The sequence below is a fragment of the Arachis ipaensis genome, chromosome B10 (assembly GCF_059453495.1).
Source record: "Arachis ipaensis isolate K30076 ecotype BB chromosome B10, ASM5945349v1, whole genome shotgun sequence".
In the NCBI taxonomy this organism is placed as follows: Eukaryota; Viridiplantae; Streptophyta; class Magnoliopsida; order Fabales; family Fabaceae; genus Arachis; species Arachis ipaensis.
In genome coordinates this window covers 95,064,360-95,136,448 of record NC_142435.1, presented here as the reverse complement: position 1 = coordinate 95,136,448, position 72,089 = coordinate 95,064,360, and the positions used below count along the sequence as shown (strand labels likewise).

General features: G+C 39.0%; 4 non-coding genes across 4 annotated transcripts; 2 read left to right on the top strand and 2 right to left on the bottom strand.

The window, feature by feature from the left end:
- Positions 1 to 1,217: 1,217 nt before the first annotated feature.
- On the bottom strand, positions 1,218 to 1,325 carry LOC148580935 (small nucleolar RNA R71). Its single transcript, XR_015898996.1, has one exon. It is a non-coding gene; the product is annotated as a small nucleolar RNA R71 (small nucleolar RNA).
- A 23,035-nt stretch (positions 1,326 to 24,360) lies between these two features.
- LOC148580934 (small nucleolar RNA R71) lies at positions 24,361 to 24,468 on the bottom strand. The gene has a single exon (XR_015899008.1). It is a non-coding gene; the product is annotated as a small nucleolar RNA R71 (small nucleolar RNA).
- Positions 24,469 to 44,293: 19,825 nt separating this feature from the next.
- Positions 44,294 to 44,397, top strand: LOC148580933 (small nucleolar RNA R71). The gene has a single exon (XR_015899167.1). It is a non-coding gene; the product is annotated as a small nucleolar RNA R71 (small nucleolar RNA).
- Positions 44,398 to 69,629: 25,232 nt separating this feature from the next.
- On the top strand, positions 69,630 to 69,737 carry LOC148580932 (small nucleolar RNA R71). The gene has a single exon (XR_015895607.1). It is a non-coding gene; the product is annotated as a small nucleolar RNA R71 (small nucleolar RNA).
- The last annotated feature ends 2,352 nt before the right edge of the window (positions 69,738 to 72,089 follow it).

Sequence of the window (72,089 nt, the reverse complement as noted above, 5' to 3'; positions counted from 1 at the left end):
AAAATTTGAAGTTTGTTACTTGCTTGTTAAGAAAGATTCAAACTTTAAGTTCTAGAATCATATCTTGTGATTTCTTATGAATCAAGTCATTAATTGAGATTTTAAAAATCAAATCTTTTTCAAAACTAACTTCAATCATATCTTTTCAAAAATATCTTCTTATCTTATCTTTTTCAAAAATATCTTTTCAAAATATCTTTTCTAACTTCCTAACTTCTTATCTTTTCAAAATTTGTTTCAACTAACTAACTAACTTTTTGTTTGTTTCTTAACTTTTTCAAAACTACCTAACTAACTCTCTCTCTCTCATTTTCGAAAATATCTTCCCTCTTTTTCAAAAATTTCTTTTTAATTAACTAATTATTTTTATTTTTTATTTTTAATTTCAAAAATTTTCGAAAAAAAAAATACTAACAATTTTCAAAAACCATTTTCAAAAATCACTAACTCTTTTTCAAAATAATTTTCGAAAATTATCCATCTCCCATCTCATTCTATTTATTCATTCATATCCTAACATCTCATCTCACATCTCTTCCATTAGTACAGTTGTGTTTCTTCCTTTACATCACATTCTTTGTCTCCCACTCTTCTTCCACTAATAAAGGGATCCCTATACTGTGGTATAAAGGATCTCTATTATTATTATTATTATTATTTTTCTGTGCCTTCTTCTTTGTCATATGAGCAGGAGCAAGGACAAGAACATTATTGTGGAAGCAGATTCAGAACCTGAAAGGACTCTGAAGAGAAAATTAAAGGAAGCTAAAATACAACAATTCAGAGATAACCTTTCAGAAATTTTCGAACAGGAAGAGGAGATGGCAGCCGAAAATAATAATAATGTAAGGAAGATGCTTGGTGACTTTACTGCACCTAATTCCAATTTACATGGAAGAAGCATCTCCATTCCTGCCATTGGAGCAAACAACTTTGAGCTGAAATCTCAATTAGTTTCTCTAATGCAGCATAACTGCAAGTTTCATGGACTTCCATCTGAAGATCCTTTTCAGTTCTTAACTGAATTCTTGCAGATATGTGATACTGTTAAGACTAATGGAGTAGATCCTGAAGTCTACAGGCTCATGCTTTTCCCTTTTGCTGTAAGAGACAGAGCTAGATTATGGTTGGATTCTCAACCCAAAGACAGCCTGAACTCTTGGGATAAGCTGGTCACGGCTTTCTTAGCCAAGTACTTTCCTCCTCAAAAGCTGAGCAAGCTTAGAGCTGATGTTCAAACCTTCAGACAGAAAGAAGGTGAATCTCTCTATGAAGCTTGGGAAAGATACAAACAGTTGACCAAAAAGTGTCCTTCTGACATGCTTTCAGAATGGACCATCCTGGATATATTCTATGATGGTTTATCTGAGCTATCAAAGATGTCATTGAATACCTCTGCAGGTGGATCCATTCACCTAAAGAAAACGCCTGCAGAAGCTCAAGAACTCATTGACATGGTTGCTAATAACCAGTTCATGTACACTTCTGAAGGAATCCTGTGAGTTGGGGAGATGATAGCCAATAACATCAACAGGGTGAGAATGTGAATGTTGGGGAGATGATAGCCAATAACATCAACAGGGTGCTGAAAAGCACCAAAGATAGCACAAGGCTAGCATTCTCCAGTATTATCCAGAGACTGTGTGATGAAGCATGGGTTGAGAAGATTATTGATGAAGTGCTGGTAGAACAAGACAAGCCCAAAACTGCCAAGAAGATGGCCAAAGTGGTGGCTGTCAACCCACTTGAGAGGAGAAGAGAGCATAGAGGACATGCTCATGTGCCACAAGGGCAACCACAACAAGAAGAAGAGCAACCACATTACCTAGCACTTCAACCACCACCATACCAACAATATCAACAATTTCCTGAAGGTTTCAACTAGGAGCAAGTGCAAGGAGATATACACCAAATGAAGGGAGATATACATCATCTGAGAGAGGATGTCAACCAACTCAAGGATAATCAACAACAACAATGCAACCAAGTGAATCAGAACATACAACAACTCCAAGGGAGTATGGAGCACATGAAGGAGTAGCAAAACCAGATCAATTGGGGAGAGATGCAAGGCAACCTCGGAATAATTATGGAGCAACAACAATGCCAAATGGAGAGCCTTGCTGAGTTTAGGTATCTTTATGAAGCCAGAACTATAGCAAGAGGGGAGTATGACTGCTACGCACAGACAAAATTATGCAGTAGCCAACATGAACCCCAATTATCCAACCTACAAGCAGAAGATAGAGGAGCTCAGTGCTAGGCAGGAAGAAATTGCATATCAGCACAAAGAAAATGTAAAATCATACATGAGGAGGCTAGGATTCTGGAGCCCAAAGACACAAAGGCACAAGAGGGATCCTCCAAAAAGGATAATGATGACTCCTTCCCTTCCAAAAAGAAAGACAAAGGAAAGGGGCCAATGAACTAAAGCTGCTCAAGGTTGTTGAGTTCCATGGTTGACACTCTCAAATTTCTAGATTTCTGTTTAGTTTCTTTATGTTTAAATTTCTGTTTGATAATAAATAGCAATGCTATGATAGTTTATGCTTAATGCTTAGTTTTATTTTATGCCTGAAGTCTTTTATGAGCCCCTTGAATTACAAGAAAGAAAATGCAATGTTAGTTCAAGTTCATCTACATCAATAAAAGATTAGTTTATTTCCATAAGAGTTGCTGTGAGTTGTTACAAAAATAAGAGCAAAAGAGACTAAGACCAAGTGGAATTGTTCAAAAACTAAGAGATAAGGAACTAAGTGTAGAACCTTGAATGAACTGGAAAGAAAATGAGTCATGAAAAGCAACTAGGCTTAGAAGGTATGACAAGTAGAAGCTAAGGGGTGTCCTTTGAATATCTATAGAACCAAGAAGTAGTAAGCAATAAGGACCCAAGGCTCTGAGCATCAACTACTAGGATGAAAAGAAACACTAAATAGCTCAAAAGAGTTAGAGAACCTAGTAGGTGCTTGTGGTGAAGATGTGTCAAGAAGAGACCTGGGCAAGTAAATTCTTAAGGGTGTTTCAACACCTAGTACCCTAAAGCAACTGGTTTGGGAGTGCTAATTAAAAGCCTAACTAAAGGGTTGTCTTGAGACAAAATATTTAGAGTTGTGGTCAATGAAAAAGAAAAGTGAAAAAGGAAAGAACAACCAAAAGAAAAAGAAATAACTCTTGCTACTTCAAGGTGACAATCAATGAAAAGGGCCCCTAAAGCTTATACTTGGAAAACCCTCAAGGATCTAGAATTTCTTTATGACATTGAAACAAAAACATTCATGTGTTAAATACTTAGTCCTATCCTTAGTAATGTTTTACATCCATTCAAGGTCAAGTCTCAATCCATTTAAGAACTACTCACATTGATTTGCTTGGGACAAGCAAAGCTTAAGTTTGGTGTTGTGATGACTTGCATCATCTACCCTTTTTTCTTGTATAAAAAGGACCATAAAAGAGCATAATCTCATTTGATCATTGCAATTCATGCATTATTTGATGAACATTTTGGTACACTGCTTTGAAATGGGTTTGTGCTATATTTCAGGTGGAAAAGACATCAAAAAGGCAAGAAAAACAACAAAACAAAGCTGGGCGTGTGAAACTGGCGTGCCACTTAGAGCAAACGCCACAAAAATGTATGGGTGTGGCACGCTAGGAGCTGAGCATAGCACGCCAGTACTAAATTCCAGAAAGGATCCCCAAGCTTTCTATATGGGCGTGGCACGCCAGGAGCGGGGCGTGGCACGCCAGCACAGTTTTCCAGAAGAGGAGCCCAAAGCCTTCACATGGGCGTGGAATGCTAGAAGCTGGGCGTGGCACGCCAGTGTAATTTTCCAGAGTGCAATGTTGAAGGCCACTAAAGCGGCGTGGCACGCCTAGCCCATCACATACTATGGACGTGCCACTTGAACCATGGGGCGTGGCACGCCAGTTCATCCATCCAGAGGGGATCATCACTTGGACGTGCCACTTGGTATCGAAGGCGTGGCATGCTAGCTTCAAATTGTCACTTTGGCGTGCCACTTGAAGAGCCAGGTGTGGATCGCCAAGCTAAAAAGAATCACACTAAAGGGGCGTGCCACTTGAGAACCAAGGCGTGTCATGCCAGTACAAGATTCCAGAGAGCAATATTGAAGACCCAAAAGGCTGGGCGTGCCACTTGGTATCGAAGGCATGAAACGCCATCTTTAAATCATCACTTTGGCGTGCCACTTGAAGAGCCAAGTGTGGCACGCCAAGCAGGAAAGAACCACATTGAAGTGGGCGTGCCACTTGAGCATCAAGGCATGGCACGCTAGTACAAGTTTCCAGAGAAGAGGTTGAAAGCCAAAAGGACTGGGCATGTCACTTGATGTCGAAGGTGTGGCATGCCAGCTCTCCATTGTCAATTGGGCGTGCCACTTGAAGACCCAGGCGTGGCACGCCAGCACTCAAAAGGGCCAAAACAAAGGCTGGACGTGCCACTTGGTGTCGAAGGCGTGGCACGCCAGCTACTGAGTCAAAGAAGAATACTGGGCATGGCACGCTAGACCTTGGGCATGCCACGCTAGTTCAACTTTCTAGAGAAGGGAGATGGAAGGAAAAAGCGTGGGTGCGCCACTTGGGTTTGAAGGCGTGGCACGCCAGGACAACACCATCACTTAAGAAGACCCTGGGCGTGCCACTTGGGCTCGAAGACGTGGCACGCCAGGGACATCAACACATGGGGCGTGCCACTTGAAGAGCTTGGCGTGGCACGCCAAGCCAAATTGGAGGCTAGGCGTGGCACGCCACCTGAACGCCAGCCAAACGCCAGCCTGGAAGATCACGTTTATTAAGTTTCTTTTCTCTCCGAATTGTATTTTTCTTTTCTCTTTTGTATTTTCTTTATTCTAGTGATAGGAGTAGTATAAATAGCCCCTGAAAGTACTAAGAAAGGGGTTAAGCATTTGAGCTATTAGTTGTAGTTAGATTTACTTTTCACTTTATCATCTCTTCCATCTCTTGTACTTTTCTTTGAGCTATGAGTAGCTAAATTCCCTCTCATTGAGAGAGGGAGCTCTGTTGTACTTGATGGATTAATGATAGTTAGTTTCTTCTTCTCTTCATATTCTCTTTGATTTTCTAGAAGGAATTTCATTTTAATGTTAGTGTTCAATCATCTTGGAAAAGAGGTTGAATGCAAAATGGGTTTCATGGGAACCTTGGAAAAGGAAACATGAAACCATGCTAGAAATTCCTTCTCACACTTGAGTAGGATCTGGGTTTTGGTGTTTGGATATGGTGAATATAATCCTCCCTCTACTTGGACCTATGATGATGTATAGTATAATCAGGGACCAAGCATATCTCTCTTCATGAGCAATTAGACCAAGGAATTGGCTATTGATCAAGATCTGAGAGATTGAGTCACTAAGGGATTGGGGCTCAATCAATCATGATTGCCAAGAGGTCAATGAGTTGCATGATTGAAGATGGGATGAACTGGATCTAATCCAAAGAGAACAACATCTCCTGATCTCAATGAATTCTCCCTATTCTGATCTTATCTTCCACTTTCTTTATAGCTTTCTTTATATTCTGCAAATCCCTATTCCTATTTACTTTTGAGTCATTTATGTTTCTGCACTTTACATTATTGTCATTTCCGTTTCTGTACTTTACTGCTTATATTTACTTTTGAGACATTTATGTTTCTGCCCATTTACAATTCTACAATCACCATTTATTTTGCTTAGCTTAACTAATTCACCAATCAATTAAAGTTGCTCAAATCTACCAATCTCTGTGGATATGATCCCACTCCACTGTGGGTTATTACTTGACGATAATTTTTGGTGCGCTTGCCAAAAGAACGGGTTCATCATTTTTTACATGGGGTGTGAATTCCGGCCCATCAACCACCCCTTGCACCTTGCTAGTAGCACGGAGAACCGTGCTAATTCTTAAGTGTGGGGAGGTCGTTCGACCGATCTCTGTAGGTAATAATCTCCTCTTTTCAACATCTATGGACTTTAATTCTCTTTTGTTTTGTTAATTAGGACACCTTGCATGTTTAGTTAGTTTTTCTTGTTAGGACTACTTGGTTAGGGTGATGACCTTTTTTTTTCCAAGAAACTGTATTTTCAGGGTACCCTACCAATTTTGAAAAAAAGTTCTTAAGTTAAATTTGCGTGAAGAATGTATTTTGGAACATAGTGTTTGAGCTGAGAGCACAAGCGTGTGAGTTTTGAACCTTATTGTGTGGTTATATCTTCTAACCACTTATTCCCATTCTTGTGTGCATTATTCTCTCTCTATGATTACAATCCTTGCTTTGTCTAATTTTATATATCCATTATTTTGTGTATGGATGTATTTACATGATTGAGGCCATCATTTCAATAGTCACTTTTTCCCAAACAGCCTTAACCCTTTTACCTACCATTGCTAACCAGTTTTGAGCCCATGATAAACTCTTTTTATTCTTAAATGGAGCACATCAACACCCCTAAGTGAAAAATAATGAACGTCCTTGGATTTGGATCCTTGATTATCTTAGGTGAGTAAGGGTGTGTATCATTCACTGGGAGGGTGTACTTGGGAACTTGGGTAGATGTAAAGGTATGTATTTGTGGTTGTAATTGAAAATTTTGGGAATTGGAAACATACTCATGTATTGAATGATTGAACCATATGCATTGGCATTTTTGTATATGAAACCCAAAAAAAAAAGGGGACAAGCAAAGAAAAGAAATATATATATATATGAGAATGAAGGAAAAGGAATGTAAAGAAAAAGAAATAGAAAAACAAAAGAAACAAAAATATGGAAAAAGAAAGCAATAAAAAGGGGACAAAAATACCCCAAAGTAAAGCAACAATAACAATGCATATGGAACGTGAACTAAAGAGAATGCATCAGTATATGAAAAAGTGGAAATCATGGGTAGCTATGTATTATATTAGAATTATATAGGTTGTTTTATGTGTTTGGTGAGATCTTAGGTTAATCAAGGATTCAAATTTGAAGCTCACTTGACCATATACATCCCTACCTTTACCCTAGCCCCATTACAACCTATGAACAAGACCTCATGATACTTGTATGCATGTATTGAGTAATTTTTTATTGTTAGATGAAAGATAAATCTTGGAAAGCATGATTAGGGGAGGATTGAGTGACGAACCCTATACACTTGAGCGAATAGAGTGGATACACTTCCGATGAGGGTTCGATGCTCAACTCCTCGTTCCCGGCTTTCACAAGCGTTTGTCTCGCAAGTTATATACACTTCATTTTGATGTTCAAATTGGTAGGATTCATGGACTACATGTCACCTTAGCCCTATATTCTCATATGCGCTCTTGGAGGATAGATTTATCCTTGACCAAGTAGATAGATACCTTTACATTAATTGCATGCATTCACTTAGGTAATTTGCACTTCATGAACCCTTTCCTCCCATGATCTTTGGTCTTTTATCTTTAGCATGAGGACATGCTCGGTTTAAGTGTGGGGAGGTTTGATAAACCCCAATTTTGTGGTTTATATTGGGTAGAATTTGGGAAGTTTGTCAATATTTTCCACACTTATTCACAAAAATTGTATGGTTTTGTATTCTCTTCCTAATATTGCTCCATGATGGAAAACATGCTTCTTTTGCTTTAAAAATGCCATATTTTAATCCTCTTTTATTACCATTCGATGCCATGATATGTTTGTTGAGTGATTTCAGAGTTTGTAGGGCAAGAATGGCCTAGAAGAGAGGAAGGAAGCATGCACAAGTGGAAGGAACATGAAGAATTGGGCTTTGGGGAAATCAACTTCGACGCGCACGTGCACCCCACGCGCACGCGTGGGTGCAAGGAGTTGGGTATGGCGTGCGAAGAGCGACGCATCCGCGTGGATTGGCGAAATCCCTATCGAGTGCACGCATGCTTGACGTGTACGCGTGGATCGCGAAATTCAGGTGACGCGTACGCGTGCATGTGACGAGCAGCACGTGACCTCATTAAAGAAATCGTGGCTGGCTATTTCTGAGGCTCAGCAGGCCCAAATTCAAGTTGATTTTGCATGGAAAAGACCTAGGAACTCTTGAGGGAAAGAGGGGGATCATTCATTACACACTTAGACACAATTTTGGCTAGTTTTTAGTTCTTGTTCTTCTAGAGAGAGAAACCCTTATTCCTCTCTAGATCTAGTTTGATTTAATCTTTCCTTGTTGAATTTTGAATTAGATTTTGTTGGTTTCTAGTTTTGATTACTTAATTTGAATTCTCTAGTATAATTTTGTTGAGATCTTGTGTTAGATTTATGTTTTCTTATTATTTCCCATTTTCTATTCATCTTACGAACTTTGTAGATCTTGAGTTTCTAATGATACATTGATGTTTTCCATGATTAATAGTATGGTTTGAGTGATTTTCTATTGATATTTATTAGTGGGTACTTTCAATTTCCAATTTAATTGCAATTTGAATATGTCTTTTATTAATGCTTACCATGTATTTGATGAAATGTTTCCCTTGATTATGGAGTAATTTTCTTTACTCTTAGCCTAGGCTAGGGGAATTGGGCAAACTTGAGTCATTGGGTCCAATGGATTTGGTGATTTGAGAACCCTTAGTGGTCAACTTGATAACCATTGACACTAGCCTACTACTAAGTCAATTAGTAGCTAGGTTGGGGCTTATGGATTGATGTTCATCAAGCCATTTGATATACATCAAGTATAGAAGAAAACTTAATGAGCTTGGTTCCTCACAATTTCCAAGATATGATTTTTAGACAAGGAAGGTGACCCCAATTCCTATGCCTAGCCAAAAGTTGCTTTTTTAATTCATATTTGAAACCTAAAAATTTCAATTGCTTAATTCTAGTTATAGTTACTTGTTTAGTTTTAGAGTAGAATTATATTAGATGTTCTCTTATTAGTTTGAAATTGCTCATACCTTACTTTAGTTACTTGATTTAGTTTCTTGCACTTTAAGATTTCTTGCTTGTTAAGTCTATTAGTTTAATTTCTTGATCATGACTTCCAACCCCAGAATTCTAACCAATGTTGATGCACACGTTTGCCCATTCCTTATGAGATGACCCGAGGTTTGAATACTTCGGTTACTTTTATTGGGATTGAACTTTGTGACAACCAAATCTTTAAAATTTGATTTGAGGATTATTTGTCGGTTGAGAGCTACACTTGCAACGTGAATATTTTGTGAAATTCTTTACCTACGATAGCCAACCTATCAAGTTCCTAAACTTAACCCTAGGACGTTAGTTACTCATGCTGATAGAAAAATACAATGGAAACGTAAAAGTGGGCAAGAGTCTTCTAACAAGGGTGAACTCTTGTATATATCTAATCTGCCAACTAAGGATTACAAAAATAAGATAAACTAAGTTGATATTGCAAAAATCTACTTTTAGGCCTACTTGGTAAGTGTTTGGGCTGAGCTTGAGTGTCCCCCATGAGCTAGTACTCCTTAGGGGCGTTGAATGCCACCCTTGGGCTCCCTTTTGGGTGTTGGACGCCAGCTACTCCCCTGTGGCCGCTGGACGCCAGGAATGGGGCTGGTGGCTGATATTGAACGCCAGTTTTGGGCCTTCATTTCTAAAGAAAGGTATAAACTATTATATATTTCTGGAAAACCCTGGATGTTAGCTTTCCATAGTCGTTGAGAGCGCGCCATTTAGACTTCTGTAGCTCATGAAAAGCTCTTTCGAGTGCACGGAGGTCAGATCCTGATAGCATCTACAGTCCACTCTCTGTCTCTGAATCAGACTTTTGCTTAAGCTCCTCAATTTCAACCAGAAAATACCTAAAATCACCATAAAACACAAAAACTCAAAGTAGAATCCAAAAATGTGAATTTTGCACTTAACCTATGAAATATAATAAAACTTAAACAAAACATAACAAAAACTATATGAAAATAATGTCAAAAAGCGTATAAAATATCCACTCATCAGTCTCCCCTTATTCTTTGACCGCTCCTTCCAGCTCAATTATCTCAACTTTTTGCTCTTGTTGCAATCCTTTCTTCAACTTATTCTCTTCTCCTTGAAGCTCCAAATTTCCCTTCTCATTATGCTCCTTAGTTAATTCTCCACATTTAACAAACAAGGTATCTTGGATAATTGAGCACAATGATGCCAATTGGCTCACCACTTCGGTTAGGCTAGCTATGAATTCCCCTTTCTTTTGGAGATGAGAGTAAAGATCTTGTTGTTCTTGCATGAAGGGGTGGAGAAATTCATCAAATAAAGGAGATGGTGGAAGAAAGGGTTCATTGTTTGGGAGAAAGGGTTCATAATTGGAAGGTGGTTGATAAGTGAGGTTCCTGTCGTGTTGGTCTAGAATTTCTCTTATAGGAATAAGAACTTTGTTGTAAGCATAGCTCCAAACCAATAAACAATTCTCACATAAAAAATTTGAGTTGTCACAAGTACAAACCCCAATGAAAATTTACCGATGTATTTAGACTCCGGGTCGTCTCACGAGGATAGCAATGAAGTGGTCAATTATTGGCTATGAGAAAGCAAGGGGGGTTTGATTAATAAGAGGGCAAGAAATTAAGTGAGCAAGATGCGTAAATCAGATAGGTAATTAAAGGAAGCAAGATAAAGGACTCTTGGCTAAGACTTATGTAATCGAGATCACTATCCTTGTCAACAATTTAAACATTGATAATCATGCGGAACCGAGCTCATTACGTCTACTCACTAAAGCCTTAAGTACGTAATGTCTACTCCTAGGCTTTGAGTACGTCAAATGGCTTGATCAACATCAATCCATAAGTCCCAACCTAGCTACTAATTAATTCAGTAGTAAGCTAGAGTCAGTGGTTATCAAATTGATCCCCAAGGGTTCTAGAATTACCAATTCAATGAAGCCCAAAGACTCAAGATCACTCAATCCCCTTAGCCTAGGCCAAGGGTTAAGAGAACTACTCAAAAACTATAGGAAGCATTATATCAAACACCTAATGTGCAATAAAAGTAAACATCACAAAATGCTAAACTTAAAGAAACCCATAACTTTCATAAGTGAGAAATCAATAATAGCAAGCAAGATCAACATAGAAGAAACATCAACATCAAATTGCATTAAATGTAAACCAAATTCAACATGAGTTTATCATCACAAAAGAAAGCAAAATGAGAATTTAACATTACATCTAAGAAAGACAAGATGTAGAGGTGAGAAATTGTGAAAGAAACAAGATGAAATCAAGTAATTAATTCAAGATCCAAGACATTTTAACCTAATCCTAACCTAATTCTAGAGAGAAGATGGAGCTTCTCTCTCTAGAAAACTAACTAAAGGCTCATGTTGGCTAACTAATTACTCCCCCTTTTCTTGGACTTCAATTCTGCATGAAATACACTCAGAAACAAATTGGATTTGGGCCTGGGCAGCTCAAAAATCGCCCCCAACATTTTGCCTTTAAGTGGGTCACGTGAGAGTATCGGCGCGTACGCGTCGATTGGCTGTTTCTTCACCTGCGCGGACGCATCTTGTACGCGTGTGCGTCTCTATGGAAAACCACTTTTGCGCGTGCGCGCCTGGTACGCGTGCACTCCCATTGATGCATTCTCAATCTTTGTTTCTTCATGCATTCTCCACTTTGTATGCTTTTCTCCTCATTTCTTCCATCCAATACTTGCCTTATGAACCTGAAATCACTTAATAAATATATCAAGGCATCGAATGGAATTAAAGTGAATTAAAATCACCAATTTAAGGGCCTAAAAAGCATGTTTTTTACACTTAAGCATAATTCAAGGGAGAATTACAAAACCATGCTATTTCATTGAATAAATGTGGGAAAAGGTGATAAAATCCCCTAAAATAAGCACAAGATAAACCATAAAATCGGGGTTTATCAAATCTCTCCACACTTAAACTAAGCATGTCCTCATGCTAAAATCAAGAAAGAAGCAAAGGGTATCAACATTTATTCAATGCAAACTAACTAAATGCAATCTACCTATATGCACCTATTTACATGAATGCAACAGCTTAGTCAAAATAAATCAATCTCCAAGAATACATATGCAAACACAAGGGCTAAGGCAATAGCAATCAAGGCAAACCACAATTGGATTGAATCATTGAAAGATTTTACAAACTTGCAAGAAAAGATGATCATGGGTGGAAACATGTAATTGAGCGATCGAACCCTTGCCGGATGTATATCCGCTCTAAGCACTCAAGTGTATGGGGTTGATTCACTCAATTCTCCCCTAATCAAGCTTTCCAAGATTTGTTTTTCATCTAACAATCAACAATTACTTTATGCATCCATACAAATATCATGAGGACTTTCCCATATGTTGTAATGGGGCTAGGGTCAAGGTAGGATGCATATGGTCAAGTGAGCTTGAAATTTGGATCCTTGATTAACTTAAACTTCCCACCTAACCTATGACAACCTATATAATTCTAACAACCTAGCTATCCATTCTTCACTTTTACACACACTTATGTATTCTCTTTTGATCACCACACACATGCATTGAACATTATTAAGCTTTGAACTTTGGAGCATTTTGTCCCCTTTTTATTGTAGTTCTCTCTCTTTTGTTTTTTGAAAAGAAACATAAACTATATACAAGAACATCAATGCATATGGGTTACACATGATTAATACATGAGTATGTACCCAATTCCCAAAATTTTCAACATAAATACAAAAACACACTTTTATCTCTACCCAATGTACCCAACTTTCCCAAAATCAAATGATGAACACTCTCACTAGCCTAAGCTAATCAAAGATCTAAACAAGAGACATTTATTATTTTTCTCTTAGGCTTGTAATGTGCTAAAATTAAGAATAAATGGGTTAAGCATAGGCTCAAAATTGGCAAACAATGGAAGATAAAAGGTAGGCTATTTGGGGTAAGTGAGCTATTTGAACAATGGCCTCAATCATGTAAATGCATGTATACAGAAAATAATGGACATAAAGAATAAAGCAAATCAAAGATTACAACCATAGGAAGGGGATAATGCACACAAGAATGAAAATAAGTGGTTATATGATGTAACCACACAATTAGGCTCAAAACTCTCATGCTTGTGTTCTTAGCTCAAAACATGATCCACAAAGTGTGTTAATCAAGCAAGTTCTAAAAAAATTTCTCAAAGTAGAATCCAAAAATGTGAATTTTACACTAAAACCTATGAGAACTCTATAAAACTTAAACAAAACATGCTAAACTATATGAAAATGATGCTAAAAAGCGTATAAAATATCCACTCATCACAACACCAAACTTAAACGGTTGCTTGTCTCCAAGCAACTAAAGACAAAGTATGATAAAAAAAAAGAGTAAGATACCATAAATCTCAAAGTTTCCAATGAAGCTCAGTTTCAATTAGATGAGCAGGACTTAGTAGCTTTTTGCTTCTGAATAGTTTTGGCATCTCACTATCCATTGAAACTCAGAAATGTTAGTCTCCTTAGGAACTTAGATTCCAGATGATATTATTGACTCTCCTAGTTCAGTTCTTTTTTATTCTTGCACACAGCTTTCAAAGTCTTGGTCGTGACCCTAAGCACTTTGTTTTCCAGTATTACCACCGGATACATAAATACCACAGACACTTTAACTCGGTGAACCCTTTTGGATTGTGATTCAGCTTTGCTAGAATCCCCAGATAGAGGTGTCCAGAGTTCTTAAGCACACTCTTAGGATCTTTGGATCCTTTTACGCTTGTCTTTTGGTTTAAAGAGCTATTGGCTTTTTCTGCTTTTTATTTATTATTTTTTTTGCCATTATTTTTTTTCATGCTTGTATTATTTTTTTTGCAGCATGCTTTTTCTTTTTGTTGCTTTTTCTTACTTCAAGAATCAATTTATTTAGATTTTTTAGATCACCAATAATACTTTTCCTTTTTTCATCATTCTTTCAAGAGCCAACATTCTAAAATTCCATCTTCAAATATGCACTGTTTATTTATACATTCAGAAAATAAAAGCAATGCCACCACATCAAGATAATTGAACTATTCTTATTATAAACTCAATATTCATGTACCTCTCAATTCTTTCCAAAAAAAATTTTCTTTTAAGCAAGGTGAGAGACATATGGAACATTTTATAACTTTAAGACATAAATGAAAATGATCATGCAATAAGAACAAGAGAACAGACAATACAACATAACAGAAAATGGAAAAATAACACAAGGATAGGTGATTAAGAGAACAAATCCACCTTTAATAGTGGCAGCTAGTGCTCTCCTTTGAGGATCCAATGTAGTGTTTGATCTCATAGCCTTTTAGTCTTCTCTAATTTCATTGAGTATGGTGGAATTCTCTTGATGATCCATCCTCAACTGATTCATGTTAGAGCTCAATTCTCCCATGGAAGTATGCCATTGATCCCAATAACTTTGAGGAGGAAAATACATCCCTTGAGGCATCTCAGGGATCTCATGCTGAGGTGGCTACACAGGCTCTTGTGCATGCTCTCTTGTTTGCTCCATCCTCTTCTTAGTGATGGGCTTGTCCTCCTCAATGGAGATATCTTCTTCTATGAAAATTCCAACTGAATTGCATAGATGACAGATGAGGTGAGGGAATGCCAACCTTGCTTTGGTGGAAGGCTTCTCAGCTATCTTGTATAATTCTTGAGGAATCACCTCATGTACTTCCACCTCACTTCCAATCATGACGCAATAGATCATGATGGATCTTTCAATAGTCACTTTTGACCGGTTGCTAGTGGGGATGATAGAGCGTTGGATGAATTCCAACAATCCTCTAGCTATGGGCTTGAGGTCAAGCCTTCTTAGTTGAATGGGCTTGCCTTGGGAATCCCTTTATCACTGTGCTCCTTCCACACAGATGTCTAAGAGCACTTAATCCAGTCTCTGATGATCAAAGTTGACTCTTCTAGTGTAAGGATGTGGATCTCTTTGCATCAAAGGCAAGTTGAACGCTAACCTCACACTCTCCGGGCTAAAATCTAAGATTCTCCCTCGGACCATGGTGCTCCAATTCTTGGGATTTGGGTTCATACTAATGTCATGGTTTTTGTGATCCATGCATTAGCATAGAACTCTTGCACCATTAAGATCCCAACCTCTTGGATGGGATTGGTTAGGACTTTCCAACCTCTTCTCCAGATTTCCGAATACTCATTCTTCTTGAGCCTGAAAGGGACCTCAGGGATCACTTTCTTCTCTGCCACTACTTCATAGAAGTGGTCTTAGTGGGCTTTGGTGATGAATCTCTCCATCTTCCAAGATTTAGAGGTGGTGGCTACTACCTTTTCTTTCCCCTTTCTAGAGGATTCTCCGACCTTGGGTGCCATAAGTGGTAATGAAAAGCAAAAAGCAACGCTTTTCCCACACCAAACTTAAAAGCTTTTCTCGTCCTCGAGCAAATATAAAGAAAAGAGAAGAATAGAGTAGAAGAACAAGAAAATAGAAGGAGATAGAGGGAGAAAGAGGGCTCGGCCGAATGGGGCTTATGAATGTATGAAGTGTGTGTGTATAAAGGGTTAGAAGGAGGGGTATTTAAAGGAGGAGGGTAGGGTAGGGTTAGGTTCGGTCATGGGTGGGTAATTGGGAGGGAAATTTGATTTTGCAGTGGGTGGGGGTTGGTGGGATTTATGATAGTTTTGGGGAAGTGATATGGATGTGATTGGGCTAGGGTTTATAGGGAAGAGTGTATAGGAAAGTGTGAAAGAAAGAAGGAAGAAGTGGGGTAGGTAAAGATGCTCTGGGACCCACTGGTCCTGAGAGGCTAGAGAATTCAGATTCCCTACCCTTTGCACTGGCGTTTGAACGCCCAGGGTCTGCTCAACGCCAGCTATGCTGCCCATTGGGGGCGTTGAACGCCCAGCCAGTGCTCCCTGGCTGGCATTCAATGCCAGCAACACTCTATCCAGAGTGTTCTGTTTTCACAACTTAACATTTCTATCTCTGTTCTGATTGCTGCACATGATCATGAAACTAAAAAATAACTTAAAGAAAAACAAATGAAAGAAAAATAGAAATAATTAATTAAGGCTGGGTTGCCTCCCAACAAGTGCTTCTTTAACGTCATTAGCTTTACGGTTAGCTTCTTACGGAGGTGAGTATGGGCTCAGAATTTCGTCCCTTACAGTGAACTTTCTTCCTGTCTTCTCATGAATGAGCTCCATATGCTCTAGAGACAGGATATGACTTATTGTAAATGGTATGACTAGCTTCTTGGTGAAGACAACTCTCATGCCAGGTGAGAGGCCTTCAGTGGGGACTTTCTTGTCCCTCCAACCTTTAGGTACTTTTTTTCTAGTACCGTTTGTAACATCCCGCATTTTTTTAAAATCTGAATATGAATAAATTATGATTTTATCTTATTAAGTTTAAACTTTATAATTTTAGAAAATTATTTTATTAGAACTAATTAAATAGATTCAGAGATAGTTTTATTTTGAATCAATTAATATTCTTAAGTAATTTTATTATAATGAAATATTTTGTAGAATTTTAGTAATTGAAAATTAAGAAAGAATTGTACAATTTAATTTAAGTAATTTTTATATGAATAAGTTATGACTTATTATTAATTTGAACTCTTTATTTTATAAACTGAACAATTAAGAATAATTAAATTAGTTTTATTAATATTTAGAGTTAAGTTAATTAATATTTTTGTGTAAATTCTTATAATTGGTTATTTTATATAATTAAATTTAAGAAATTTCTATTATGAATAAATGTGGTTTATTCTATTAATTTGAGCCCTAAAGATTAATTTATTAGGAATGATTAAATTAATTTTGATAAATACTTTAATTTGAAGTCAATTAGTATTTATGCACAATTTTGATTATAATTAGTTATTTTATATAAATTGAAATTAAAGTTATGATAGAAAAATAATGAAAGGTCATATAATTTAATATAGGTAATTGATATTTTGAGTTTAACTGTATTTTATAAGTTGTGATTAGTAAATTTATTTTATAATTTAAATTAAAAATAATTATTTGACTCATTGGTATGTTGGTAAATAAAATTATATGTGCCCTAAAAGTAATTTTTACAGTATTATATTTTTAAGATTCTATCTTGAATATATTTTATTTTAACCCTTGTCCCATGTTTTTTATTTTATACGTACTGTTATTATCCAATACATATACTCCCCGACCAATTAAAAGTACACACGCACCCCACCACTCACCCTTTCCCCAGTGATCCACGTTCTTTCATTCCTTACCATTCATTCGAACTCAACAATTCACTACACATTTCAATAGAATAACACATAGAGGGAGAAAAGGGGGAGACGAGAGACTGAGAAACAGGGGAAGAGGGAGCATGAGAGTACGAGATGCAGAGGGAAGAGGGGAAGGGGGAGCAGTGCCGGTGGGTATCACTGCCACCGTCGCTGCTGTTGCTGTCGAATAGAAGAGGGAGGGAGGCCGTCGCACTTCTAGCCGCCGCTGAAGCTTCTCTCACCACTGTCAAAGCCGGTTAGGGCAGAAGAGAAGAGGAAGAATGACGGAGAAGAGAAATTAACGGGGAGGGTAATGTTGTTGCTGTCAATTTGGAGCTACTACAGGAACGGTGGTTCCTGCCTCTAACCTTTGCTCTTTTGATTTCTGGAGCTGCCGTGGGTGGAGCTTGTCATCGAAGAAAGCAAGCTGCCGCTAGCAACTCTTAATCAAGCCAGTATCCTCCTCCTTGTTCTGATTCTAATTTTCCCATTTTTGAAACCGTAACACTCTCACCCTTACTCTGAATATACTTTGTTTCTCTTCCATGTGGTTGTTTTAATCATGGTTGCCTATATCTTTGTTGCTCAGCCCCTTTTTGGCACCTATTTCCTGTTACAATTAGGTCGAGTATTGAAGCTGGTGCTGCCATGGGACGGTTGAAGCTGTTACTGATTCTAATTTTGCTATCTGGGTACTGGTCTTATCTTCTCCTTAGGGTTGATCCATTTACACGTTTTGTTTTGTCACTGCTATGGTTGTCATGTTCTGGTTTTAACTCTATCTTAGTTCTTGCTTTGTCTTGAATCCCTAGAGCTGAAATTGCTTTTGATTCCTATCCAATTTGAATCCTCTATTTTACTGCAACCATGGTCAGTGCTGCGAAGGCTAATGTTGTTGCTGTTCCGGTTGCGTGAGAGTTACCGCTGCTGCCCTGAAACTAAAAGAGAAGAGAGTTGTTACGTTAAAGTATGCGATTGCGACATCGAGGTAGGGGGTTTAAAATGATTTTAATTTAGGAATGCCAACAAGGTTTACTGAATAACTGCAAATAGTATTAATAGTTGTGAGTAATTAGTTGATTATATGAATGTTGGATTGTGATTGCGATTGTGCTTGGTGCTGTGATTGAATTGATTGTAATTATGTGTGGTAGATGATTGAATTATTGATTATTGGTTGTTGAAATGGTTGTTTGGTATATTGCTATGGCTGTGAAAGTGACTTGAGATTAGTAAAGGATTGTGGTTTTGATTGATTATGTATAAATGGTTGAGATTAAGATAATCATTTGATATATTTGATATTGGATTGATAATTGTTGAAGAATTAGGGCGTACAAGACTAAACTATTATTAAGAATCTGGTTTTCAAAATAGAATGGTTACTTTGAGGACGGCCTAATAATTTGCTAGCGATCGAAATGGTATGAGATTAAAATCTGAGTAAACTTTAACAAGTGTAGTTGTTAGGATTTAAATTTGAAAGTTTCGTATTAACTGAAGATTTAGTTATAATTTTTCAAAGTTAAGCCGTAAAATATGATTTTCTGCATTACCTTTAAGTGAAAACAGTAACTTTGAAAGACTGTAACTAATTCTGTGATGATTGGAATTGCGTTGAACCAAGTTCCGGTTAAAATTGGGAATATTTGGGACTGAATTGGAGAGTTTGAGATCTTTTCATTAAATATAAGATTTATGGTGAATTTTTGAGTAATGGTTGTGGGATCTGATTTTTTACTACAAAATTTTTGGAACAGCAGTAACTTGTTGGCTCTGCTATGAATGTTCCGAATTGAATTTTGAAGTGAAACCAATTTTAAATGAAACTTTAGTCCTATTATTTTAATATCGTAAAATTTCAGAACGGTTGAACTTGCGGTTTAAAGGATACAAATTTTTGAAATACAATGCATGATGCAATAAAGGCCAGATTCTGATTTCTTAAATCAGTAAATTTGGAAGTTTATAACTTTTGAACCTGGTTGGATATCGAGGTGCAACCAATTGGAAGTTAAAATTAAGTATGTTTAGCATATGTGACTTAAATTTCAGGGCTATCCATTTTTTAATGAGTAAGTTATGGGGCTTGGAAGAAGATAAGTTCATTAAGTTTTAAAACAGAATTCTACAGAAACTTAATCAACTTCTAGGTTATATAACTTCTTCATTAAAAATGACATTGATCTGAAACCAATTGGAAAAAAACTTGAATGAGTGAAGTTGAACTATCTTAATTTTTAAAGTCATTGGATTTAACTTGGATTTTATATTGAATTTTGAATATCACATGCTGCTGCTGTTTTTCTGGTTTTATGCACTGCAGAGCAGTCACAGTTTTTCCTCTATTTCTAAGGATAGAGAAACCAGAAAATTATGATCTTTAGTTTGTTAGAAAGCTTATTTCAAGATGAATGCCTGGACATAAAGTTTGCACAATTCCGAGTTTATTTGCTATACTAAAAACAGAAAAGAACATAGAGTGCTGAGAATGTCTGAGTGAGAGTTATGAGTTCATAAAATTAAAGATAAACCTTAGCGTCATAGGGCTGATTCAATGTTGAAATTTGTTTGATTCTGAATTGATTTGATATTGAAGAGGTTGAAAAGAGTTTGGTAAATTGTTTGGTTGGGACCCATAAGGGTGGCTAAGTCCTATTTTTAAAGGAGATTATGTCCAAATTTTTATAAAAGTAAAAGGACTTAATCAAAATGAATACTTGAGACTTGTTTAACGATAATAACTTTACTGATTCTTTTGAGAAAATATATTTGGTTTATAAAGTTGTTATCAAGGACGTGGGTTTTTTCCCGCTTGCATATTTACAATTACAAAAGAGTAAAGAGATAAAAAGAAAAGAGTAATCAGAGCAGAGTAGAAAAATACAGAGAACAGAGCAGCCAAAGTAAAATAAAGAGATAAAGAGAAAAAGAGTAATATAGATACAAATGAAAGAGTAATCAGAGAAAAGTAAAGAGATACAGAGAACAGAGCAACTAGAGTAGAGTAAAGAGATGCAGAGAAAAGAGAAACCAGAGAGCAAAGTAAAGAGATATTTGTATATATATATATATATATATATATATATATATATATATATATATATATATATATATATATATATATATTAGTTGCTTGATGCAACCCAGAGTTATATTTATATATATTAGTTGCTTAATGCAACCCAGAGCTTCTGTAGGGAAACTAAGTTACCTACAGCCATTTTTCGCTTCCCCAGAGCAGAGCAGAGTATATATATATTTTCCTGCAGTAAGCAGAGGCTATCTCAAATGAGCGGCTATTATTATATGCGCATTTATTTAGGAACGGAAAATTGTATCCGGGAAAATCGGGACTACTCGTGACCGGATAAATGTCGGGATTGCGGGCAGCCAACAGACACATGAGCTCATGGCCTGTACTAGGACTAGACATTCATCATATGCATCTATGTGACATTGTTTGGGTATGTATATTGTAATTGGTTTGTGACGAGCGGATAATTTATACGCTTTTTGGCATTATTTTTACATAGTTTTCAGTATAATTTAGTTAGTTTTTAATATATTTTTATTAGTTTTTAAATAAAATTCACATTTCTGGACTTTACTATGAGTTTGTGTGTTTTTCTATAATTTCAGGTAATTTCTGGCTGAAATTGAGGGACTTGAGCAAAAATCTTATTTAGGCTGAAAAAGGACTGCAGATGCTGTTGGATTTTGACCTCTCTGCACTCAAAGTGTATTTTCTGGAGCTACAGAACTTCAAATGGCGCACTCTCAATTGCGTTTGAAAGTAGACATCCAGGGCTTTCCAGCAACATATAATAGTCAATACTTTTCCCGAGTTTAGATGATGCAAACTGGCATTCAACGCCAGTTCCATGCTGCATTCTGGAGTTAAACGCCAGAAACAGGTTGCAAAGTGGAGTTAAACGCCAGAAACAGGTTACAAACTGGCGTTCAACTCCAAGAGAAGCCTCTACACGTGAAAAGCTCAATGCTCAGCCCAAGCACACACCAAGTGGGCCCCAAAAGTAGATTTCTGCATCATTTACTCATTTCTGTAAACCCTAGTAACTAGTTTAGTATAAATAGGACTTTTTACTATTGTATTTACATCTTTAGTTTCATCTTTAGATCACGTTTGGGGGCTGGCCATTCGGCCATGCCTGAACCTTCATCACCTATGTATTTTCAACGGTAGAGTTTCTACACACCATAGATTAAGGTGTGGAGCTCTGTTGTTCCTCATGGATTAATGCAAAGTACTACTGTTTTTCTATTCAATACAAACTTATTCCGCTTCTAAGATATTCATTCGCACTTCAATGTGAATGTGATGATCATGACAATCATCATCATTCCTAACTTATGAACGTGTGCCTGACAACCACTTCCGTTCTACCTTAGATTGAATGGGTATCTCTTGGATATCTAATACAGGGGACCGAGTCCGAGATATTAGAATCTTCGTGGTATAAGTTAGAACCCATGGATGACCATTCCTGAGATCCAGAAAGTCTAAACCTTGTCTGTGGTATTCTGAGTAGGATCTGGGAAGGGATGGCTGTGACGAGCTTCAAACTCGCGAGTGTTGGGCGTAGTGACAGACGCAAAAGGATCAATGGATCCTATTCCAGTATGATCGAGAATCGACAGATGAATAGCCGTGCTGTGACAGAGCATCTTGGACCATTTTCACTGAGAGGACGGGAAGTAGCCATTGAAAACGGTGATGCCCAACATAAAGCTTGCCATGAAAAGGAGTAGGAATGATTGGATGAAGACAGCAGGAAAGCAGAGGTTCAGAGGAACGAAAGGCATCTCTATACGCTTATCTGAAATTCTCACCAATGAATTACATAAGTATCTCTATCCTAGTTTATATTTCAATTATCTTTTAATTATAAAATCTCCATAACTATCTGAATCCGCCTGACTGAGATTTACAAGGTGACCATAGCTTGCTTCAAGCCGACAATCTCCGTGGGATCGACCCTTACTCACGTAAGGTTTATTACTTGGACGACCCAGTGCACTTGCTGGTTAGTTGTGCAGAATTGTGACAAAGTGTGATTCATGTTTGAGAGCACCAAGCCATTGGTGCCATTGTTGAAGATCACGATTTCATGCACCAAGTTTTTGGCGCCGTTGTCGGGGATTGTTCGAGTTTGGATAACTGACAGTTCATCTTGTTGCTCAGATTAGGTAATTTTATTTTAATTTTAAGCTTTTTATTTCTTATTTTCGAAAAAAAAAAATTTTTTTCTTCTTTTTCATTTTTCCCAAAATAATTTTCAAAAAATCCAAAAAAAATTAATAAAATCATAAAATCAAAAATAATTTGATGTTTCTTGTTTGAGTCTTGAGTCAAATTTTAAGTTTGGTGTCAATTGCATCTTTTTAATTTTCTAAAAATTATTTTCGAAAATTTCATGCATTGCATTCTTCATGATCTTCAAGTTGTTCTTGGCCAGTCTTCTTGTTTGATCTTCATATTTTCTTGTTTTGTGTATTTTCTAGTTTTTCATATGCATTTTCAATTTGTTAGTGTCTAAAGCTTGAAAATTTCTAAGTTTGGTGTCTTGCATATTTTTCTTTTCTTGAAAATTTTCAAAAATAAGTCTTGATGTTCATCTTGATCTTCGAAGTGTTCTTGGAGTTCATCTTGACATTCATAGTGTTCTTGCATGCATCATGTGTTTTGATTCATAATCTTCATGTTTTGAGTCTTTTTGTTGTTTTTCTCTTTCATCATTAAAAATTCAAAAATCAAAAAAATATCTTTCCCTTTTTCTTCTCATCAAATTCGAAAATTTGAGTTGACTTTTTCAAAAAAAATTTTAAATCTTGTTATTTCTTATGAGTCAAATCAAATTTTCTATTTAAAAATTCTATCTTTTTCAAATCTTTTTCAAAAATCAAATCTTTTTCAATTTCCTTTTAATATTTTCGAATTCCTTTTTAAAATTTTTCGAAATCTTTTTCATTTTTCTTTTAATGTTTTCGAAAATATTCAAATTAATTTTCAAAATCTTTTTCTTATTTTATTTTATAATTTTCAAAATTATTACTAGCATTTAATGTTTTGATTCAAAAATTTTTCAAGTTGTTACTTGCCTATAAAGAAAGGTTCAATCTTTAAATTTTAAAATCATATCTTTTAGTTTCTTATTAGTCAAGTAATCATCTTTAACTTCAAAAATCAAATCTTTTTTCAATCAATCCTATATTTTTGTTTCAATCATATCTTTTTCAAAACTACCTAACTAATTCTCTGTAATTTTCGAAAATCACCTTCCTCTTTTTCAAAATTCCTTTTTAATTAACTAATTATTTTAATTTTTAATTTTAATTTTATTTCTTTTCTAATTTTCGAATTTTATTTTAATTTCAAATTAAAAACAAAAATATTTTTATTTTAATTTATTTAATTTTCGAAAATTCTTCTCTCTCGCCTCCTTCTAATTATTTATTTATTTACTAACACTCCTCTCCATCTAAGAATTCGAACCTACTCCTCACCCTTGTGTTTGGATTCTCCATCTTCTATTCATATCTTCTTCTACTCACATAAAGGAATCTCTATATTGTGACATAGAGGATTCCATATTTTTTTTTCTGTTTTCTTCTTTTTCATATGAGCAGGAACAAGGATAAGAACATTCTTGTTGAAGCTGATCCTGAACCTGAAAGGACTCTGAAGAGGAAGCTAAGGGAAGCTAAAGCACAACTCTCTGGAGAAAATCTGACTGAAAATTTCGAAAAAAAAGGAGACATGGCCGAAAATAATAACACTGCAAGGAAGATGCTTGGTGACTTTACTGCACCAAATTCCAATTTACATGGAAGAAGCATCTCAATCCCTGCCATTGGAGCAAACAATTTTGAGCTTAAACCTCAATTAGTTTCTCTGATGCAACAGAATTGCAAGTTTCATGGACTTCCATCAGAAGATCCTTTACAGTTCTTAACTGAATTCTTGCAGATCTGTGATACTGTTAAGACCAATGGGGTTGATCCCGAGGTCTACAGTCTTATGCTTTTCCCATTTGCTGTAAGAGACAGAGCTAGAATATGGTTTGACTCTCAACCTAAAGATAGGCTGAACTCTTGGGATAAGCTGGTCACGGCTTTCTTAGCCAAGTTCTTTCCTACTCAAAAGCTTAGTAAGCTTAGAGTGGATGTTCAAACCTTCAAACAGAAAGAAGGTGAATCCCTCTATGAAGCTTGGGAGAGATACAAGGAACTGACTAAAAAGTGTCCTTCTGACATGCTTTCAGAATGGACCATCCTGGATATATTCTATGATGGTCTTTCTGAGCTATCAAAGATGTCACTGGACCATTCTGCAGGTGGATCCATTCACCTAAAGAAAACGCCTGCAGAAGCTCAAGAACTCATTGACATGGTTGCAAATAACCAGTTCATGTACACTTCTGAAAGGAATCCTATGAATAATGGGACGCCTATGAGGAAAGGGAGTTCTTGAAATTGATACTCTGAATGCCATATTGGCTCAGAATAATATATTAACTCAGCAAGTCAATATGATCTCTCAGAGTCTGAATGGATTGAAGGAATCATCTAACAGTACTAAAGAGGCATCTTCTGAAGAAGAAGCTTATGATCCTGAGAACCCTGCAATAGCAGAGGTGAATTACATGGGTGAACCCTATGGAAACACCTATAATCCCTCATGGAGGAATCATCCAAATTTCTCATGGAAGGACCAACAAAAGCCTCAACAAGGCTTTAACAATGGTGGAAGAAACAGGTTTAGCAATAGCAAGCCTTTTCCATCATCCACTCAGCAAAAGACAGAGAGTTCTGAGCAGGATCCATCTAGCTTAGCAAACATAGTCTCTGATCTATCTAAGGCCACTCTAAGTTTCATGAATGAAACAAGGTCCTCCATTAGGAATTTGGAGGCACAAGTGGGCCAGCTGAGTAAAAGAATCACTGAAACTCCTCCTAGTACTCTCCCAAGCAATACGAAGAGAATCCAAAAAGAGAGTGCAAGGTCATTGATTTAATCATCATGGCCGAACCTACAAGGGAGGGAGAGGACGTGAATCCCAGTAAGGAAGTCCTCCTAGGACGCCCAGTGATCAACAAGGAGTTTTCCTCTGAGGAACCAAAGGAATCTGAGGCTCATTTAGAGACCATAGAGATTCCTTTGAACCTCCTTATGCCATTTATGAGCTCTGATGAGTATTCTTCTTCTGAAGAAAATGAAGATGTCACTGAAGAGCAAGTTGCCAAGTACCTTGGTGCAATCATGAAGCTGAATGCCAAATTATTTGGTAATGAGACTTGGGAAGATGAACCTCCCTTGCTCATTAATGAACTGAGTGATCTGGATCAACTGACATTGTCTTAGAAGAAACAGGATCCTGGAAAGTTCTTAATACCTTGTACCATAGGCACCATGACCTTTGAGAAGGCTCTATGTGACCTTGGATCAGGGATAAACCTCATGCCACTCTCTGTAATAGAGAAACTGGGAATCTTTGAGGTGCAAGCTGCCATAATCTCACTGGAGATGGCAGACAACTCAAGAAAACAGGCTTATGGACAAGTAGAGAATGTATTAGTAAAGGTTGAAGGCCTTTACATCCCTGCTGATTTCATAATCCTAGATACTAGGAAGGATGAGGATGAATCCATCATCCTTGGAAGACCCTTCCTTGCCACAGCAAGAGCTGTGATTGATGTGGACAGAGGAGAATTGATCCTTCAACTGAATGAGGACAACCTTGTGTTTAAAACTCAAGGATCTCCTTCTGTAACCATGGAGAGGAAGCATGAAAAGCTTCTCTCACTACAGAGTCAACCAAAGCCCCCAAAGTCAAACTCTAAGTTTGGTGTTGGGAGGCCACAACCAAACTCTATGTTTGGTGTTGAACCCCCACATTCAAACTCTAAGTTTGGTGTTGGGAGGTTCCAACAATGCTCTGAACATCTGTGAGGCTCCATGAGAGCTCACTGTCAAGCTATTGACATTAAAGAAGTGCTTGTTGGGAGGCAACCCAATGTTATCTAATTATATTTATTTATTTTCCATTGTCATTTTGTGTTTTCTTTAGGTTGATGATCATGTGAAGTCACAAAAACTACTGAAAAATAAAAAAATAGAATGAAAAATAGAATGAAAAATAGCACACCCTGGAGGAGAACAGTTTGGCGTTTAAATGCCAGAAACAAGCATCTGTCTGGCGTTTAACGCCAGAAACAGGCACCAAGCTGGCGTTTAACGCCAGAAACATGCATCTACCTGGCGTTAAATGCCAGAACAGAGCATGGAAGTGGCGTTTAACGCCAGAAACAGGAAGCAGTCTGGCGTTAAACGCCAGGATTGCATGTATAGGGCATTTTACACGTCTAAAGGGTGCAGGGATGAAAAATCCTTGACACCTCAGGATCTGTGGACCCCACAGGATTTCCACATGATCTGTGGACCCCACAAGATCCCCACCACTTCTTCTCACCACTCACATCCATCTTCTCTTCCCCATAAATCCCACCTACCTTCAAATTCAAAATATTTTCCATCCCAAACCCAACCCTAATGGCCGAAACCTAACCCTCCCCCCTCCTATATAAACCCCTCATTCCTTCTTCATTTTCACACAACACAACCCTAACTTCTCACCTTGGCCGAAAACACCTCACCCTCCATCTCCTCCATTTTCTTCTTCTTCTTCTACTACCTTCTTTCTTCTTTTGCTCAGGGACGAGCAAACACTTAAAGTTAGGTGTGGTAAAAGCATAGCTTTTTGTTTTTCCATAACCATTTATGGCACCTAAGACCAGAGAAACCTCTAGAAAGAGGAAAGGGAAGGCAATTGCTTCCACCTCTGAGTCATGGGAGATGGAGAGATTCATCTCAAAGGTCCATCAAGACCACTTCTATGAAGTTGTGGCCAAGAAGAAAGTGATCCCTGAGGTTCCTTTCAAGCTCAAGAAGAATGAGTATCCGGAGATCCGACTTGAAATCCAAAGAAGAGGTTGGGAAGTTCTCACCAACCCCATTCAACAAGTCGGGATCCTAATGGTTCAAGAGTTCTATGCAAATGCATGGATCACTAGGAACCATGATCAAAGTGTGAACCCGAATCCAAAGCATTGGCTTACCATGGTTCGGGGAAAATACTTAGATTTCAGTCTGGAAAATGTAAGGCTGGCGTTCAACTTGCCAATGATGGAAGAGAACGCACGCCCCTACACAAGAAGGGTCAACTTTGATCAAAGGTTGGACCAAGTCCTCATAGACATGTGTGAGGAAGGAGCTCAATGGAAAATTGACTCAAGAGGCAAGCTGGTTCAATTAAGAAGGCATGACCTCAAACCAGTGGCTAGGGGATGGCTAGAGTTCATTCAACGCTCAATCATTCCTACTAGTAACCGGTTTGAAGTTACTATAGACCGAGCCATCATGATCCATAGTATCATGATTGGAGAAGAGGTGGAAGTTCATGAGATTATACCTCAAGAACTCTACAAGGTGGCTGACAAGTCCTCCACTTAGGCAAGGTTAGCCTTTCCTCACCTCATTTTCCACCTCTATAATTCGGCTAGAATTGACATAGAGGGAGACATCCTCATTGAAGAGGACAAGCCCATCACTAAGAAAAGGATGGAGCAAATAAGAGATCATGGACCTCAACATGAGCATGAGGAAATTCCTCACCATGAAATCCCTGAGATGCCTCAGGGGATGCACTTTCCTCCACAGAATTATTGGGAGCAAATCAACACTTTCCTAGGAGAATTAAGTTCCAACATGGGACAACTAAAGGTGGAGCATCAAGAGCACTCCATCATCCTCCATGAAATTAGAGAAGATCAAAGAGCTATGAGGGAGGAGCAAGAAAGACAAGGAAGAGACATAGAGGAGCTAAAGAGCACCATTGGTTCTTCAAGGAGAGGAAGACGCCACCCTCACTAAGGTGGACTCATTCCTTAATCTCCTTGTCTATTTATTTTCTATTTTTCGGTTTTTGAGCCTTATGTGTTATTTATGTTTGTGCCTTTACTACATGATCATTAGTGTCTAAGTGTCTATGCCTTAAAGTTATGAATATGAATCCATCACCTCTCGTGAATGAAAAATGTTTTAATTACAAAAGAACAAGAAGTACATGGTTTCGAATTCATCCTTGAAACTAGTTTAATTGTTTTGATGTAGTGATAATACTTTTTGTTTTTTGAATAAATGCTGGAATAGTGCATGTCTTTTGAAGTTGATGTTTCTGAATGTTAAATATGTTGGCTCTTGAAGAATAAGGAAAAAGGAGACATGTTATTTGATAATCTGAAAAATCATAAAAATGATTCTTGAAGCAAAAAAAAAGCAATGAATACAAAAGCTTGCAGAAAAAAAATGCGAAAAAAAAGAGAAAAAGAAAAAGAAAAAGCAAGCAGTAAAAGCCAAAAGCTCTTTAAACCAAAAGGCAAGAGCAAAAAGGCAATAGCCCTTAAAACCAAAAGGCAAGGGTAATAAAAGGGATCCAAGGCTTTGAGCATCAGTGGATAGGTGATGCCAGGGCATTTTGGCCAGTTTCATTGACCTTTTCTTTACTGTTTTTAAGGTAGTTTCATGCATTTTCTTAGGAAATAAGCTAGTTTTGGGTGGATATTCACTTACATCTTGATTCAAGCATACATTGTGCATTTTACATGATTTCATCAGGATTTTGCATGAATTATATGATAAATTGGATGATGCATGATCCATGATTAAGAGCAAGACTTTGATGCACTTTGTTTGATTGATTTCAGGCCAAAAGAAGAAGAGAAGAGCCACGTTAGTGGCTACGTTAGTTACACTAACGTGGGCACTAACGTGGAAGGAAGGAAAGCCACAACGTTAGTGAGAAAAGTTAGTGGCATTAACTTTGAAGAAAGGAAATGGATCCAACGTTAGAGACACTTAACATTATCACTAACGTTGGCCAATGCTCATAAGTGGCCACGTTAGAGTCCACGTTAACTTAGTTAATGTGGCCTCTAACGTTAAAAGGGGGAAAGGAAGCAAACGTTAGTGACATTCAATATTGTCACTAACGTTGGCCTAAGTGCACAATGCCACGTTAACTCCCACGTTAACTTGGTTAACGTGGGAGCTAACGTGAAGACGCAAGGGTGGTCGACAACGTTAGTGACACCCAGCATTGTCACTAACGTTGAAAGCAACCACACAACCCCAAGGAGTCACGTTAACTTAGTTAACGTGGAAGTTAACGTGAAGAAGAGAAGTTGTCGACAACGTTAGTGACACCAAACATTGTCACTAACGTTGCCAACACAAGCCACAAAGAGCCACGTTAACTCCCACGTTAACTTAGTTAACGTGGTAGTTAACGTGGGCAAAAGTCCCACATGGCAGCTTGACCATGCCTTCTTCAAACAAGAATAACTTGAGCCACAAAACTCCAAATGAGGTGATTCTAGTGGCATTGGAAAGTAGGATTCCAGAGCTTTCCAAGCATATATGGCACTACATGGTTGACACTAAATTTGAGGGAGAAACCCTGCCCCGAAAGTGCAATGATGAACATGGTATCAGCCTGTATTGTGGCCAACTGACCTCTTCACCTTCCAAGAAGTATAACTCGAGTTGTAGAGCTCCAAATGATGCGCTTCCAAAGGCATTGGAAAGTAGACATCCAGGGCTTTCCAAAAATGTATAATAGTATGGGGTGGACACTAAGTTTGAGCTTCAGAAACATGAAAATCGCTGGCGTTATTGGCAATCAACATTTCCAATAACGTTGGCATATATGCCAGCGACCATGTCCACTTCAAAGGAGCATAACTTGAGTTACAGAGGTCCAATTGAGGTGATTCCAGTTGCGTTAGAAAGCTGACATTCAGAGCTTTCCAATGATATATAATACTTTATAGTGGGCATGAAATTGGAGCACAAACAAGAGGCATCCTTTATGCCCCAAAAACACCAACTGGGCAGCAAGTGCAACGTTAGCCACAATAACTTTAACACTAACGCCACACTTGTAGCGTTAGTTTGGCTAACTTTGGCACTAACTTTAGCACCTAGACCTCAACTTGACTCACTTCTCTCTCAAGCCCACTTCAAAGCTCAAGCAAGCAAGCCCACAATTGTCAACCAATCAAGGCCACAAGAAGCATCTAGAATAGGAATTTTCATTTAATTGTAATTTTCTTTCATTTTGTAATTTAGGAGAGCCTATATAAAGGTCTTAGTTTTTACATTGAAATCATCTTAGGCTAGACGAGGGGGAATCCTGGAATGGGGGATTGAAGAGGGGTCTTCGGACTCCCTCCCCTCACACACTTTTCCTTTTCTTTATTTGTACTTTTCATTTATGAATTTGAAGTTTTATTTTCAGTTTTTATCTTCATCTTTACTCTTCTACACTTTCTTTCTTTTCTATTTTTAGAGCAATGATCAACTAACTCTTTACATTGGGTTAGAGAGCTCTATTGTGAATCAATGGATTAAGTGTAGTTCTTATTATTCTTCTTCGATCTTTCCTCTTGATTTTACTTGAAAGCTTTCGATCTTCATCCAATTGAGTAGTTATCTTGGAAGAGAAGCTATTCAAACTTGGATCTCTTTTGAACCTTGGAAGAGGAATGAAGAGATCAAGCTAGAAATGCTTTCTCATGCTGGACCAAATTGGGTTTGGATGGGTATGCGACTATAACCCTCTCAATACTTGATTTGGGAAATGCATGTGGTATAATCAGTGACTATACTTCATCTCTTCTCATGAGCAATTGACCAAGGAATTGGCTATTGATCAAGATTTGAGAGATTGAATTACAAGAAATTGTAATTCGATCACTTAAGATTGCCAAGGAGATCAATGAGTGCATTGATTGAGGAAGAGATGAGAATGAACTTGATCTGGAGGATTGCAATATCTCTTGATCCCAATGTTCATTTTATTTTTAGTTCTTATATTTACTTTTCCTGTCATTTTACTTCTCTGCACTCTATTGCTTTCTTTACTTTTCTGTCAATTTACAATTTCTTGTTGCTTATCACTCCAATCTGATTCGTCTAACTAGGATAATCAATTAACCATTGATTGCTTAATCCTTTAATCTCTGTGGGATTCGACCTCACTCTATTGTGAGTTTTACTTGACGACAATTCGGTATACTTTCCGAAGGGAGATTTGTTGAGAGACAAGTTTTCCCCGCATCAATAGGAGGGCCTAGAGGAATAAAATCCTGGCCTACGCGGCTAAACCAAGCTGTCCCTAACCATGTGCTTGTGGCGTGAAGGTGTCAAGTGAAAACTTGAGACTAAGCGGTTAAAGTCAAGGTCCAAAGCAAAAAAAAAAGAAGAAGAGTGTGCTTAAGAATCCTGGACACCTCTAATTGGGGACTTTAGCAAAGCTGAGTCACAATCTGAAAAGGTTCACCCAGTTATGTGTATGTGGCATTTATGTATCCGGTGGTAATACTGGAAAACAAAGTGCTTAGGGCCACGGCCAAGACTCATAAAGTAGCTGTGTTTAAGAATTAACATGCTGAACTAGGAGAATCAATAACACTATCTGAATTCTGAGTTCCTATAGATGCCAATCATTCTGAACTTCAATGGATAAAGTGAGATGCCAAAACTATTCAAGAGGCAAAAAGCTACAAGTCCCGCTCATCTGATTGGAGCTAAGCTTCATTGATATTTTGGAATTTATAGTATATTCTCTTCTTTTTATCCTATTTGATTTTCAGTTGCTTGGGGACAAGCAACAATTTATGTTTGGTGTTGTGATGAGCGGATAATTTATACGCTTTTTGGCATTATTTTTACATAGTTTTCAGTATAATTTATTTAGTTTTTAATATATTTATATTAGTTTTTAAATAAAATTCACATTTCTGGACTTTACTATGAGTTTGTGTGTTTTTCTGTGATTTCAGGTAATTTCTGGCAGAAATTGAGGGACTTGAGCAAAAATCTGATTTAGGCTGAAAAAGGACTGCAGATGTTGTTGGATTCTGACCTCTCTGCACTCAAAGTGGATTTTCTGGAGTTATAGAACTCCAAATGGCGCGCTCTCAGTTGCGTTGGAAAGTAGACATCTAGGGCTTTCCAGAAATATATAATAGTTTATACTTTTCCCGAGTTTAGACGACGCAAACTGGCATTCAACGCCAGTTCCATGCTGCATTCTAGAGTTAAACTCCAGAAACAGGTTGCAAAGTGGAGTTAAACGCCAGAAACAGGTTACAAACTGGCGTTCAACTCCAAGAGAAGCCTCTACACGTGTAAAGCTTAATGCTCAGCCCAAGCACACACCAAGTGGGCCCCAGAAGTAGATTTCTGCATCATTTACTCATTTCTGTAAACCCTAGTAACTAGTTTAGTATAAATAGGACTTTTTACTACTGTATTTACATCTTTAGTTTCATCTTTAGATCACGTTTGGGGGCTGGCCATTCGGCCATGCCTGAACCTTCATCACTTATGTATTTTCAACGGTAGAGTTTCTACACACCATAGATTAAGGTGTGGAGCTCTGCTGTTCCTCATGGATTAATGCAAAGTACTACTGTTTTTCTATTCAATACAAACTTATTTCGCTTCTAAGATATTCATTCGCACTTCAATGTGAATGTGATGATCGTGACAATCATCATCATTCCCAACTTATGAACGCGTGCCTTACAACCACTTCTGTTCTACCTTAGATTGAATGGGTATCTCTTAGATATCTAATACAGGGGACCGAGTCTGAGATATTAGAATCTTCGTGGTATAAGTTAGAACCCATGGATGGCCATTCCTGAGATCCGGAAAGTCTAAACCTTGTCTGTGGTATTCCGAGTAGGATCTGGGAAGGGATGGCTGTGACGAGCTTCAAACTCGCGAGTGCTGGGCATAGTGACAGACGCAAAAGGATCAATGGATCCTATTCCAGTATGATCGAGAACCGACAGATGAATAGCCGTGCTGTGACAGAGCATCTTGGACCATTTTCACTGAGAGGATGGGAAGTAGCCATTGACAACGGTGATGCCCAACATACAGCTTACCATGGAAAGAAGTAGGAATGATTGGATGAAGACAGCAGGAAAGCAGAGGTTCAGAGGAACGAAAGGCATCTCTATACGCTTATCTGAAATTCTCATCAATGAATTACATAAGTATCTCTATCATAGTTTATATTTCAATTATGTTTTAATTACCAAATCTCCATAACTATCTGAATCTGCCTGACTGAGATTTACAAGGTGATCATAGCTTGCTTCAAGCCGACAATCTCCGTGGGATCGACCTTTACTCACGTAAGGTTTATTACTTGGACGACCCAGTGCACTTGCTGGTTAGTTGTGCGGAATTGTGACAAATTGTGATTCATGTTTGAGAGCACCAAGCCATTGGCGCCATTGTTGAAGATCACAATTTCGTGCACCAGTTTGCCTATGTGAATAATTCTGTTTAACTGCTAATTGCTATACTTAATGTAATTGCTCTTGATTGTGTTTGAATCTCTTTACTTGTGTTTGTATCTGATTGGTTGGGTTGTAGTGAATTGGGTGTTGATTGAATTGCTTGGGCCTAAGGCCGTGATTGGTTTGTGTTTGAGGTTTAGTAAAGTATGAAAGATTAAGCTGGTTCAACATAGACTTAATGAACCTATGCTTGGAACAAATTAGTCATTCATGCAGTTTAGGAAAACTTTTAAGACGTATATAAAGAAAAATATGGGTTTAGGATTTTGGATAATTAATTGATGCTTCTAAAGAAGGTTTTAGATTTTTGAATGTTGAGCCATTGGTTTTCAAAAGAAGTTTATATAAGGCGAGCGATGAGTACTACGAATGAAAGTAGTTTTCTTTTCAATGTCTCTAAATGAAATTAACAATTTGCGCTTTATTCTTTACTTTCACGGCATTCTCTACCTCTACTGAGAACATGTGGTTTGGTTCTCACCCCGAAATTTTCCACCCTTTCAGTGACACAGGTTTGAAGATGTAATTTGAAGCTGCGAGCGATTAGTAGGTTTTCTTTATGGTTTTAATTGCTTTCATAGAGTCCCCTCGCCATTATCCCTTGATATTTTATTTTAACAGAGGGATAGGTATTGTATTTGGGTTTATATGACTTCTTATGTATAAGAATTACTATTAATAATACGTATGTGATTGTTATTATTATTTGCAATGTTTATCCTTGATACATGTCTTTAATGAATAAAAACAAAATTTTCTGGCTTTTTCCTAAAACTGAACCGCAAAATCGATACAAAGGCTCAGTAATTAAGTAGTTAAAATTAGAAAAGGTCACGTAACGTTCTTTCTAGTAGAAATACCCTGACTTAAGCAAGGTATTTTGCTGGAAGGGATGTTACACCTTTGTTCTTAGAGCTTGTTGATGGCAGCCCAACACCAAACTTAGAATTGATGTTTGGGGGCACTGCAAAGCTCTTGACAGAAAGAAAGGGTTGGAACACTAAGTGTTGCACCACTGTCTCTTTCTTATCAGAGGGAGAATTGGGATTGGACATCTTGAACAAGATGTAGTCCTCTCCTAGTTGGAAAACCATTTCTCCTTTGCCACATTAATCATGGCATTTGCAGTAGCTATGAAAGGTCTTCCGAGAATGATAGTCATCTTCATCCTCTCCAATATCCAAGACTATGAAGTTTGCAGGGATGTAGTGGTCTTCAACCTTTACCAAGACATCCTCTACTAAGCCATATGGCTTCTTTATTGACTTGTCTGCCATCTCTAGTGAGATATTTAGAGCTTGTACCTCAAAGATTCCCAACTTCTCCATTACAGAGAGTGGCATGAGGTTTATACTTGACTCTAGGTCACACAGAGCCTTCTCAAAGGTCATGGTGCCTATGGTGCAAGGAATCGGAAAGCGTCTAGGATCTGGAAGCTTCTGAGGTAGCTTCTGCTGAACCAAAGCATTGAGTTCTTTGGAAAGCAGTAGAGGTTCTTCCTCTAAAGGCTTTGTACCAAATAACTTGGCATTCAGTTTTATGAGAGCTCCTAGGTACCGAGCAACTTGCTCTTCCCTAGTGTCTTCATCCTCATCAGAGGATGAGTGTTCATCAGAACTCATGCATTGCAGAAGTGCATGCAAAGGAACCTCTATGATCTCTATATGAACCTTGGTTTCCTTTAGTTCTTGGATAGGGTTTTCTTGAGTGGGTATTGAGCACTCAGAGTGTGTGCCGTTACTGGCATTCAACGCCAGCTCTGATGGCTCTGTGGGTGTTGAATGCCCATGCTGTATACCCTTACTGGCGTTAAACGCCAGTTCCCTTACCATTTTGGGCGTTAAACGCCCAACAGGGATATCCTGGCTGGCGTTCAACGCCAACTTCCCTGCTTGTAGGGGCGTTGAACGCCCAGTGAGGGCTTCCTCACTAGCGTTCTGCACCAGTTTTGCTGCCTGCTTGGGCATTGAATGCCCAGTGAGGGATTCCTTACTGGCGTTCAATGCCAGGCTCTTAGCTATTTTGGGCGTTGAATACTCAGTGAGATCTTCCTCACTGGCGTTCAAAGCCTTCCCAATCTCTCCAGATTCGTCTTCTGCCTCAGTGGTGATGGCCTTGCACTCCTCTCTTGGATTCACCTCAATGTTACTAGGAAGAGTGTCAGGAGGAGTCTCAGGGATCCTCTTGCTTAGCTGACCAACTTGAATCTCCAAATTTCTGATGGACGATCTTGTTTCGATTATGAAACTATAAGTGGTCTTAGAGAGGTTGGAGACTATAGTAACTAAGTCAGAAAGGCTCTACTTAGGAGTCTCTATGTTCCCTTGAGAAGATGGGAATGATGGCCTGTTGTTGAACCTTTTCTGGGTTCTTCTACCTTGATTATTATTGAAGCCTTGCTGAGGCTTCTGTTGTTCCTTCCATGAAAGGTTATGATGATTCCTCTATAAAGGGTTGTAGATATTTCCATAGGGTTCTCCCATGTAATTCACCTCCTCCATGGTGCGTTGATCAGGATCATAAGCTTCTACTTCAGAAGAAGCTTCCTGAGTACTGCCAGCTGCAGCTTGCATTCCAGTCAAATGCTGAGAGATCATATTGACTTGCTGGGTCAGGATCTTGTTCTGAGCCAATATGGCATTCAAAGTATCAACTTCAAGAACTCTTTTCTTCTGAGGAATCCCATTGTTTATAGGATTTCTCTCAGAAGTGTACATGAATTGGTTATTTGCAACCATCTCAATAAGTTCTCTTGCTTCTGCAGGCGTTTTCTTCAAGTTGAGTGATCCACCTGCAGAGATGTCCAATGATATCTTGGGCATCTCAGACAGACCATTGATAAACCCATATTTCATGAGTTCATTTGTGCTTAATTAGAGTGATTTATTCAACTCTTCACCTACTTATTCACATTAATTGCATAGTTTTACTTTCCCTTCCTTATTATGTCATATAATGAAAAACATGTTTTCTAAGCTTTAAAAATTAATTATTTTAATTACCTTTATTTCCATTCGATGCCGTGATTAGTGTGTTGAGTAGTTTCAGATTTTCTAAGGCAGAATGACTTAAAGGATGAAAAAGAAAACATACTAGAATGGAAGGAAGAAGCAAAAAACTGGTATCCACGCGATCGCATGGATGACGCGATCGCGTGCCAAGCACGAATCAGCAGCGACGCGGCCGCATGACTGACGCGACTGCGCGCCTCAAGCAGAATACACATGACGCGGTCGCATGACTGACGCGACCGCGTGGCAAGGAAAAGCTCCGAATGACGTGACCGCGTAACCCACGCGGACGCGTGACAGAGGCCACGCACCAGAAATTACAGAATACGCCCCCAGCGAATTCTGAAGCCCTTTTTGGCCCAGATCCAAGTACAGACAGCATAGACCAGAGGTTATAAAGTGTGGGAATGCTTCCATTCAAGCGAGAGCTCGCATATTTTCACCTTTCAATGATTTAGATTTAGTTGAGAGGGAGATCTTCTTTCTCTCTCTTTTAGGATTTAGGATTTCTTCTTGTTTTAAGAGTAACTCTGGATCCAGGTTTAATGTTCTTTTAGTTTTACTTTTATTTATTTATTCCAACATTTGAATTGATTATTATAATTTACGAATTATTCCATGTTACAGATTACTAATTGAATTAATGACAATTTGAGGTATTTTCAGTTTATGATTATTCTCTTTGATTTAAGTTGCCATTGCTTCCCATCTAAGGACACTTTTATTGTTTTAGCAATTTACTTTTTCCCCTTTTGGTTTTGGTTAAGAATTCAGTAACTCAACAATTATTAAACTCAACATAATTGATAATTGTTACTTTGCTAATTGAGTTGAACTTAATTAATCCCAACCTTTTCTTAGGAAATAATTAGGATTCAAAGGTCAATTTAATTAGTCCCTTAACTTTCCTTTGCTCTGGTAAAGGTTGACCAAGTGGAATTAAGATACAACTTTCATTATTGTTGAGAAGGATAACTAAGTTGGACTTCTAATTTCCCTTATCTTGCCAAAAGTTGTTTTACAGTTATTATTTATTTTTACTTGCCATTTAATTCACTCGTCATTTAAATTACTTGCTTCTCACCTTCTAAACCCCGATTACAACCTTTATAGACAATAGTAAGAACATACTTCCTCGCAGTTCCTTGAGAAGACGACCCGAGGTTTGAATACTCGGTTAACAATTTTTAAGGGGTTTGTTACTTGTGACACCCAACACGTTTGTACGAAGGGATTTTTGCCGGTTTAGAAACTATATCTACGACGCAACCGTTTCTATGAATTTCTTTACTGGTTGAAAACCCGACGTCAAAATGGCACCGTTGCCGGGGAACTGCTAACGTGTGCCTTATTATTAGTTATTGTAAATATTTTTCTTTTGCTTGTTTGATTATTGTTGTTTTTCCTTTTTCTCTTTATTTGCTACTATGAACTCTCACCCCTCTCGCTTTGAGTTTGGTTCTAATATTGTTAAAGGAAATAGAAGTTATAGCAGGAATGTGCATCAAGGTCAGACCAATCAAGGATGGATGGAGCCAAGAGGATCTAATCAACCCTTTAGGCGGCAACACCCCCCGAGATATCCTAGACAAAGACCATTCTACCGTGCATACCCAGCTGTAAGACATGGTGGACAACCTTGTAACTACCAACAAGCCCCACCCCGTGCATATGAACCATCCTTTCAACATAACCTCTAACAACCACACTCACAAGCTTCTCTTCACCATTCGCCATCATATGATCCTTCCTTACCCCAATACCAATCCAATCGTTCCTAATCATCACCACTTTCCTCTGTATCATGTCCAAGTCTGGCAAACCGCAAAGCAAAGGATCGCCTGAAAGAAACAATGATTAAATTTCAAACAACCATTCAACAACTGGAGCAAGCACTAATTCAATGGGCCACTAGGCGCTCAAGTATACAAGGATCAACCACAGCCCCATGTGGACAGCCCAATGAAGAGCGTAGCATGAAAGAAACGCTAGAGACTCCAGTGGACAAGACAGAAAATGAATTCGTACTAGAACAAGTGGAAGAAGCTGTCATTATTCAAAAAGAAGAGTTGGTTGAAGATCTAGGCGATGCTGAACTTCCTTGGGAATACAGAATTGAGGAAAACTCCATCCAAGACACTACAGTTGATGCTAAGGAGGATACCGTACAATCTCCAAGGCAAGTCGTCTACGAAGAATCAGACGGAATAATCCAAGAAGCAAATTTCCTTGATGATGATAGTCACAAGTCTAGTGCTCCTAGTGATGAACTTGCATCTGCAAGTGAATTCTCTGAGATCGAAGAATCTTCCCCAAGTGAATATGAAGATGATGCGGAGGTAGATTTCTCTCAACCTCCAATCTATGACTCAAGTGATGAGGAAGACGCAAAAGACTTTGACCAGAATACAGATACAATCGAAGATCTTTGCAAGGAAGTGGAAGAATTCACAGAAGAGCACAAGGAAACGGAACTCGCAGAACCACCAAAAACACCTATCCCAAGGCCATTGTCACCCAATACAAGCTTCAAGTGGGTACAATCCTTAACCTATAATTTTACTTATTCACTTGAATATGGTTTGCTTGAAATAGATGGCCAGCTTAGAGCTCTCTGCGGCTTTAAAAGTAAAAGGGAAATGGCTCGTATTCAGAGCTGGTGCACCAGGTTCAATAAGGTTCCACGCTTCACCTCGAAGTACACAGATTGGTATCGTGCTCAATTGCATGGATCACGGAGGACGTTTGGTCGCCACGGTGAGATTCTACTCTTTAACCCGCCCGAATGGAAACTTACAATTCAAAACGAAGGCGGATCTAAAAACACAGCTTGGGATCATGGATTATGTTCTGACATTCGTCATCCCGGGAGGCTGGATATCTGTTTAAAGCTACGCAGAAGCTTTACATGCCTAGTTTAGGACCCCGGAGGCTATTAGCATTCCAAGCACTGGTAGAGATTTTTGGACGAATTTAAACACAAGCCACCATAACAGGATACTCTTCCAATGTCCAACTTAAGGACTTTAACTAAAAGTGCTAGGTGGGAGACAACCCACCATGGTATGGTCGCTTCTTTTTCAATTTATTTCTTGTTAATTGCTTTCAATTTTTCCTTTTTCATTTTAATTTATTAAACCTGGAATCATGCATAAGCATCCATGATAGTCATTGCATTCTGCACTTTTCATGCATAAAAAAAAAGTGGTTGCACGACGCGACTGCATGCCCCATGCGATCGCGTCATATCGTGAAAAACACCACCCATGCGACCGCGTGACCCACGCGGCCGCGTGATACATATATCGGTGTAAGGATCCAACGAACAGAAAGTTGGGCTGGAATCATGCGGCCCTAGTGCGTTTCGCACAAATTGGCCCACGCGATCGCATGCCCCATGCGATCGCGTCACATGGATTGCACATCATCCCAAAAGGAGACAGAGAGTTGCGCTAAAACGGCGCTGGAGTCGTGCGTTTAGCACGACTTCCAGCGACGCGATCGCACGACCCATGCGATCGCGTCACCCTTCTTTCCCCCTCGTATGCGATCGCGCACCCCGCGCGATCGCGTCACTCCCATTCTCGTCCCAACCACGCGACCGCGTGCCCCACGCGGCTGCGTGGATTCGAAAATATAACTCCCCCAGCCCGCGAACCCTATCAGTCGCGCAGCCCTCACCCCCAACCCTCTTCCCCTTCTCTGCCTCCTCTCCCTCCAACCACCACCCACCACCTTCCAGCCACCACCGCACCATCACCCAGACGCCGCCGCCGACCCGCCATCGCTGCCGTACCACCCCCTCCCCTTCTCTCTCCTTCCTTCTTCCTCTCTCCTCCCCTTTCCACCGCTGCTCGCCGCCACCACCGCCCACCACCGCCGGCCATCCACCGCGCCCCACCCCTTCAGCCAGCAACCCCAACCACAACCTCCCACCCCTATCCTCTCCCTCCAACCACCACCCACCACCTAAACCCTTTCTCCGACACCAACCCCCTCCGCCGCCACCACTGCGTCGCCGTGCACCACCACCGCGCCGGACGCCGCCGCAGCTACCTTCTTCCCTGTTCCACCCCTTCCGCTTACCAGGTTCCGCAACACGCAACCATTTTTTTTATCTGTTCGTAACTTTTTTGTATTTTTTTATTCCGTTTATGTTCATAATTAGGATAGTTAGACTTGCATGTTGTAGTGGATTTTTAGGTTGTTAGGTAGCTTAGGCTGTGGTTAGTGGATCTAGGTCTGTTTACTTGCACTGTTCTTACTTCTGTTTTATCTTATGTGCAATTCTGTTGCTGCTATAATCATGATTCATATGCTGCTTTCTCGTATGTTGCTGCTGTTTACATTGAGTTTTTTATGTTTATTTTATATTTATGTACATGCAGCTTGATTTTTTTTAATTCATATGAACTGATTAAATTGCTGTTTATTTTCCGGGACAATCCAATTTTAGCCGGAATGCTGCCCAATTTTTTTTAAATTTGTTTTCATTCATGTTTTGGTTTGACATTTCCGAAATCTGTTTTACTCTGCTTTACCCAAACCATTACATGAATGCTATGGCAGACCTTCTCACCCTTTTTGATTTCTTGGTTCATAAACTGCTTGTTCAATTATGAGTACTTTTATTCTTACCTATGAATCCTTGTTATATGGTTTTTTCTCTATGCCACTTACTTTAACCCGCACTTTACTAACTCACTGTTTTTAATTTACTAATTTCTTTTTCAAATCCTAACCATACTACTCCCTTTTGGTCTCTTTTCTAATTATTTTCACTTTCCTCTAACTTTCTAACCATGGCATATTGCTTATTTTCTTTCCATTTAACATTCATTCAATCACAATTCAATTACTCATTTTCCTTATTCTATTTCTCCCTTACCGCTTTGAGTTTCCTTTGTTTAATTGCCTATTTGCTTTCCTATTTTTTTATCCATTCCTGATTTTCTATTTTTCAGGATGTCTGCCTCACAAAGGAAAGGCAAAGGCAAGGCTACTGGCAAGCGCAAGAGAGGAGATTCCTCCTAGTCCATCATTTCCCTAATGCACGATACCTCATGGCGGGAGAAGAACTTCACACCGCAGGAGAAAGCCAACCAGCTACTTCCTGCGGATGATCCTATAAAATTTGCAAACCGGTACTATGAACTGAAGTAACCGGCTTTTGCAAACTCCAGAAACCTATACCTGGAACATACCTTGAAGATTCCAGAGGCCCTCCAGCGGTACACTACTGAGCAAATCAAGCAAAGGGGCTGGTTCTTTCTGGAGAGACCACTGACAGAGGTCAATGCATCTTGGGTCCGGGAATTCTATTGCAACTACTACCTTACTACCCTTGATGCAGTGAACCTGAGGGGAAATCAAATTCTAGTCACTGAGGAGGCCATAGAGACCATTCTCCAGCTCCCAGCCAAGTCCGATCAGCCAGATGGTTTTGCACAGGCTGAGGAGGACATGGGCCAGATGCAGTTTGACTGAGATGCCGTAAAGGCACGGATAGCTCTCGACCCTGCTGTTCCTTGGGATATGGGTCAGAACACCACTATGCCTAGAGGTATCAAGAGAGTGTACTTGAACGATGAGGCTCGGCTATGGCATCAGATCTTGAGTAATTTTGTGATGCCGAGTACTCACGAGACGGAGATCCCGGCTACCATGATCACCCTCCTTTGGTGTGTGCTGGAGGGTAAGGACATATACTTACCTCGTTTTATCCGGCATTATACTTACTTCGTTTTATCCTTCTTCTTTGTTTCTTTTGTGGTTGCCTTCCCCTTGGTGACCTCTTTTTCTAAAGGAGTTGTGATACTGTCTTCACCTGCCTCTAGAGGTTTAGGTTCCTCCAACTTTTCCTTGAGCTGTGGCAATTGCTGTTTTCCTTGTTTATCAATTAAGGGGATCTCAGAATGAACTGGCTGTGCTTCAGTGCTTGTCTCCTCTTTCAGTGTCTCATTATCATTTGTGCTTAGTTCCTTGTCCTCTTGATCTGTTTCTTGTAAGAGTTTGAAAACATTGAAGCTGAGTCGTTCATCATGGATTCTCAATATTAGCTCCCCTTTCTCTACATCGATAAGTGCTCTGGCCGTAGCTAGGAATGGTCTTCCCAATATGATTGGGTGAGTGTGACTCTCTTCCATGTCCAGGATGACAAAGTCTGTTGGGAGAAAGTATTTCCCAACCTTTAGCAACACATTTTCCACCACTCCTATTGCTTGCTTTTGAGTTTTGTCAGCCAGTCTGATGATTACATCTGTGGGCATTATCTCATTTATCTGCAGCCTCTTCACCAGGGATAAGGGCAGTAAGTTGATGCTGGCCCCCAAATCACATAGTGCTCTATCGAACATAGTTTCACCTATGGCACAAGGGATGTGAAAACTCCCTGGGTCTCTTCTTTTTGTAGGCAACTCAGGTTGAATAAGGGCACTACATTCCTTGTTCATCACTATAGTCTGGCCTCCTTTGAGTGAGCTTTTCCTGGGAAGAAGTTCCTTCATATACTTGATGAATGCAGGAATTTGTTGAATTGCCTTGATGAATGGTATGTTTACATGCAGAGATGCAAACAAGTCTAGGAACCTTGAGTATATTCTCTTTTCCACAGCACCATTGAGCAGCTGAGGGAAGGGTGCATAGAGCTTCAGCAGCTCTTGTTGTGAGATTTTTGGTTCTTGGTGATCTCTATCCTCCTCCTTTGTTGAGTTGTCATCAGGTTGTTCGAAAGGTTTGCCATGCTTGTCTTCAGTCTCTTGATCACTTGTAGTGACCATTTTGCAATCTTCCCATCTTACTTTCTTTGCTTCTCTTTTGGGGTTTTTCTCTATGTCACTTGGGAAGCTATCAGTAGGTTTGGGAATCTTCTCAGCTAAACATCCCACCTGGAATTCCAGCTTCCTAATGGTCTCTCCCTGGTTCTTAATATTGGCTCGCACCTCCTCTTTGAACACCTTATTTTCTTGAATCTCTTGGCATATTCCTTCAAGTAAAGTTTCAATCTTAGAGAGCTTGTCATCAATTGATGGGTGATTCGGAGCAGATGTGCTGTTTTGGTTTTGATAGGCGTGTGGAGAAGTGTTGTTGTGGGGGTGTTGAGATGTCCTCTGTGTGAATTGTTGGTGAGCTGCATTATTGTTGGAGTTATAACGTCTCTGGTCTTGGTTTTGATCTTGCTGACTTCCCCACCCAAAGTTTCGGTGGTTTCTCCATCCAGGGTTGTAGGTCTTGGAGTATGGATCATAGTTTTGTCTTCGTGAATTCCCAATGTAGTTGGCTTGCTCCTGACTACCCTCTGCTTCTTTATTCACTCCTTCTTGGGTTGTTGATGAAGTGGAGATTGCTGCTACTTGGTTCCTCTCCATCTTCTTGGTGAGGTCAGCCAGCTGCTGGGTAATGAGCTTGTTTTGGGCCAACAGAGCATCTACATTGTTTAGCTCTATTACTCCTCTTGTGTTCCCTCTTTCGGAAGCATAGAAGTAGTCGTTCTCTGCTACTGTTTCAATGACATCTATAGCCTCCTCAATGGTTTTCTTCTTGTTCAAGGATCCTCCGGATGAATGGTCTACGGCCTTCTTTGACTCATAAGAGAGCCCTTCATAGAAAATGTGCAGCTGCACCCATTCGTTGAACATGCCAGGTGGACACCTCCTTGTGAGGTCCTTAAATCTCTCCCATGCTTCATACAAAGTTTCACCATCTTGTTGCCTGAAAGATTGGACCTCAGCTCTCAGCCTATCGATTCTTTGAGGAGGGTAAAATCTTGCTAAGAATTTGTTCACCACATCTTCCCAAGTTGTCAAGCTTTCCCTTGGGAAAGATTCCAGCCACTTGGCTGCCTTGTCCTTGAGTGAGAATGGAAATAAGAGCAGTCTATAGGTGTCAGGATGAACACCATTAGACTTCACTGTGTCACATATTCTCAGGAAGGTGGTCAAATGTTGATTGGGGTCTTCTTGAACACCTCCTCCAAACGAACAGTTGTTCTGAACAAGGGTGATGAGCTGTGGTTTAAGTTCAAAGTTATTGGCATGGATTGTTGGCTTTTGGATGCTACTTCCACAATTGCCTGGGTTTGGATTGATGTAAGAGCCCAAAACTCTTCTATCCTCCCCAGCATGATTTGCTCTACCTCCTCCCCCATAGTTGTGATCCTCTTCTTCATGATGGTTTTCCATGTTGTCTTCCATGTTTGGTTCAAAGAATTCCTCCTCTTCCTCAGCACCAACCACTTTCTTTCCTCTTGCCTCCCTCCTTAATCTAAGGAAGGTCCTCTCAGGTTCAGAATCGAAGGAAGTTGAAGCCCCGCTTCTTCTCCCTGTCATTCAACCATCAAGTGCAAGCAAGAAAAGATATGTGCAGAAAGTATTTTTGTCAGAATTACTGTTAGTTGTGGGTGATGCAATATATCAAACAGTTAGTGGGTTAGCAAATAGAATTGAAAATAACAAAGAAAAACAAAAGAGTAGAGGGGGAAGGAAAGAAGTTTAACTAAAACAAAAAGTAAATCACTCAAACAGAAAACAAAATTCACAAAAGAAAAATGCTCAATCTAGTGATCTTCCAATTTAATCATTGTTGATGCACAATCAATCCCCGGCAACGGCGCCATAAACTTGATGCGGGTGGAAACTGTCTCTCAACAAATTTCCTTCGGCAAGTGTACCAAATTTGTCGTCAAGTAAAAACTCACAATAGAGTGAGGTCGAATCCCACAGGGATTGATTGATCAAGCAACTTTAATTAGAAGAATGTTCTAGTTGAGCGAATCCATAATTTGGGTTGAGAGTTGCAGAAAATAAAATAGCGGGAATGTAAATAATAGAAAAGTAAATGCTAGAATTAAAGGACTGGAAGTAAATGACTGAAAGTAAATTGCAGAATTGTAAATGAGAATGGGGGATTTGCTCATAAAAGTAAATGGCAGAAATTAAAGAGAATGGGTAAGATTAGAGATGGGGAGTTCATTGGGCTTAGGAGATGTTGCAATTCTCCGGATCAAGTTCATTTTCATCTCTTCCTCAATCAATGCACTTATTGATCTCCTTGGCAATCTTAATTGATTGAATTACAAATTCAATCTCTCAAATCTTGATCAATAGCCAATTCCTTGGTCAATTGTTCATGAGAAGAGATGAAGTATGGTCACTGATTATACCACATGCATTTCCCAAATCAAGTATTGAGAGGGTTATAGTCACATACCCATCCAAACCCAATTTGGTCCAGCATGAGAAAGCATTTCTAGCTTGATCTCTTCATTCCTCTTTCAAGGTTCAGAAGAGATCCAAGTTTGAATAGCTTATTTTCCAAGATAACTACCCAATTGGATGAAGATCGAAAGCTTTCAAGTAAAATCAAGAGAAAAGATAGAAGAAGAATAATGAAAATTAGTATTGATCCATCAAACTACAACAGAGCTCCGTAACCCAATGAAAGGGGTTTAGTTGTTCATAGCTCTAGAAAATGAAAACAAAGATGGAGAATACATCATAAAACTAGAAAATGCAGAGAAGGTAAAATACAGAGAGTAGTTCTCTTTTTCCCCCGACTTCCAGAACTCCTAAACAATTCAAAGAGACTCCTATATATACTACTTTTCTTAGCTTCTAGTTAGCCCTTCAAGTCTTGGGCCTTTGGATCTTGAGTTTGAAGCAGTTCTCTTCTTCATTTGGGCTTGGCTTTACTTGCAGAGAGAAAATGTGAAGTGGGCAGAGACTTTAGCTCAGGACGTTAGGGGTGTTAACATTTAGTGAAAATATGAGTTCGAGAACGTTAGTGACAATCAACTTTCTCACTAACGTTCCTAAGTAAAAGCCACATTAACTTCAACGTTAGTGGCACAAACATTGCCACAAACGTTGCCTCTAAGTCCTTCGCACACGTTATTGAGACTTAACATTCCCAATAACTTTGAAAAGCCCCCTTTGTTCCCATGTTAGAGCGCACGTTAACTTAGTTAACGTGGCTCTTTAACGTGGGCTTGCCATCCTTCGAGAACGTTAGTGACACTCAATATTGTCACTAACGTTCCAAGGTGCCCCTATGACTCACGTTAGAGTCCACGTTAACTAGGTTAACGTGGCTTCTAACGTGGCCATGCTTAGCCATCTCCAACGTTAGTGACCAAGTTGAGTGTCACTAACGTTGGCCATTCTTTCACTCATCAACGTTAGCTTCCACGTTAACTAAGTTAACGTGGAGGTTAACGTGGCTCCTTAGGGGGTTGTGTGGTTGCTTCCAACGTTAGTGACAATGTTGGGTGTCACTAACGTTGTCGACCACTCTTACTTCTTACGTTAGCTCCCACATTAACCAAGTTAACGTGGGAGTTAACGTGGTATATTTCTCCTTAGGCCAACGTTAGTGACAATGTTGAATGTCACTAACGTTGGCGTTTCTCCCCCCCTTCTAACGTTAGAGGCCACGTTAACTAATTTAACGTGGACTCTAACGTGGCCACTTATGAGCATTTGCCAACGTTAGTGACAATGTTAAGTATCACTAACTTTGGCTCAACTTCCCCTCTCCACGTTAGAGTTCTCGTTAACTTAGTTAACGTGACTCTTAACGTGGTCAATGATGGCTTCGAGAGCGTTATTGGCAATCACTTTTCTCATTAACTTTGCAAGTTACCTCCCATTCCTTGCTTCCTTTGGTCCTGAAATCAAGCAATAGAGTGCGTCAAAGTTCTAGTCCAAGTCATGGGTAATGCAACATACAATTTGTCACTAAACTCATGCAAAATCCTCATGAAATAATGTAAAATGCACAATGTATGCTTGAATCAAGGTGTAAGTGAATATCTACCCAAAACTAGCTTATTTCCTAAGGGAATGCATGAAACTATCCTAAAAACAATAAAGAAAAGGTCAGTGAAACTGGCCAAGATGCCCTGGCATCAATTCCCCCTAATATCAAACCTAAGTTTGGTGTTAGGTGTACACTATCCACTAAGGAGGAATGTCCTAAGAAGAAGGTGCCCAGGGGATGGAGGAACAAGAAGATCCATATTGAAGACTTCTCACCAAGAATAAAAGTGATATTTGCTGAAAGCCCAATCTTACCTCATACAATGAACAGGATCCTATCTCTTGAGCATATTGAGTTAACCCATGAGAGCATAGGAAAAAGATTCACAGTGAGAGGTAAGGAGCTGAGGCCCTATGACCATCCCTCTCTTTAGCTTGACGATAAAGAAGCGCTTGTTGGGAGGCAACATAACCCTAAATATCCTTTGTTTTTTCTTTCAGTTTGATTTTCATCTATTTATGATTTTTATTCATAATTTCCCTTAGTTTAATTTTGTTTGTGGTCATGCAAAGTGTTTAAAACAGGAACAAGAGGAATCTAGAGGAAGAACAGAGCACCTTAGAGAGCATTACACTCGAATGTTTTGGCGCTGAATGCCAGAATGGGTATTTAGTGCCCCAAACGGCACATTCTTCGAGGGGTGCTGATGCGAAACACCAAGGAGGGCATTTAGCGTCTGGATTGGCAGCTAGAGGTTGGCATTAAACGTTAGGGTGGGCGTTTAACGCCCAGAATAGCATGAAGAAGCTGGCGTTAAATGCCATAAGGGGCATAATTCCCAGGAATCACCATACCTCGTAGTGCACTAAACGTCACCTGTGTGTTTAGCACCATGTCTCATCCTAAAAAAATTAGTATTGGTATTAAATGCCAGGGAGGGCGTTAAACGCCCCAGATGGAGCAAGTTATGCAATGTTGTGGCACTGAATGTCGAGGCTAGTGTTTAGAGCCAGCAACAGAGATTTCAAAAATGAAGAAAGGTTTTAACCGTTACCACTGGTTAATTACCCTCTCCCATCCCTTATGACCATTCAACCCCACTCTCTCTTGCCACCTTACCGACTTTTTCCATCCATATTCATTCACCCCTATACCAACCACCCTTTACATCACCCAATCATCTCCCATCAATCCTACTAACTATCTCTTTCTCTCCATTCTCCAACGGGCATACCCCATTTTCCACTCCTCTATTTAATTTTATTTCAGCAACCCTTCCCCAAATCTTCATTTTAACTGTAAACCCCCTCCCTCATTCCCATCTATATAAACCCCACTTCTCCATACTTTTACCTCACCACATACAAAACATTTTCACTTACTTCCTTCCTCCTTCAACTTTAAGCATAACACATTCAACTTCTTCCCTTTCTTCTAGTCCCTCATCACAATTGAAACGCCCTTCAACTTTTACAATCTTTCTTTTGTTTAAGTTTTCACCTAACTACTCCCATGTCATATCTTATTTTCCTTTTCTTCTTCATATATACCTCCATTCTTACCCGTTTCTATCCCTATCACTCCCACATCCATTTCTCACTTGCTTTCCCACCCTCAACCTTTCCCTCATAACTGCACCCCACGTCCCTCTCTTTTTTTAACCCACTCCCCTTCTTCCAACCTCTCTGTCTTAACTTTATTTATTTGCTCGAGGACGAGCAAAAGCTTTAAGTTTGGTATTGGGGCAGTCCGATTCTCTCTTTTCTCATATTCCACATGGCACCCAAAACTGGAGAATCCTCTTCAAGGAAGAGAAAGGAAAAGGCTCCTATGATTGGCCTATTTGATTTTACCCAGTTCTTCTCCAAGACTTACGAGGATCACTTTAATGAGATTGTGACCAAGATAAAAGTGATCTCGGAGGTCCGCTTTAATCTGCAGCCGGACGAGTATTCGGAGATCCGGGAACAAATTCTGAGGAGGGGTTGGCAAGTTCTATGTAACCCTGTGACTTATGTGGGTGTGCTGATGGGTAGGAAATTTTACGCCAATGCTTGGGTTACTTACAAGCATGTCAAGGGCGTGAACCCGGACCTGAAGAACTGGCGCACTATGGTCCGAGGGAAGATCATAGACTTCGGTCCAGAGAGGGTGAGGGATGTACTGCAGTTGCCACTATCCAGAGACGGCCCTCACTCTTATACTCAGAGGGTCAACACTGATCAAAGACTGGATCACGTTCTTACTAACATTTGCCTCCCCGGAGCACAGTAGAGGAGAGATACTAGAGGTTAGTCATACCAGTTGGGAAGGCATGATCTGAAGCTGGTTGCCCGAGGGTGGTTGGATTTCATTTAGCGTTCCATCATCCCTACGAGTAACCGGTCTGAGGTTACCGTTGATCAAACAGTGATGATTCACTGTATCATGCTCAGTAATGAGGTAGATGTACATCGTGTGATTCCTCAAGAGCTATACAGCAGAGCCACGAAGTCCACCATCTCTTCTAGATTGGCCTTCCTTCACCTTATCTTTCGCCTGTGTGAGGCCGCCCGAGTTCGCATTGATGGAGATACCTATATTGACATTGAGAGGCCGATCACACGGAGGAGTATGGAGTACGCCAAGGAGCTTGGATGAGCACCACCTCAGGAGCCAGTTCTCCCTCCTCAGCAGGAGTAGCTTGAGATGCCTCAGAGATATTATTTCCCTCCTCATGACTATAGAATCAGTTGACCACATCTATTAAAGAGCTGACGTTTTCTGTTGATCAGCTGAGGATAGAGCATTAGGACCACTCTACCTTCCTCCATCAGCTAGTGGAGGAACAACAGAGCTTGAGACGGGAGCTAAAGGAGCTGAGGCGCTGGAGAGGATTCCCAAGAGGGAGCAGCCACCAGGACTGAAGTGGTTGAGTTTCATTATCTATTGCTTTTTTTATTTTCTGTTTTTCAGTATTGTTTTCATGTTTTCTGTTATCTATTTGAAAGCCTTTGCATGATTGCTAGTAGTATCTTATTATTTTCTAGCTTAGTTTTTTAATTTAGTATTTATGTTTATTTTAAAAATCTTCTCCTGTATTGTTCACTGAGCTTGAAAAATCAAAAGAAAAGAAGTAGTAAAATGCATGAGACTTGAGTTATATGTTATGCTTTTTTGGCTACTTTGATGTGGTGGTATTATTTATGATTCTTAATGTATGAACTGAACTGTGCATGATTGATATTGAAGTTAAAAATGTTGATTCTTGTGGTACAGGAACTTAGAAAATTATTATGGATTTTCTAAACTCAGTAAGAAATTAATCCTTGAAGCAAAACAAATAGCAAAAAAAAAACAAAAAGCAAGGTCCAAGGCTCTGAGCATCAATGGTTAGGAAGGTCAGATATGATTAAAAGCTCAAAGAGTTGTTTTTCTAACCATATGCTTTTGGTGTGAATGTGTCAAGTAACCCTTGAGACAGAGCACTAAGAGTCGAGACCTAGTGCAATTGCAGAGTATGCCAAAGGCTCTGAGCACCACTGACTGGGAGGAATAAAAAGGAAAAAATAGAACTCAAAGAGTTCCCCAATTAAGTGCTTGTGGTGTTCGTGTTCCAAGTTAAGCTTGAGGATAAAACACTAAGAGTCACGGCTAGATTCAAGGTGCAAAGCACCGAAGAAAAGAAAAGAAAAAGATGTGCTCAAATATCAGTCAAGTCTTAAAAGGAAAGAGAATCCATAATATCATCCGGGTTCTAATTTTGAGGGATATCAACATTTCTGAGCTTCAAAGGATAATGAGATACCAAACCTATTCAGAATCACAATGCCATCAACCCTACTCAGTAATTGGACAGGAGCTTAAAGGAATACTCAAGTCTTAGGCAAATTCTCTTCTCAGTCCTATATTGTTTTTAGTTGCTTGAGGACAAGCAACAGTTCAAGTTTGGTGTTGTGATGCATGAGCATCTTTTCCTTATTTTCTATTTATTTTAAGTTAGAATTTAATGAGTTTTAATCTTGTTTTAGTGTTTGAAACCTATTTGGATTTTACTTTGAGTTGCTTTGGTGTTTTAATTATTTCAGGTGAAGTTCGGATCAATTTGGCAAAGTTCGTGTCCAAGAAAACAGGATTCAAATCTGCCAAGCTGGCGCTAAACACGGATGATAAACCCCAATTTTTTTATTTATCTTGTGTTAAATTTAGTGGATACTTTTCTCACATTTATTCAATGAAATAGCATGGTTTTGTGAAATTCTCATAAATTGTTCTTAAGAGTGAAAACATATTTTTTAGGCCCTTAATTTACTAAATTTAATTCTCTTTAATTCCATTCGATGCCTTGATGTGTTTGTTTAGTGATTTCAGGCTTAGAAGGCAAAGATTGGATTGAAGAAGTGATGAAAGCACATGCAAAATGGGGAATTCATGAAGAAATGAGGATTTGGCAGAAATTATGGCCACGCGTACCCATGCCTCACGTGTACGTGTGACACTTGTCACATGACCTCATTAAAGGAACACGCTGAGGGCGATTTCTGGACTTGTTGGAGCCCAACTCAACTCATTTCTGAAGCTATTAGAGGCCAAATTCAAGAAGGATGAAGGGGGAGCAATTAGATTAGGTTAGAAACATGTTTTAGGGTAGTTTTCTAGAGAGAGAAGCTCCCTCTTCTCTCTAGAATTAGGGTAGATTTAGGTTAATCTCTCTTAGATTTAGGGTTTAATTCTTGTTTTCAATTAGTTTTCCTTGCAGTCTCTTGTTCTTACATCTTTATTCTCTTAGTTTTTCTTGTTGATGTCTCTTTTATGTCACTTTTTAGTTTATGAACACTCTTGTTGATTTTCACTTTCTTTAATGCAATTGATGTCTTTTTATGTTTCTTAGTGTTTAATTGAATTGTTATTATTATTTTCTTGCATTTGGTAATAGTAGATTTTATTATTTTTGCAATTTATCATGTTTTTATTTTTATGCACTGATGCACCACTATTTCGTGGTACATCTTGTGCTTAAGTGAGTGGATTTTATCCACTATTCTCACACTCATTCATGTAAATTGCATGTTTTACATTTTCCTTCCTGATTCTGTGCTATGATTGAAAACATGCTTCTTTGGCTTTTATTTTCCTATGTTTAAATCCTCCCTTATTACCATTAGATGCCTTGATATGTTTGTTAAGTGTTTTCAGAGATTATAGGGCAGGAATGGCTTAGAAGATGGAAAGGAAGCACGCAAAAGTGGAAGGAATACAAGAAACTGAAGGAACTGCTAAAGCTGTCCAGCCTGACCTCTTGGTACTAAATTGACCATAACTTGAGCTACAGAGGTCCAAATGACGCGGTTTCAGTTGCATTGGAAAGCTAACATCCGGGGCTTCGCAACGAAATATAATTTTTCATAGCTGCCTGACGATCAGTTTTTCTATCGGTAAAGAGATATAAAAATATGATCGCGTTGTAAGTATAGCTTCTAAACCAACAGAAAATCCTTTCGTACAAATGTTTTGGTTGTCACAAGTAACAAACCCCTTTAAAATTGATAACCGAAGTGTTTAAACCTCGGGTCTTCTTCTCAAGGAACTGCAGGGAGGTGTTCTTATTATTGGTTATGAGTTTTGTAAATTGGGGGGTTTTGAAAGTAAGGAACAAGTAATTTAAATGACAAGTAAAATAAATAAATAACTATAAAATAAACTCTTGGCAAGGTATGAGAATTTGGAAGTCCTATCCTAGTTACTCCTATGAGAATGGATGTTAATCCCACTTAGTTAACCCTTATGAAGGCAAGGGAAAGTCAAGTGAACTAATTAGTTAGATTCTCAAGTCCTAGCCAACTCCTAATGAAAGACTAGAGTTAGTAGAATACCAGTCAATTTAGCCGACATAAAAACCAATCATGGATAGTTGATAACTCAAGAGCTTCCAATTAATCAATTAAAGCCAATAACATAAAAAGCTAAATAAGAGTCAATGATCTGAAATACCTCAATTGCATTAATAAGAGAAAATCAATTTAAACATAAGAGTTCATAAGCCAATCTGGCAACATAAGTAATTAAAGGATAGCATTAAAATATCTGAAAGTAAAAGAGAAATATAAAGTAAAAGGAATATTGAACCTGATGAAGAGGAATCCTAATCCAAAAACATAAGAGAGAGGAGAGAACCTCTCTCTCTAAAAACTACATCTAAACTATGAAAAGTGAATTATTGTAGGCCTGATCATGAATGGATGCATTCTCCCACTTTATAACCTCTAATCTGTGCCTTCTGGACTTGGATCTGGGCCAAAAAGGGTTTCAAAAATCGCTAGGAGCGTTTTCTGTAATTTTTGGTGCGTGGCGTCTGTCACGCGTCCGCGTGGGTCACGCGGTCACGTCATCTGGAGTTTTCCTTGTCACGTGTTCGCGTCGCTGCCTTTTCACGCTGGGCATGCGACCGCATCGTCCATGCGTTCGCGTCGCTGCCAGTTTCTTCAAAAACTCCATTTTGTGCTTTCCTTCCATTTTTGTATGTTTCCTTTCCATCCTTTAAGTCATTCCTGCCTTAGAAGATCTGAAACTTCTCAACACACAAATCACGGCATCGAATGGTAATAAAGGATAATTAAAATAAATAATTTCAAAGCATAGGAAACATGTATTTCATATATATCACATAATAAGGAAGGGAAAGTGAAACCATGCAATTTACATGAATAAGTGGGTGAAGGGTTGAATAAATTACTTAAATTGAGCACAATATATATCATAAAATATGGGTTTATCAACCTCCCCACACTTAAACAATAGCATGTCCTCATGCTAAGTCCAAGATAAAGAGTAAGGTAAGGTTAAAGTGGTGGAATCTCATGCAATGCAATCTATCCTAAATGCAACTACCTAAATGAATCATGCAATTCTAATTGTTATTCACTTGTATATAAAACTTACATGTAGTTAAATTAATTCACATCCTCAAGGAATCATATATACATAGCCAAACCCTAATAATGTTAAAGCACTTTTACAATTGAGATGGGTAAAAATATTTTACAAACTTGCAAGACAATTAACAATTTAAGTAGAGATATATGGTGATGAGCTATTGAACCCTCACTGGATTTTGTGTTTACTCTCTAGTCACTCAGTGTTTATTGGGTTAATCACTCTATTCTTCTTTTTATCCTTACTTTCTATAACTTTGTTCTTCATCTAACCAATCAACAATTATAGAATACAGACATACAAAAATCATGAGGTCTTTTTCAAGGTTGTAATGGGGCTAAGGTAAAGGTAAGAGTATATGTATAAGGCCAAGTGAGCTAATAAGTGAATTTTTGATTAGTCTAAGATCTCACCTAACATACATATTTTGTAATTCAAAGTTTCTTAACCTATTTGCCCAAATTTTTCCACTTTGTATTGCAAGCTCGTGCATTAACTTTAATTTTATCCCATGTGCATTGATTCTTTTTATTTTGCAATTGGGGAATTTTTGTATCCCCTTAATTAAATACCGAAAATAAATTTTTTTTGAATGCACATGGTAATTCAATTGTTTTGATTTCACATGAGCATGCTTCCCAAAATTTTTTTATTTTGAAACATCTTTATTCTTTTTAACTTTCTACCTTTGTCTTTATCATCCATGTTTCCATAAAGTTCCCCACACTTAAACAATACACAATTTCTATCTTAAGCTAACCAAGGATTCAACTTGGGATTTTTATTATTTTTCTGCTTAAGGCTAGTAATGTGGTTTATAGAACAAGAGGGGATTAAAAAGCTCAAGGGGGCTAACAAGGGTGATGTAAAAGGTAGGCTAATTTGGGATAAGTGAGGAAAAATTCAAATGATGGCCTCAATCATCTCTTAGTATTTATCTATACTCTATAATTGGACATATAGATTAAAACTAAGTAAAGAACACCAGAATGAAAAGGAAGGGCAAAACACACAGAAAAAAAATTATGCTTTGACTGTAACCATACAATTAAGCTCAAAACTCACAGGCTGTGTGTTCTCTAGCTCAAAAATCATATATCAGTTATACATGTCATGCAAGTAAAAATTAAGAGTTCCCATTATTCTCAATGTAAAATTTTTTGGGTGGCTTTAAAGTTTTAATGTTTCTCATTGAAGAAATGTTGTTAACTAACTAACATGTAATGCTATATGTACAAGGTGTGTGGATTGTTTTGATTATGTTAAAGTCTCTAGTTTACTTCCTTTTTATTTTCAATTTAAACCAAACTATCATATGCTAAAAGGGTAAACTATACTAATTAATCCACATATTCTATAACTAATAAGTTTACAATTGCAACTAAACTAAATGGCTAAAATATAAACTAAAGTGCAAAATGCGGAAATAAAGTAAAAATATAGCAAAAGAACAATGTATAAGTACTGAAAAATAAAAACAAAGATAAAAATACAGAAAAATAAATAAAATAAGATAAAAAGAGTCTGTAGTGGTTTACCAAAAAGATATGCCAGAGATGGCTACCTCCCCACACTTAAAATAAAGCATCGTCCTCGATGCTCACTCAAGCTGGGTGTGAAGGGGTGTCATCACTGGAAGGATGGGCTGCTGGAGTCTCTGTGGTGGCCTGAGGGTCTGCGGACTGGATGAGGGTAGGAGGATCTGTCTGCTGCAGTGGAGGCTCTGACTGGATAGGAATCTCTGCATCTGTGGCCTGTATCTGGTGTGGCTCCTCCTGCTGTGGTGCAGCATGCTCTGGTCCTCCCTGCTCAGTCTCTCTCAGTGCATGTGCCTTAGCCTCATGCTCGTCCACCTCCTCCTCAGATGGCTCTGATAGTGTGTTAGGTTCAGAGGGGAAGTCGCTGCCAGATCGGATCATCATCTTGAGGTGCTCATAGCGTCGCTCGTTATGACACTCGGATCTCTCATATCGCCGCTTGTTGCGGCGCTCCATCTGGTCCAGCTGCTGGAATAAGCGGTGCACGAGGTGGTAAACAGGCTCTGAGGCAGGTGGAGGTGTAGTGGGTGGGGCAGGGGCAGCAGTGGAAGAAGAAGGGGCAGCTGAAGGCGTGGCTGTCTCATCAGAAGCGGTCAGGAATCAAGGTGTATAGCCTAAAGCCCAAAACTTCCTGCTGTGAAGGATAATCTTCTTGCAGTTTGTAGCAGGTGGCTTCTCATCAGCATCCTCCCAAGGCACGTCAACTCGACGGCCTAGCTGGGTGACCAGGTAGGGGAAAGGAAGGGTACCTCTGACATGGACCCTAGCCATATAGTGCCAGATGAATCGTGGCAGATACAGGTCCTTACCCTTCAGCACACACCAGAGAAGGGTGATCATAGTAGCAGGCAGCTCCGTCTCATGAATGCTCGGCATAACAAAGTTGCTCAGGATCTGGTGCCAGAGCCGAGCTTCATCATTCAGATACATAAGCTTGATTCCTTTAGGCATTGTGGTGTTCTTACCCATGACCCATGAGACAGTCGGATCAAGGGCTATCCTCTGCTTGACAGCATCCCAGTCAAATCTCATAAAGCGCACGTCTTCTTCAGCCTTTTGGTAACCGTCAGGCTGATCTGACTTTGGCTAAAGCTGCAGAATATCTTCAATGGCCTCTTCAGTGACCAGTATCTGTTTCCCTTTGAGGTGCACTACATCCAGGGAAGTCTTGAAATAGTTGCAGTAAAACTCTCTTACCCAGGAAGCATTGACCTCAGTCAAATTTCTCTCCAAGAAGAACCAGCCTCTCTGTTTGATCTGATCAGAGGTGTACTGCTGTAGTTCTTCTGGAATTTTCAGAGTTCTCTCCAGGTACAGATTTCTGGAGGTAGCAAACACTGGATACTTTAGCTCACAGTATCTGTTTGCAAATTTAATGGGATCATTGGCAGGGAGGAGCTAGTCAGCCTTCTCCTGCGGGGTAAAGTGCTTTTCCCGCCATGAGTCATCATGCATAATGTCCAGGATAGACATAGAAGATTTTCCTCTTTTCCGTTTGCCAGTTGTGGCTTTGCCTTTTCCCTTATGCTGAGGGTCAGACATCCTGAAAAACAGAAATCTAGGATATAATAAAAACAGGAAAACAAGTAGGCAAATAACAAGATAAGCACATAGTGGCAAAAGAGCAGTAGAATTATGAAATGAGTTGAATAACTGTGTATTTTGGATTATTTCAGAGTTAAAAAGCTGAGATGAGAAATTACAATCCAAAATATGTTATAAGTAGAATACCTGTTAATTTGGAAAAACAATAATCATGCCATGAAGTAAAAAGTTGAAGGAGTTAGTTAAAAAGCAAAGGGAGAAGTTAGAAAGTTAAAAGTGGTGAAAAGTGAAAAAGTGGAAAGCAGTGAGTTAGGAAAAAGAAAGTTAAAGTAAGTGGCATTGAGAATTGTTTCCTAAGTAACAAGAAATTCATAAATTTAAAGACTAGTCAACTCATATTCAAAAATATCAGGTTAGTGATGATGATTCATAAAGATATAAAAATAGCAAAAAATTAAAATCGAATCATCAAAAGTGTAATTTATTAACCAGAAAATCGAAACGAATAAGAATGCTGGCCCGTGCATTCATGAAGTGGTTTGGGAAAAGCTAAGTAATGCCAAATTCAAATTGCAAAAACCAAAACATGAATGAAAATCAAAACAATTTACAGAAAATTGGGCAGCATTCCGGCTAAAATTGGATGTTCCCGGGTAATAAACAGCAAGCAGAATAGTTCATATAAATTAAAATAATGCTGCAATTACATATACGGAATATGAACATGAAAAAGCAGTGTAAAAAGCAGCATGAAACAGTAAAGAATAGTATATAAACAGTATTAACATTACAGCAACATTAGAATTGCGAAATTGATAAAACAAGAAGCACGAACAGCGTAATTATCAGGCCTAATTCCACTAACCACATCCTAGCTACCTAACCACCTAGAATCCACTACAACATACATCTCTAACTATTCTAATTTTAAACATAAACTGAAAAATATGCAACTAACTACGAATGAAAGAAAAGTGGCGTTCGGCGGAACCTAGTGGTTAGAGGCACAAGTATGGAACTAAGAGAGGTGGTGGGAGTGGGGTGGTGTTGGCGGCAATGCGGCGGGACGTAGGGCGGCGCGGCGGCGAACCGTGGTTGGCACGGCGGTGGGTGGCTGTTTGGTGGTAGTGGTTTCGGGTTGGGCTGATGGTGGAGAGGGGGTAAAGGAGGAAGGAAGGGAGGGGGTGAGGGTGGAGAGTCGCGGTAGTGATGGCGCGGTGGCGGTGGCTAGCCACGGTGGTGGAAATTCGTGAGTTAAGAAATTGTTATATGAGATACGTTGCAAGTACAGTTCTTAACCAACCGAAAATCCGCTTATCAATTTAGAAGGGGTTGTCACAAAATTAAAATTAAAATACTGGGAGTATGAATCCCAGGTCGTCTCCCAACGAGTTGCAGAAAGATGTGCTATTTTATTAATCAGATATTTTCTAAAAATGGTTTCAGTTGATAAACAGAAAATTAAATCAGAGAATTTATGTAATTTAAATAAAAACCTTGACCGGGAGTAGATTAGTTGGAAGCCCTATCCTTGATGGAGTTCTCTCAAGATAAAAGTGATAATTAAAGGTTGCCTGCTCAGTTATCCTTTACCAGGTAAAGGAAAGTTAAGCAAGTTGGAAGTCAATTTCTATTCACAAGTTCTAATCCTCTCCCTTGGGAAGGACTAGTGTCAGTGATTAGAGGGCGACCCAATGCGAAACCCAACTATAATTTTACTCTTGAGCATCCAACTCAAGGTCTTCCTGTCAATCAACTCCCAATCAAGTTGTAGAACTACTCGCTCATTATGATTGTAAAATCCACGAAATAAGAAAGGGAAATATTGAAAGACATGATAAATAATAATCAAAAGGATCAATTAAAAATAAAAATAGTTCTTGTATAAATAAATTCTAGAAATAATCCAATAATAATTCTGAGTAAATAAAGGATATGGAAGAGTAAGTGACAAGTAAGGAAACAAACTAGAATGACGAAGTCTTGACGGAATTAATAACTCTTCTCAATATCCCAGTTCAAGAAGAAATAAAATCAAAATCCTAAGAACTATGAATGTGTAGAGAGAAAACCTAAGGGAGGAGTAAAATCAGATCTAAAACTAAAATTATGCGGAATGAATGTTGTTCTCTGGTCTCTGCATGTTCCCTGGCTCTAATCTGCTTTTCTGGGCCAAAAATTGGGTCAAAACAGGGCCCAAAATCGCCCCCAACGAATTCTGCAGATTCTGCAGATCGCGCATGTCACGCGATTGCGTCATTCACGCGTTCGCGTCATCCGGCGTTTTGCCTTGCCACGCGTGCGCGTCGTCCATGCCTTCGCGTCACTTGTGTAGTTTCCAATCCGCGCGGTCGCGTGAGCCATGCGTCCGCGTCACTGCAATTTCCTCTATGTCGTGCGGTCGCGTGAGCCATGCGTCCACGTCACTTCTCGCTGGTCATCTCCTCAATTTCTTGTGTTCCTTCCATTTTTGCAAGCCTCCTTTCCAATCTCCAAGTCATTCATGCCCTATAAAGCCTGAAACACTTAACACACAGATCACGGCATCGAAACGAATAAAGGAGAGTTAAAATACATAATTAAAAGTCTCTAGGAAGCAAGTTTTCAACCATGAAGTATTTTTAGGAAGGAATTATAAATGCATGCTAATCATATGAATAAGTGGGTAAAGATTTGATAAAACCGCACAATTAAGCACAATATAAACCATAAAATAGTGGTTTATCAACCTCCCCACACTTAGTCATTAGCATGTCCTCATGCTTAGTTGAAGGAGATAAAATAAATGAGTAGGAACATGTAAAACTCTTACAATGCAATGCAACTATATGATAAAAATGCAAGAAGGTAGCTCATGAAAGTGAGGAACATAGAATTTAAGCATTGAACCCTCACTGATGATGTATGTATGCTCTAATCTCTCTAGTGTATAGGGTAATCACTCTATCCTTCTCTAATCATGCTTTCTAAACTTTGTTCTTCTCCTAACCAATCCTAAACATTTAATATACCAATGCAAACATCATGAGGTCTTTTCAAGGTTGTAATGGGGCCAAGGTATGGGTAAGGGTACATATATGGCTAAGTAAGCTTATAAATTGAATCTTTAATTAACCCAAGCTTTCACCTAATCACACATATATATTCTTTATAGCTTAAATTTCACACCTAGCTACCCAAAATTTTCCTTTCACATTCCTTACTCATGTATCAACTTTTATTTTAATTTTATCATACATGCATTGATCTTTGAATTCTTAACTTAACATTGGGGTAATTTTGTCCCCTTATTTAATTATTGAATATTTTTGGATTTTTTTTAACATAAATATAAACGTAGTTTATCAATGCACATAGATTTTTAATTTTTATAGTTTTACATGAGTAGGCACCCAAATTCCCATTATATTATCATGACACATTCCCTTATTATCTTTTGTTCCCATAATTTCCCATACTTAGTTGACACACAATTTTATCTTAAGCTAACCAAAGATTTAATTGGGATATATAATTGTTTTTCCACATAAGGTTAGTGATGTGGTGAAATACAGAACAAATGGGATTTAAAGGCTCAAAGTGGCTAACAAAGGTAATTGAAAGGGTAGGCTTATTTGGGATAAGTGAGCTAAACAAATAATGGCCTCAATCATATGCAAGCATATAAATATATTAAACATTGGACATATAGGATGAAATAAAATATAAATTACAATCATAGAGAAGTAAACACACAAGAACAAAATAATTATGGTTAAATAATGTAACCATGTATTTAAGCTCAAAGTCTCACAGGTTGTGTGTTCTCACATAGATTTTCAATTTCTCTAGTTTCACATGAGTAGGTACCCAAATTCCCATTATCATGACACATTCCCTTATTAACGAATGTTCCCACAATTTTCCGCACTCAATTGATACACATTTTCTATCTTAAGCTAACCAAAGATTCAATTTGGGGTATTACTTATTTTTCCCGCTTAAGGCTAGTAATGTGGTAAAATATAGAACAAATGGGATTAAAAGGCTCAAAGTGGCTAACAAAGGTAAATGGAAGGGTAGGCTATTTGGGATAAGAGAGCTAAAAACAATTAATGGCCTTAATCATATGCATGCATATAACACATTAAACATTGGACATATAAGATGGAACAAAACAAAGATTACAATCATAGAGAAGCAAACACACAAGAATAATATTTATGGTTAAATAGTGTAACCATTGTCATTAGGCTCAAGTCTCACAGGTTGTGTGTTCTTAGCTTTTTAAACTATGTTCCTATTACAACTTCTAACAAATTTAACACAAAAGTTTGATTTAAATTAGTGAAATTTTTCAAAATTAGGGTCTTAAGAGAAACTTATCTGTTTTCAACCAAATAGAACATGCATGCAACTAATTATTACTATGCAATCTATCCTATTCTAAGCAAAAGAAAAATTAACTAAATATCTTATTTTATTGGTGTTTTAAGGAAAAGAAATTACCTCCGGAGGTCAGGTACTGACCGACCTCCCCACACTTAAGGCTTTGCACCGTCCTCGGTGCCATCTGTCAGGAACAAAGGGGGGCTGATAGCAGCATCTCCACCATCGGGGCCGTCATGGCTCCCTGTGCTGGTAAATGAAGTGGAGTCCGGGGTGTCTGGATCTTCTTTAAGTGGGTGGTTACCAACAAGTAGCTCCTTGAGTTATGTAAATCTGTGCTTGTTACGGCGCTCTCTTTGCTTTCCTTTCCTGTCAAGCCGGTCTAGCCTCTCAAGTATCTGACGGAGTAGTTGGTTTGTTGAAGGTGCTTGTGATGTGAAAGAAGAAGGGATATCTTCTGCTGGTTCTGTGCTCCAGTTGATAGTAGCTGCTGGAGGTCTGATATACTTCCCGTTAGGGACGTATTGATCATCTCGTGGAATCACGGCCTTGGTGTCCCCAGTTTTGTAGGAGACTCCGGCTGCTAAGACTAAATCTGAAACCAAGGCGGGGAAAGGTAAGTTGCCTGCAATTTGTACGTGTCCCATAGCATGCCGAATGTGTCTTGGTAAATTGAGATGCTGGTCTGTAAGGATACACCAAAGTAGAACAGCCATGTCTGCAGTGAAGGAGGACTCATGAGTGCTTGAAAAGACGTAATGGGACATGATCTGTGCCCATACTCGTGCTTCCACGGTGAGTGCTAAAGCCAATATGCCCTTAGGTCAGGAACGATGGTATCCGTAGATCCATATGCTGCCAGGTTGTGCGATAACTCTGAGAACGATGTCCCAGTCAAATTGGTATGTCTGGCGCTTGAGTGAGGCTTCTTGGAATGCATCCAATCCTTCTGGAGCAGGGGGAAGATCTAAAGCTCGTTGAATGGCTTCTTCTGTTATAGGGACTTGCTTCTGACGGACATAGACAGACTGCATGGTTGGCATGTGAAAATTGGAGTAGAATTCAACTACCCATGATAGATTAACCTGCCGTGGCTGTGTCCGTAGGAATTTCCATTGTCTTCGCTCAATGCGGGGCTCAAAAAATTCAGCAATGTTGGTCGGGAGGATAAGAAGATGCTCATTGTTATAATTCCTTTCAGCCAGGATGGGGAACATCTACTCATAGTAGCGGTTAGTGAACCGTGCAGTGTCCTTTGCTGGAAAGGCTTTCTCTTTTTCATTGACCTTGATGATCCTCTTGGTTCGTTTTGTTAAGGGTTTCACCGCTGTTGAAGATGGTTCTGCCATTAATGTTCTTTTTGTTCCTCTCCTTGCTGGTGGTTTGGGAGTAGCTTTCTCTTTACCTTTCTTGGTGGCCATCCTGAAAAAGGAAAAAGAAAGTAATATGTAAAGCTAAGGGTTCGAGCAAGGGAGCGAATATTATGGGTGATAATCAATGCACAGTAAAGAAGGATGTCGTTAACACATGGTCTAGACTACATGTGAAAAGTTCATCAAAGGTGATAAAGCAAGTGCACGTGACGGCAATTAAATGCAAGAAGTTTATTGGCATGCTGGCAAAGGCATGAGTAGCATAGATCAAGCATTCAATGTCCAAGTTAGATTACCAACCTTTTCAAACTAACAATCTGTTTGTATTGACAATTATATTTAATTAATAAAATATAAAAGGAGTTTTGTGAAAAACAAGCATTAGCGTAGTATAATAGAAAAATTTAGTGTGCAATGCCATACGGGTTTTTTCACAAACACATAGCATGCATGGTAAAGATGTTATTGAAAGTAGTAAATTGAGCATGGAAGCAACCCTTTAGAAAGTAATATTAATTGTCAAACAATTCCACAATAACTCACAAGCAAAATATAAAAGAAAATAATCACCTAATTAAATATCTAACACCAATTAAAGGGATAAAAAGAAAAAGAGAGAAAAGAAAATATAGATAATGAAATTGAAAAGAAAAAGAAGAAGAAAACATAAACATAAATAAGAGTAATAAAGGAAAAGTAAAAGGTAAAGAAAGAAAGAAAAGAACCTTGAGAATGGATGTGAAAAATAAGGGAGGAGAAGGTAAAAAGTGACAAAGAATAGAGAAGGAAGAAGGGGGAAGAAAGAAATAACAAGGGAAAAGAAAAATTAGGATTTGGGAAAGAAAAGATAAGATATTTTGGCTGATCTGGATAAGCTGTGCACCGCGGGTGATGTGGACGCGTGAGTCATGCGGTCGCGTGGTGTGTGATGTTTTTCAAGGGACGTGGACGCGTGGGTCACGCGGTCGCGTGACTTGATTCGTGCTAGTGGCACAAGAGCGGCCTCGCGTTCACGCGACTCTCTGGTTCAAACTCAGTTTGCCAAAATTTAGGGTGACGCGATCGTGTGGGTGACGCGATCGCGTGAATGGCCATATTTTGAAAACGACGGGGCCGCATGGGGCACACGGTCGTGTGATGGGGATGGTACTTCCAGCATCAATCCAGCCCAGCTCCATCATAACTTGCTACCATACACCTCTTTTACGTCGATTTTTAGGGGCACGTATTCGCGTGGGTGACGCAGACGCGTGGGAGGCTCTTTTTCCAAATGAGGCGGCCGCGTCAGTGACGCGGTCGTGTGGGCATGTTTGTGCCTAAGGCAGCCTCCAGCCACGCTTTCGCGTGACTTTCTGTTCAATTTTATTTTCTTCCCAACGCAACTATGACGCGGACGCGTCAGCGACGCTTACGCGTCGCGTGCGTTTTTTTTTTTTTATGCAGAATGCAAATGCAAATGTAAACTATATGCAGCTATATGCAGAGGTTATGAGAAGAGTCATCATCATAAATGAAAATAGAATAAAGTAAAATAAAACTAAGACTGAAAAAAGAACGATCATACCATGGTGGGTTGTCTCCCACCTAGCACTTTGCTTTTACGTCCTTAAGTTGGACGCTCGTTAGGCTCATTCTGCTTCTGTTGGTAGGTCTTCCAAGAGGAAAACCTCTAGTTCTTTGTTATTCTTCATCTTTTCACCATGATAAAGCTTCAGGCGATGTCCATTGACCTTTAAGAGTTTGGAGCTAGAAGGATGACGCAGGTGGAAAACTCTGTATGGCTCTGCCTTTTCTACTCTGTATGGACCTTCCCATCTTGATCTCAGTTTTCCTGGCATAAGCCTCAGTCTGGAGTTATAAAGAAGAACTAACTCCCCTGGTCTGAATTCTCTCCTTTTTATGTGCTTGTTATGGACAGCCTTCATCTTTTCTTTGTATCTCCTGGAGTTGTCATATGCTTCTAGGCGAAGATTCTCCAGTTCTGCTAATTGCAGCTTTCTTTCAGCACCAGCTTTTTCAAGATTCATGTTGCACTCCCTCATAGCCTAGAAAGCCTTGTGTTCCACCTCTACTGGAAGGTGGCAAGCCTTTTCGTATACTAAGCGAAAGGGGCTCATCCCAATGGGTGTCTTGTATGCTGTTGTATATGCCAAGAGTGCATCTTGTAGCCTAGCACTCCAGTCCTTCCTATGAGGTTTTACTATCTTCTCCAGAATACGCTTTATCTCTCTGTTAGAGACTTCTGCTTGCCCATTGGTCTGGGGATGGTAAGCTATTGCTACTTTGTGAATTTTCCCATGCCTCTTCAGTAATCCTGTTTGTCTCCTGTTACAAAAGTGAGTGCCTTGATCGCTCATGATTGCTCGTGGTGATCCAAAATGGCAAATAATATGGCTTCTAACAAAGGAAAAAACAGTGTTAGTATCATCAGTACGGGTAGGAATTGCTTCCACCCATTTAGAAACATAATCTACAGCTAATAGTATATAAAAGTAACCATTAGAATTTGGAAATGGACCAATGAAGTCAATGCCCCAAACATAAAAAATTTCACAAAAAAGCATAATCTGTTGAGGCATCTCATCCTTCTTTGATATATTACCAAACCTTTGGCAAGGGGAACAAGATTTACAAAATTCAGCAGCGTCTTTAAAAAGAGTAGGTCACCAAAATCCACAGTCTAGAATTTTTCTAGCTGTTCTTTGAGGGCCAAAATGTCCTCCACTCTCAGATGAGTGGCAGGCCTCTAAAATGGACTGAAATTCTGATTGAGGCACACACCGTCAAATTACCTGGTCAGCACCACACCTCCACAAATATGGATCATCCCATATAAAATATTTAGACTCGCTTTTCAGCTTGTCTCTTTGATTCTTAGTGAAATTTGGAGGAAAAGTGTGGCTACCTAGATAATTAGCTACAGGTGCATACCAAGGAATTACTTCAGATATTGCATGTAAGCTGTCAAATGGGAAAGTATCATTTATAGGAGTGGAATCATCCTTAATAAGCTCAAGGCGACTCAAGTGGTCTGCCACTAAATTCTGGTTACCACTCCTATCCTTAATTTCTAAATTAAATTCTTGCAGCAGCAATATCCAACATATTAGCCTTGGTTTGGACTCCTTTTTAGCTAATAAATATTTTAGAGCTGTATGGTCTGAGTACACTACTACCTTAGTACCAAGTAAATAGGCTCGAAATTTATCCAGAGCAAAAACAATAGCAAGAAGCTCTTTTTCAGTAGTAGTGTAATTAGATTGGGCAGCATCTAAAGTCTTAGATTCATAGGCAATTACAAAAGGATCCTTACCTTCACGCTGAGCCAGCGCTGCTCCTACTGCATGGTTGAAAGCATCACACATAATTTCAAATGGTCAAGTCCTCTCACAATTGGACCTTGAGTTAGGGCGATCTTCAGCTTATCAAATGCTTGCATACAATCCTTACTGAACTCGAACTCAATATCTTTCTATAGCAATCTGGATAAATGCAACTCTACCTTACTGAAGTCCTTAATGAATCTCCTGTAAAAACCTGCGTGGCCAAGGAACGAACGGACTTCCCTCACGAAGGAGGGGTAAGGTAAACTAGAAATGACATGCACCTTTGCTGGATCTACTGAAATACCAGTATTAGACACATGTCCTAGTACAATTCCTTGTTTTACCTTAAAGTGACATTTCTCAAAATTTAACACAAGGTTTGTACTAACACACTTGTCTAATACTCTAGATAAACTATCCAAGCAAAGGCTAAATGAATCACCATATATACTAAAATCATCCATAAAAACTTCCATACAGTTCTCAATAAGATCTGAAAAGATACTCATCATACATCTTTGGAAAGTAGCAGGTGCATTACACAAGCCAAAACGTATTCTTTTATAAGCATACGTTCCAAAGGGACATGTAAAAGTGGTCTTCTCCTGATCTTCAGGAGCTATATGAATTTGAAAATATCCTATATAACCATCTAAAAAACAATAATGGGATTTACCTGACAGGCGATCAAGCATTTGATCAATGAATGGTAAGGGGTAATTATCCTTGGGAGTAGCTTGGTTGAGACGCCTATAGTCAATGCAAACTCTCCATGAATTCTGCACTCTAGTTGTCAAGAGCTCTCCGTGCTCATTCTTTATTGTTGTGATTCCAGACTTCTTGGGCACTACTTGTACTGGACTGACCCATTTACTGTCTGAGATGGGGTAAATGATATCTGCTTCAAGTAGCTTGGTCACTTCCTTCTTGACAACTTCTAAGATGGTGGGATTCAATCTTCTTTGAGGCTGACGGATAGGCTTTTCTCCCTCTTCTAAATATATTCTGTGCTCACAAACTTGGGGACTGATGCCTACTATATCTGCCAAGCTCCATCCAATTGCTTTCTTATGTTTTCTCAGCACACTGAGCAGTTGCTCTTCTTGTTGAGAGGGAAGTTCCCTTGCAATGATAACTGGGAATTTCTGATTATCCTCAAGGTAAGCATACTTGAGGTGTGGAGGAAGGGGCTTTAATTCTAATTTCTGCTCATAGCTGGGCTTTAGATCATTTGGGACTAGTGATAATGGCAAAGTGTTCTCATTGTTTTCAAAAAGTGTCCCCACACTTGGACCTTGCTCCATGTACTTCTCTTCTATTTTTTCTTGGTGAACTTCAGCTACAGTTTCATTAATAATGTCACACTGGAAGATAGAATGATCTTCCAGAGGGTGCTTCATAGCTTCATTTAAACTGAAACTCACTGTTTTGCCATCTATCTCAAAGGAGTAAGTACCTGAGAATGGGTCCAGCTTGAACTTTGAAGTCTTCAGAAATGGTCTTCCAAGCAGGATTGATGATGGTCTTCCTGAGTTATTAGGGGGCATTTCTAGGATATAGAAGTCAATGGGAAATGTGAGCCCCTTAATGCTTACTAACACATCTTCAGTAATTCCAACCACTGTAATAATGCTTTTATCTGCTAACACAAAATGAGCTGCCGACCTTTTTAAGGGAGGGAGCCTCAAAGTATCATATATAGACAAAGGCATTATACTAACACACGTTCCTAAATCACACATGCAATCAGAAAATATTACACCTCCTATGGTACAGTTAACCATACATGGACCTGGATCACTATATTTTTTAGGTATACCTCCCATTAAAGCAGATATAGAACTACCTAAAGGAATAGCTTCTAATTCATTAATTTTATCTTTATGTATGCATAAATCTCTTAGAAACTTTGCATATTTAGGTACCTGTTGAATAACATCAAAAAGGGGAACAGTTACCTCAACCTTTTTGAATATTTCTACCATTTTGGGATCAAGTTCAATTTGCTTCCTAGATTTCTTTGCAAGGTGTGGAAATGGGATAGGGATGGCATTACTTGAAGCTTCTGCACCCTTTGGTGTTTCATTCTGTGGTTGAGCTGCTTCTTCTTCAACTATGTTTTGCATGTCCTCTTCCTCTTCAGCATCTTCCACTTCCACCACATCCTCAGCTGGGATGTGTTTTGGTGAGCTTGGCTCCTCCTGGTTCCTCTCCTGCAATGTGGTCTCAGACCTCAAAGTGATGGCATTGATGCCACCCTTGGAATTACGTAGGGGTTGAGAAGGAATTCCACTGGAGTTTGAAGGTTGATTGGTGGAATTAGGTGATTAATCTAACTGGGAGACGAGAGCTTCTAAAGTGGCAGTCAGACCATTTAAAGTAGAATTCAGCTGCATCTGCATGTCTTGTTGCCCTTGTGCAAGAGAACGGAGTATCTCGTCATTTGATGAGGAATTGGAGTAAGTGATCTAAGGAACCTGCTGTTGATTGTGCTGGGGTCCTTGGGGCTGTCTTAGGTGATGTGCTCTGTAAGGTTGGTTTTGATTCTGCTGTCTGTTGTTATTATTGTTATTCCACCTCTGGTTTTCATTGTTGTCTCTGCCTCCTCTGTTATAGTTGTCCCTCCAACCTTGGTTGGAGTTGTCTTGCCATCCTTGATTATAGTTTCCACCTTGGTTGTAGTTGCCACCTTGTTGATTGTATCCTTGATTTGGGCGGTCATAGAAGTTACGAGTGGCTGCCACAATATTGTCTTCCTGTTGGAGCTGCGGACATTCATCAGTATAATAACTATAATCAGCACAGATCCCGCATACTCTTTGTGGAACCAACTGTTGGCTTTGTTGTGGTGGGGGAGGCTGAGCTTTATATGCTTGTTGTTGATTTAATTGCATCTGTTTCAGTAGGTTGGTCATTTCATATATACTCTGTGTGAGAGCAGTAGTTTTAACGCTAGAGAAGATCTCTGCAACAGCTTTTGAGTGGATGCGCCTCGGCCTGTGATTCCTAGTGGACTCAGCTAAGTCGCTGATCAGTTGCCATGCTTCATCCGCGGTCCTGTACTTTTTCATAGATCCATTACTAGCACCATCCAGCGTAGTCTTATCCTGGGGTTTCATGCCTTTAGTGAAGTAGCTGATCATACTAGTCTATCAATCATGTGATGGGGGCATGCGTCTAGAAGGTTCTTAAAACGCTCCCAATACTCATAGAGAGTCTCCGATTCACCTTGAACAATACAGGAGATTTCTTTTCTCAGTCTATCTATGACTTCAGATGGAAAGTATTTTTCTAAAAATTCTCTCCTGAGCGTATCCCAGTTGGTAACAGTCGCTTCAGGTTGGGAGTAGTACCACTCCCTTGCCTTTCCCTCAAAAGAAAACAGGAAGGAAGTTAACAGAATAGAAGTTTCATCTGCACCATTACGCCTAACAGTAGAACAGGCTGTCTGGAAATCCCTAAGGTGCTTGATAGACTCTTGAGCAGGTAAGCCATGAAACTTGGGCATCAAGTTGATTAGTGCAGTCTTTAGTTCAAAATCTACAGCTAGAGTTGGGTGATGCACTTGATACGACTGCAGTGTAAAATCTGGGGCTCCAGCTTCCTTGAGAGTAATCCTCCTAGGTGCTGCCATGTTATCTGCACTGGAATTAACTGAATCAGTAGTAAAGGAGCTTGTCTCGCTTTCGATGGTGGTTCAAATTCGCCCTCAGATGAGACTGGTGAATCGATAACAATCACTTCACCACCCTCAGAGGCTAACCAACGTCGAGCTCGCCTAATACGTGAAAGAGTTCTTTCAATTTCAGGATCAAAAGCGGCTAAGCTCGGATCGGGCAATGAACGCGTCATTCAATGAGAAAGACATATAGCTCATGGTAACAAAATAAAAATAAAATATGCAAATAAATAAAAATATGTACACTAATTAATAATCTAGCACACTATTGCAACTCCCCAACAATGGTGCCACAAATTGGTGCGTGGCAGAAGTTAGACCAATTAAGATAATCTTAATAAGAGAAATGCGTTGCAAGTATAGCCTTTAACCAGCTAAAATCTGCCTCACCAATTTAAAAAGGGTTGTCACAAAAATTAGAATTAAAAATACTGGGAGTATGAGTCCCAGGTCGTCTCCCAACGAGTTGCAGGAAAGAGTGCTAATTTATTAATCAGAAATTTTCCAGAAGGTTTGGGTTGGATAATGAGTAATTAGGATAATTTTAAATTAAAGCAATAAAACTAAGAATTATTATTAATATAAAAAGCCTTGACTGGGGAATTGATTAATTGGAAGTTCTATCCTTGTTGGAATCTTCTCAAGTGTAATATAAAGAGGTTGTTGTTTTCACTTAGTTAACCCTTATTAAATAAAGGCAGTCAAGTGATTGAACTGACTCTTATCCGCAATTCCTAGTCCTTTCCCTTGGGAAGGTCTAGCGTTAGTAGACACAGAATTAGACAACAATGTCCAGTTTAACTAAGCACTTGAGTATTCCAACTCAAGTGTCTCCTCTTAATCAACCCCCATGTCAAGTAGAAAATATACTCCATTGACATAGAATTAATATTCATAGAAATATAAGAAGACATAATTGAATAAAATAAAATAAAATAGAGATTTAAAATTAATTAAAAGTAAAAGCAATTCTATGTATTAATAAATCCAAAATGCAACATACTTATTTGAATAGGGTCAATGATCAACTGAAAAGAGTAAAGGAAGAAGGAAACAAACTAAAGTAATAACTTCGACGGTGGTGATGATTCTTCAACATCCAAAATCCAAAGCATAAACTATCAATATAAATCTAATCTAGATTCAGATCTAAAATTAAAAGTAATCCTAATATTAATGTATCTCAATGTGTGTGGATGCCTATGGGTGTGTCGAAGTGTGTTGAGTCTATTCACGTTCCCTCACTTTAATCTGTGTTTCTGGGCTAAAAACTGGGTTAAAACGCGGCCCAAAATCGCCCCCAGCGTATTCTGTTATTTTTGCAGATTGCGCAGGTCACGCGTACGCGTCGTCCATGCGTTTGCGTCAGGCACACATTCGCGTCGCTGTGATATCTTCATTTCGCACGCTCGCGTGAGCCATGCGCTCGCGTCAGTGTTCGATGGTCATTGATGTGCGGAAAACGATCCGACACAAAACTCACCGGCAAGTGCACCGGGTCGCATCAAGTAATAATAACTCACGTGAGTGAGGTGGATCCCACAGGGATTGAAGGATTGAGCAATTTTAGTTTAGTGGTTGATTTAGTCAAGCGAATCAAGTGTTGTTTGAGTGATTTGTGATTAACAGAAATTAAATTGCATGAAAAGTAAATGGAATGGGTAATTGGCATGAAATTAAAGAGAATAGGAATTAAAGTGCTGAATCTTAAAGAACAAGAAATTAAATGGCAGAAACTTAGAACGCAAGGAATGTAAATTGCAAAATCTTAAAGTGCAAGAAATGTAAATGACTTGAATTGTAAAGGGAATGGGGAGTTGGATTTGCAGAAATTAAACACGGAAATGTAAAATTGCAACAAGCAGAGGAATAGAAGAACACTTGGATTGAATCAGATCTAGAAACAGAATTGTAAATGAGCAAAACAGGGAATGG